This window comes from Lemur catta, chromosome 3 (genome assembly GCF_020740605.2).
Source record: "Lemur catta isolate mLemCat1 chromosome 3, mLemCat1.pri, whole genome shotgun sequence".
NCBI lineage: Eukaryota > Metazoa > Chordata > Mammalia > Primates > Lemuridae > Lemur > Lemur catta.
In genome coordinates, this window is record NC_059130.1 from 3,360,134 (window position 1) to 3,432,222 (window position 72,089).

At 39.1% G+C, this 72,089-nt stretch overlaps 2 protein-coding genes and 1 pseudogene across 4 annotated transcripts; all 3 read left to right on the forward strand.

The window, feature by feature from the left end:
• The first annotated feature begins 4,144 nt into the window (after positions 1 to 4,144).
• On the forward strand, positions 4,145 to 19,309 carry LOC123634565 (flavin-containing monooxygenase 5-like). The gene is made up of 8 exons (XM_045546303.1): positions 4,145 to 4,279; positions 6,921 to 7,109; positions 7,969 to 8,131; positions 11,134 to 11,276; positions 12,112 to 12,311; positions 15,985 to 16,334; positions 17,774 to 17,846; positions 18,952 to 19,309. Exons 1-8 carry the CDS (start codon positions 4,145 to 4,147, stop codon positions 19,307 to 19,309), a joined length of 1,611 nt encoding a protein of 536 aa, XP_045402259.1.
• Positions 19,310 to 28,686: 9,377 nt separating this feature from the next.
• LOC123634580 (flavin-containing monooxygenase 5-like) lies at positions 28,687 to 47,858 on the forward strand. 3 transcript variants are annotated; one of them, XM_045546311.1, is made up of 9 exons: positions 28,687 to 28,747; positions 31,004 to 31,148; positions 37,662 to 37,850; positions 38,700 to 38,862; positions 40,448 to 40,590; positions 42,023 to 42,222; positions 44,175 to 44,527; positions 44,673 to 44,745; positions 47,150 to 47,858. In XM_045546311.1, exons 2-9 carry the CDS (start codon positions 31,014 to 31,016, stop codon positions 47,523 to 47,525), a joined length of 1,632 nt encoding a protein of 543 aa, XP_045402267.1. In that variant the 5' UTR covers positions 28,687 to 28,747; positions 31,004 to 31,013; the 3' UTR covers positions 47,526 to 47,858. The 3 variants fall into 3 exon arrangements, with proteins under 3 accessions (XP_045402267.1, XP_045402268.1, XP_045402270.1); XM_045546312.1 differs by having other exon boundaries at positions 31,007 to 31,148; XM_045546314.1 differs by lacking the exon at positions 28,687 to 28,747 and adding an exon at positions 29,501 to 29,570 and having other exon boundaries at positions 31,007 to 31,148.
• Positions 47,859 to 49,257: 1,399 nt separating this feature from the next.
• On the forward strand, positions 49,258 to 49,373 carry LOC123636189 (annotated as a pseudogene).
• The last annotated feature ends 22,716 nt before the right edge of the window (positions 49,374 to 72,089 follow it).

Below are 72,089 nucleotides of genomic sequence, written 5' to 3' on the forward strand. Positions count from 1 at the left end.
CCCTTGAAGCAGTGCAGGCTTCATTACACCCTGGTGAGAGCTGCTGGGGACTGGTTGAATTAACTCTGCTATTAGTCTAAAATAAAATGAAGCTAATGTGCAATATACAAAATTAATAAAAAACAAAGGGACAGTTATAAACCAACAGAGATATAAAAGTTATAAGATAGTACTAGGCTAATATATAATGCTAGATCAAAATTTTTGAAAGTCATATACATGAATAATCTTCAAAGAAAAATAATAAATTGACATGCAAAAAAGGATAAAGCCTATAAAATGAAGAGTTTAATAAATAAAAATTATCTCCAAGAAAAAAAACCGGCCTCAGATGGTTGCCCAGAAAATTTGATGTTTGCCTTCAATGTACAGATAAATACCATACTGCGTAAACTGTCCAAAGTATAAAGTAAATAAGGAAACTTCTTTATAACACTTAGAGTAAAGATAGCATAACTTCAGCAAAGCACACAAAAAACCCTAAGCAGACAACCAATCTTAGTTTTAACAATCTAAGTTATAATTCTAAATGCAAAAACTCTAAACAAAGTTCTAAGAAACAGAATCCAACCCTTTTTTAATACGAATAAAGCCATAAGAAGAACTAATATAGATGAATAATTTTATAAGCTTAATATAGGATCATGAGTACAACACAATAGTAACTATAAATTATATTTAACTTCATAGAAATGGAAGAAAAATCTATGTAATTTTTAGAAGTTAATGACAAAAGGGGAGAACATGTTTGAAAAATATATAAGAGGAAATATGGTTTCTATTTATAATAAGAAAAGAATTCTTTAGATAAAAATAAAAAATGCAGAAATAATATTTATCAAATTCACCAAGGAAGAAATACAAATGGACTAAAAAATAAATAAAAAGAGTTTAGACTCACTGGTATTCCAAGAATCACAGATTAATAAGAAAATAGAATATTTCTTAATATAAACTAATATTTGCTAATGTAATTAGCAAAAAAGGAAGAAAACAGTATCTTCAAACATTCTTTATTGTAATAAAAATTGCTTTACTTTTTTTTTTTAATTTTTTTACCCTAAATATATTCTTCAATAATTTTGCCATTTAACTTTGGAAATAGATTTTGAATATCTTTCCATGAAGATCTATTTTTAGAATGACTACATACTATTCCATCATGTGAATATACCATAATGTATTTAAATATTTATATGGTTTTCAGAATTTTTCAATTGCAAATAATGCTGCAATAAATGTCCATTTTTACATCTTTGCAGATTTGTAGGCGTTTATCTACAGGGAAAATTGCTGGAAGGGGAGTTTCTAGGTCAAACGGTGTGTACTTTAGAAATGTGAGAGATTTTGCCAAATTGCACTTCTAAGATGCAACACCAGTTTATACTCCCAAGAACAGTGTATCAATGTGATGGCTGCTTTTCAAGAAGGGTTCTTATGTCTTTATTTAGGCATGCATATATTCAATCAATCAACCTTTATTGCATTGCCTTTCATGTGTCAAGTGCTCTGCGGATAACGTGGTGAGGGGAGCAGACATAGACCCTGCCCCCATGGAGGAAACAGTGAGTGGAGAGAGACGTGCACCATTTTGTTTACTTTGATATATTGGTTACTCTTTTTTAAGGATGCTGTATTGAAGACCTGAAATATTGTTCTTCAAATGCCTTTCGACTCAACCATCGCTGTTGTAGGAATTTACCATAAAGAAACAATCGGAAATAATACAAAAAGATTTTTTTTGGTCAATCTTTTTCATTTCCTATTCTAGCATTGATGATAATATTCTGTCAATTGAAATGCATTTACATTCATTATTTATCATCGTAGGAACTAAAATGTTTTCCTATACTTTCCAAGTTTCACTATAGATCAATTCCTATCACTATCTTAGTGAAGTTCCTTTTGGGCTTCTTTACACCTGTGATTTAATTAGACTTTGTGAGACCAAACCAATTATTATGTTTAGAAGAATTTGACAATGTGCCAGTTTCTTTTCCTGAACCCCCAATTGAAAAGCCAAATGGCAAGGAAAGAGACTTGGGGAGGAGTTTTTGCAAATTAGCCATCACATAAAACTCCTTTTAGTGGGCTCCCTCGTCACAGGACAGAGCAAAGAAGAAACAAGCACTGTCCTCAGGTGCTCAGCATTCTAGAGCCTATTTCTTTCCTTCGGTGCCTGGAGACTTCTAGAGCATATTTGATTTTTTTCCTACTGATTCAGGTTAGTTTTGTGACCTTTATCTCCTCAAGGGCTCTGGGGCTTCATGGAATTTTTAAATTTTCATTTTATGCCATATAATTGCATGATTAGAGAAATACCCTTGGTTTCATATGTGCAATCAAAAGAAAAAAGCTAACTAATTAGTATGGAATGTTCACAAGGGAAGGAAAAATAGGCCAAGAATTCATCAAAAAAGCAACTAATTAGCATTTCCAGTGGGGCAGCAGACAGGTTGGGGACAGTGTCTGCTGCAGGAATGGAGGGGGATTTGGCCCGCGGCGGTTTGTTTCAGAGGAGGGGATAAATGGATAGACTTGCTGGGATCTAGAGTTGAAGGGGAATGGCTGGAGGAGAAGGGATATAAGTGATCAAGGACACACCTATATTATAAAAGCGTGAATTGTGTGTGTTAATAGCTTTTTTACTTCAACGGCCAAGAAATTCAAACACCCTGAAGAAAAGCATTTGACTAAATATTTTTGATATTCGAAAGCTGATTTGTCAAACAAATGCATATCCAAATGGAACTGTAATAACCTTGGCATTTTAAGATGAACATTGAGTATATGGCTCTATTTTTCAAATTAATAAGTGCAATATTCTTTATCCGTGTAGTTCTGTGATTTCATTTTCCTCCTTAATATGGACTTAATATAACAGGGTACTCAGGAGGGATTACTTAAGTATTATTTGTCGTTGTATTAGGTAAATTCATTGCTTATTCGTCTCTGGATACATTTTCAAGCAGTAGCAACACATTGGTGGTACAGGGTTATGCTAAAAAACCTTAAATTAAAGAAACTTACCCAGGGACTCTAGATCTAAAAGTAGTCTCATATTGTAATAAATGCTACAATCCATTGTAACATAAATTGGTTAAAATGCAGTACAGAATTCTGTTCGGTTTCTCTCTCAGTCCCGGGTAGAGAGCAAAGATGCAGGGAGGCAATCACTAGATGATAAATTAAGGAGACATGTTTTAAGAAAAATGTATTACCTTCTGGTTCAGCTGACCAGTGGCAGGTGGAACATGCACTTGTAGAGTGGATAGGATTAGGAGAGAAGTAGGGTCCTCAGAGACATTTCCAGGTAAGTGGCATTTCTAAATACCTGTTAATACAATGTAGTTTATATATTTTCTTTGCTCCATCCGTTGAATTGCTCCATCTGCCTGATCTGACTCCGATACCAACACCTGATTCTGCCTCTCTGACCCCATCTTACATCCTTCACACCCTTTTCACACCCGCTCACAAAGCTCCCCTTGCTTTTCTGCAAAAACGTCCAGCATCTACCTGCCCCAGAGACTCTGCTTGGAGTTCTCTTTCAGATACCTACATGGCTTGGTCTTTACATCCTGCTTAAATGTCCTCAGCAAGCCCTTTCCTGATCATACTATATAAAATAACAGTCTCCCTCCCGTATTTCCTATAACCTCCACCCCACTTCATTTTTTTCTCCATAGTGAATATCATCATCTGGCTTATTACTCATCTCAACAAGCAGATAGTAGCAGCAGGAGGAATTAAAAGTCAGATTGGGCAAAATCTGCATAATGAGAGGTTTTCCAGGTGTGTGTGTGTGTGTGTGTGTGTGTGTGTGTGAATGTATCAGGTAGAAGAAGCTATCAAGAAAGAAATGTAAAAGTTAAGTAATATGGCCAGAAACATTTTAAGAGTCAAAACCTGTATTTAAAAAAATCTACTTAGTAATCGAAAATAAGAAATCATTGTGTAAGGTAGGATTGTCTGTCACTCTAAGAGCCTTTGAAAGGCATAAAAGCTTTGAGTAAGAGATTCCTTAAACACATTAACTTGCAATTTTAGAAAAAAAAAAAAACTAATGCTCTTGGATTATAGGAAAAAAATACATGGCAATAAAAATCTGATTTTGTATTAGTGCATCCTCACACCAGGTACAATGCCCGGGAAAAGAATTGCGGTGATTGGCGCCGGGGCCAGTGGATTGGGTGCCATTAAGAGCTGTCTGGAAGAGGGACTGGAGCCCACCTGTTTTGAAAGAAGCAATGACATCGGAGGACTGTGGAGATACGAGGTAAGTTTGAAGAGTCTTAGGCTTCTGTATGTATGGTGACTTTTTTCCCATATCTGAGAAATAGGAATGCAAGGATTATAGCACTGTTTGACCCTTCAATTACCAGCATAATAGTAATTATTTTTGTGAATGCCCGTACCTGTGTGTTGGATCCCAATCTCTCCTCCCCAAGGAGATGTTCAGTCGATCCTCCTTCCTTTTGGAGTTTAGCTTTCTGAAGGAGGAAAGTGTGCTTGTTCTCTATGCTGCCTCCCCTCCCACCTTAGTTCAACCATTGCTGCGTGATGGACATCCCGGCACCTCCCGCACACTGTTCTCATTGCTCTTACCAACATCGTCAAATGAAACGGACTTTCTGTTCTCCATTTTCTTGCTTTGTCAAGGGGATTTAAAAATGTTAAATCACAATGCCTTCCTAAATCCTTGCCCCTGGCTTCTGTGATTTCACTGCCTTTTCTTTCCTATTTTTCCTTTTCATCTTTTTCTACCTGGCCTCTAAATGTGCCTACTTGTGGCTTTATTCTCAGTCTTCTGGTCTTTGAACTTTTTGCAAGTTCCTTACGTCACCTCCTTATGCGCCTTTGGCTTCAGTTACCACGTATATGTTGATACTTGATCTTTAGATCTTTCCCTTCAGCGTAACCCACCCCCCAACACACACACACACACACACACACACACACACACACACACACACACACACTGGGGCAACTAACACTGGCCATCTCACCATCAAACTCAAATCTCAACAGCTTAGCACAATGACAGTTGTTTCCGGCCTGGATCATGTCAGATGTGATTAAGTGGCCCGTCTCCAACTTAAAGTTACACCCCTGGACCACAGGGGCTGCACGTGTTCTCGGAGGGGGAGAAGAGGGAAGGGGGAGGCCTACCGACTGGTAACTGCCCAGGGTAACCTAGAGGTGGAGTGGCTGCTAATTTTGCTACTCTCTGGGATGCCTCACCAACCCCTTGTTGACTTTTCAGATCTTTCATCATCTGTGTGACTAATTCCCTGCGTTACATTCCCCGTCTCCAGTTAAGAGTAGTTTCCACGTTCTTGGTCAGGTCCTGACCGATACGGATCCCTCTCCAGGAAAGCTTCTCCGTCCCCCAGCCGATGCCAAAAGCACCCTGTGCACACACCACCATTAACCTCTGTCACACTGCAGGTGATTGTTGACCTCCTATGAACGATTGTTAAAGTATTTTAAGTGAATCCTTTGGTCTTCACAACAACCCTGTGATGTAGGCGAGGACTGACTTACAGATGAAGAAATAGATTCAAAAAAATGATGTGATGTCAGGTGCCTTTCTCAAGCTGTGCAATCATATATTTCAAAGGTCATATCAACATATTACAAAATACCCCATCATGTCGACTGATTTCACTGATGTTCATATTTTAACCTATCACTTACAAAAAATGCTTATTGTATTTACAGGTTGTTCTTATCAGGAGAAGTATTTTTGTGTACAACTACCTCAGTACAATGGGTTTTATTTTGAAAAGTCCTCTCCACTTTGAAGAAGAAAATGCACTCTGTGATTCATTCTTAAAGCTGATATATTTTAGCAGGAATTAGATGTCATATTTTTTGGCTTCACGTTGAGAATATTCATGGCACATGCTTCACCAGCATTACATCTAAGATATAGAAAAAAATTATTAAAATTCCCAAAATTGTGTTTTATGTGTACGTCTATTAATGTATTTGGGGCTATAATAAATTCTTCTAGGAGAAAACAACATATTTTTAGTCATGGTGTGTTTTTCCTTAACCTTAAATTACTTAGGTATCTAGCCTTAATTTTTAAAAAAATCAAGAATGCCCTCTAACACACAGAACAGATATTGTATACTGGATGCACTGCTACTATAATGTGGAAAATTAAAATAATAACATACTTCACAAGACTAGGAAATGTAGGTGAAAAACTCTAAACTTATGAAGTACTGCACTGTGGTAAAACACCATCCACCCATGTGTCTGTCTACAGGTAAACAGGTAACATACACAGAGAGAGCCTCAAAGACGGAGAGATTAAGACCAGAAGGGTGTACACCAAAATACTGAGAGTGATCATCATTAATGATACTCTTCACTGTAATTTCCTATAAAATTGTAATAAATATGTGCTGCTCTTATAATTAGAAGAAGTGATCATTTAAAAAAAGAAGAGAAAAAAGAAAGTCTAATCTAATCAAGATCTCTGCTCTTTTCTCCCGGTCACTACACACGGCCTAGGACCTCCTGGGTGTCCCTGCCCAGGACGCTCCTGTCAACCTTCAAGCCCCTGCCAAGCTCTGGGGCAGGGGGCTGCCCTCATCTTCCTCTGCTTCTTTTCACTCTCTGGCGCTCTACGTACGTTTTCCTCTGTGTATCCTTTCCATTCGTCTTTTCATGTCCCTCTGTCTGTTCCCCACCAAATCATTTTTTTCTCTTTTCAACCACTTACCACATGGTGTCTTATCTCTTAGTAAAGGCAGTGGGAAATTGACTTTCTTTGAAAGAATCCAGCCCAGGAGCCCCATAATTTGATGAATTGATTAAAGAGATGATGTAAAGAGAGTTCTTTTTTAACTATTATTTCTATATTTTAAAGGCAATAAGTGTCCTTTTTTTTTTTTTTCTTGTAGGAGACAACTGAAAGTGGCCGGACAAGTGTCTATAAATCTGCCACCAGCAACACTTCGAAGGAGATGACAGCCTACAGTGACTTCCCTTTCCCTGACCATCTCCCCAACTACTTGCACAATTCCAGGATCATGGAGTACCTCCGGATGTACGCCCGGCACTTTCACCTTATGAAGCACATTCGGTTTCTGGTAGGTGGGGCAGAGGCCACCGAGCACCCGTGGAACCTCGTGGTAGAGCAGAGAGCCGAGCAGAGCGAGGTGCAGCGAGGCCTCCATTCCTCCTGCGGTGACCCCAACACCCCGGGGTTCACTTTTCGTACAACTCCAGTGAAGTCAGCAAGAGCTTTTTTCCTCACTTCCTTCAAGGAAAAAGCATGCTGGGTTGGCTGAAATACAAGACTGGAGTCTGTGTTAGTCCGTTTTACGTTGCCATCAAGGACATGCCTGAGGCTGAGGGATTTATTAGTATAAAGAAAAGAGGTTTATTTGGCTCATGGTCCTGCAGACTGCGCAAGAAGCATGGCACCAGCAGCTGCTTTGGTGCAGGCTTCAGGGAGCCTCCAGTCCAGGTGAAAGGCAAAGGGGGAGCAGGCGTGTCACACGGCTAGAGGAGGAGCAAGAGAGGCGGGAGGTGGTGCCAGGCTCCTTCAAACAACCAGCTCTTGTATGGACTAATAAAGTGAGAACTCACTTGCTATTGAGGGGAGGACATCAAGCCATTCATGAAGGATCTACTCCCGTGACCCAAACACTCCCCACCGGGCCCCACACCCAACACTGGGGACCAAATTTCAATGGGAGATTTGGAGGGGCCAAGCATCCAAACTATATCAGACCCCTGAGGTTGACTCGCCCCACAGCTGGGAACAAACCAGACTCTGGCTCCCTTTAAAGAGGCCCCGGGAGGGAAACCAAGTCTAAAGGAGCTCTTTCATGGAATCCCAGAGGAGAGGAGCTATAACCAACCGAATCCGTCAAGGCCAGGAGTTCTTGGAAAGGAGGGCAACCGTGCAGAGTGGTCACGAGCCTGAGTCTGTCTCGTTCCCAGTCGAAGGTGTGCAGTGTGAAGAGGCGCGCTGACTTCTCTTGCACGGGGCAGTGGGACGTTGTGGTCGAGGCAGAAGGGAAGCAGGAATCCCATGTCTTTGATGGAGTTATGGTGTGCAGTGGCCTTTACACCCATCCCTCCCTGCCACTCCGGGACTTCCCAGGTATGTCATTCACAATGCTAAGGCTCAGGTTTTGTGGGGTTTTATCATTGTTGCTGTTACTATGCTCGAAAAAAGTTTATAACTCTGAAAATCATCTTATTTTAACAATAAATATTACCTTTTCTGATTGTAAAGTAATGCAGGCTCTTTGAATGTCCATGCAAATAATATAAATGTTATAAAATTGAAAATAATAATTACTAATATCCCATCACCACCACTTCTGGGCTATTTTAAGAGCAAAGTCCTACATTTTACCACAATTGGAAGGTTGTTTTGTGTTGGTAATAGTTTGGAGTAAATAGGAATATCAAAGTACAGGAAATATTTTAAGATTTCGCTTTATTTCTGAATGTGTATGTGTATACATAGTATGACAAATATAGATAGCTATGTGCTAGTGTCACCATGCTTCTTAAAATAGACTGCAGGTGGGGGGGGGAATTAAAAAAAAATAGACTGCAGGGCTATTGTTTACTATTTGGAAGCTTAAGCACCCTGCATATAAGGAATGATGCAGGCATGATTTACCTGCACCAGGTAGGTAAGCTGTATACTCAGTCTTTTTGAAGAGGACGAAACCTTAGACTCTTTGGGGGTTCTCAGAAGATGCTGGACTTCCCTCATTTCCATTGCTATGAGTGTCTCTGTTTCCCAGTGGATAAGAAGACAGAGAAGGTTATAATTGGTCAAGAAAGGTCTATTTTTTATTTAGTTGGTTAATTAGAGATTTAAACATTGCTATATTATTCGTTCAACACTCATTCAAGAAATGTCTATTGAGCATCAACTGTGTGCCAGAGGCTCAGCGGAGAGCAAAACAGACAAAACCTCTGTCGTCATGGAGTGTGGAAGTAGATGGAGAAAGGCAAAATGGGATAAATATGTTGAAGGCAATAATTCTTAAAGAAAAACATTTAGCAGGGAATGGGGAGGGAGGGTTAGCAATAGGGGCTTGTGTTGCAAGATTAGATAAGGTGTCCAGACAAGGCTTCAGTGAGAAAGGAGCAGTTTAGTAAACATTCGCAGGAGTTGAGACAGCGATGCAGATATATGGGGAAAGCATATTGTGCTGGAGGAATAGCATGTGCAAAGGCCCTGAGGTAGGAGTGTGCTTGATGGGTCCAGTGTGGCTGGAATAGAGGAAGGAGAATGAAGAGATGATGTCAGAAATTAAATGGGAAACCAGATCAATAGGGCCTTAAAGTCCTTCATTGGGACTCTGAGCTTGGACTCCAAGTGAGATGGGAGCTGTTGGGATGTTCTGAGCAGGGGTGGCTTGCTCCCATTCCTTGGGCTGCTGTGTTAAGAAAGCTGGGGAGGAGGATGGTAGTGGAAGCTGGAAGGCCAGTGTGGATGCTCTTCCACTAATCCAGGTGAGAGACGACGGTGGCATGGACTGAGGTGGTAGCAGTGGAGATGATACAGAGAAGCTCCTGGATCCTGGATATAATCTGAAGGTAGAGATCTTGGGATCTATGGATGGATTAGATGTGAGATATGGCAAAATGAGAGGAGTCAAGGATAACTCCAATGCGGTTGACCTGAGCAATGGAGTCGCCATTTCCTGAGCTAGAGAAGGCTGTAGGAAGAGCAGACTCTTTGTGCATGAGGGAGAGATTGAGGAGGCCACGGGCTGACAAGGCCCCAGAGATGCTCATTGAAAGTGGGACAGAATGGAATGAAATTCAAAGCTTTCAAAGGAGACGGTTAAACTTATTTTTCAAGCATTTACTATGTCATAGGAGCATATCGAGGGATCCTTATACCATTTCTATGCAGTAGATAAAATAATTTCCATTTTACACATTACAAATGTAGCTACTAGTGAAAGAGCTAAGATTCATAGGTGTGTTTGACCTTAAAGTCTCCTCCCACATTGACTCAATGGGTTCCTGTTGGAACAGAAGAGAAACATTTTCTCCTGGGGAAAAGGAAGCAGAGGCAGGGTGGATGAAAGCACACTAACTTTTAGGTGTTCGGGAACTCAGCTAAGATCCTTGTCATTTCATACATATGAGAAAAAAAGGTTATTTTCGGGGAGTGAGAGGGATCACAGTGAGGCCAAGGAGGGGGGAAATAATTGAAACAGCTGCAGTAAGAGAATTGATAGCGCGTCCATCCTGCGCACCGAATTGAACTGGGCAAAGATGGAGTTTGGAATCAATTAGATCCATGCCAGGAGTTCACTAGACAAGGATGAAAGAACTGTTTCCAAGGGAAAGCTGAAATTTTAGATCAGATTCCGTAAGGAAAGTGATGTGAAGGACTGAACTGCAGTCGGGCCTGAGCAGGGCTGTCCGGTGTCACAGAAGGAGGAATGGAAGCCCGTCTGTGCAGAACTTTGTATCGTTTAAACGCTGAAACACTGGACAATCAACCAGATTTTATGGCTTTGCCATACGAGGTTTTTCTTTAAGTCAGAGAAATTCTTTTAAGCAAAAATAAGAAGTTCTTACATCCTCTCAGCTGCAGACCATGTGGGTAATGTTGGAGTGTTTATCCCCAGTAGGAGAACAGAGGGAGAGCGCAGCAGGAAGGCTGTCCTGGGCCCTGGAAGCAAAGGAAACAGCTAGACAAAATGCAGCTCGGGTCGGGAAAATGAGACAGGGAACTGGATCCGGAGCAGTGGTGGCAAATAACATGGATGACGGATGAGGAAGATGTATTACTTAAATAAGAGCTGAGCTCTGTGCCTTGAAGGCTTGGCAGGATATAGATAACTAAAAAGGAGGCAGAAATGAGATATCTGACTTTCTCAGAAGCCTAGGGTTTGTTTGGACATGGAACTTGCAGCCTAGAACAAATCTGTAGGAGGTTTCATTCTGCCTGATGATGCTGGGCAGACCCACCTCACGGAAGTGGGATCAACAGACCAGCAAATAAGATGTTTAAATAAGACGGCCTTTGAGTTCAGTAATAAGCTTTCGAATATGCCAGCAGTCTAAACAAATTAAATAAAATAGTGAGCAAGGCCTGAACAATTCTGTTCTTGCCCACAGGGATCAAGAAGTTCAAAGGCCAATACATCCACAGTTGGGAATACAAGAGTCCGGAGAAGTTTCGAGACAAGAAAATCATTGTGATCGGCACTGGAAATTCTGGAGTTGATTTGGCAATTGAGCTCAGTCATGTAACTACACAGGTTTGGCTCCTAAAATTCTCTGCCCCTCACTTAAACCTGTCCACCGCTGTGAGATGTGAGCATGGCATGAAATGCGTGTAACTTGTTCCCCAACACGCACACAATCCTGATTGTTAATTACCTCTTCACACTGTTTTCTTGGTAGATATCTTGGAAATACACAAAATACAAAAAATTGAAAATGGAATAAAAATGAAGACTTCAAACTTTAGTGACTGCCATATTGTTTCAATTTACCAGAGAGTGCAGTTTCACCAGCTCAGCTAAGGGTTTATAAAATGAACATACCCGAAAACCATTTTTCAAATTTATTGATTTTTCATTGACATGACATTTGACACCATCTCCCAGCTCTGACCCCTTCTATATTTAGATTCTAGGGATACAATTAATGAAGTGTTCTAGATACTATGCTACTACTATAATTAGCAGCTGGATGGGATTTTATATGTCAATTAGTTGATGTCTAATCTTCTTGCATTATTTTGTTTTCTCAGAATTTGAAACTTAAAAGATTGTAGACAGCAAACACTGCTTTGGAGGAAGTTCAGAGAGCCAGTCGGCGAGATCCAGAGGGAGGCCTGGGTAGATCTCTGGACCTATATGCAGTGTGTGTGGTGTGTCTGTATGTTTGTGTCTATCTTTGCATGACTGTATCTGTCGGTCGACCTGAATTTGAGAAGAAGGAACACTTCAGGCTAAAACGTTAGGAGAGTTTTTATCCATTTCTCATCCTGAGCCAAATAAGAGATATCTGAAAAGCTGAGGAAAGCATCCTACGAAAGGAAATATACTGTGCGGCAGTTATTTCTAACATATTTACATTCTCTCCTAGGTGTTTCTCAGCACAAGACACGGTGCATGGATTTGGAACCGGGTCTGGGATGATGGGATGCCCATGGATGCTGTCCTCTTTACTCGCTTTAACTCCATTGTCAACAAGTTTTACCCTACATTCTTAATGAACAGATGGGCAGAGAATAAATTAAATGCTCGCTTTAACCATGAAGTTTACGGTTTGCAATCTCAACACAGGTATGTTTTAGAACTTTTTAAAAATAATTTTGCCTCTGTCTTTTGGAGTCAGCAGGTCAGACTTGAAAGGTAGAGGTGGTTTAGAGTCCATGTTTACCACCTTAAAAGTAGACTTCAGGTATCTTAAGAGAATGCGAATTATTGTTTTCTTTCTCATGCTTCTTTGGACCATTCTACTCGCTTACCTTAGAGGAAGGAAATCAAGTTGCAGGATTATGACGGCAGCTTCATCTGTCTCCATCCTTCATGATCTCAGGCTACTATTCACTTCTTTAGCCTCAGAGTTTGATGGAGTGGACAAGCAGCAGATGATGTATTATGTCATAGAAATCAGCTACATTTTCCCAGGCCAAAAGAAACAATCAGGAATCTGTTAATATAAAACACTAATAAGGGAGATTTGGGAGAGAGGGAATCCTTTGAAATGCAATACATGCTTTCTTTGCCTTGAATAGAACTCTGGATTCAGACAACTATGATTTGAATCCTGACTTCACCATTTACTATCTATGTGATATAATTAAATTTACTTAAGTATTTGTGCCTCTTTTTCCTTATATTAAAATGGGACAACATTAGCACCAACTCAGAGAGTTGTTTTGATCATTAACTAGGAATATATATATAGTTTATACTAGCATCTAGTGCATTACAAATACTCAGTAAGCTTGTGTTGTTTTCTATTATTAATTTTATGACTGTATTAAAACTATACTTATGGAACTTTAATTTATGGAGGTGACTGAGTGACAACATAGAGAGGTCAATGACATTGAAAAAATTTACATTTCCGGAGAAAAGGGGCATGCCACATCACACAAGGTCATAGGGGGAGCCCCAGGGTTGGTCAGGCAGAAGCAAGAGCAAGATGGAGAAGTCAACGAATCAGCAGTAAGGATGGCGAAACAGGAAGGAGACAATTTCAGGAGGGAACCATCAAGCATTAAGTGTGGTAAAGCAATAAATCTCATCTGAACACCTTTTGTGTGTTCCTTATTATACAAGTAGGCAGTATGTGAGTTAAAAGAATGAACCCATCCACTTCCATGCCCCAAAACTCAAAAAAAAGCTAAGACTCATCAGGAAGTTTGCTGAAAATAAATGAGGAAAGATTACTCAACTTTTCTACAAAAACAGTTTTTGTATATATCTGAAATGCAGAGTGGTCTATTCTGGACCTCAAAAAATACATAATAGAGCCATAAAAAAATCTTCTGCAAAAGATAGTGAAGATGATGAAGGTAGACTGAAGGTCTGCTGCATGAAGACACAGTAGAAATCTGCAGATATGCTGGGAGTGAGGAAAGAGGCAGGAATAAGCATGATGTGTTTAAGGAAGAGCAAGAAGTCCAATGTAGCTAAAGTATTAGGGGGGAAAAAGTGGTAGGAAATAAGAGAGGTAGGATGGGGCAGGTCACATAGGGCTTTATAGGACCAGGGCATGGTGGAGATTTGGGTTTTTATTTTCAGTGATATAGAAAAACATTAGGGAATATTTTATATTTTAAAAGGATCATTCAGGCTGCTGAGTAGAGGAGAAAATGTAAGGAGTCAAGGATGGCAGCAAGGAGATCACTAATGGTATTAAATTAAATAATGCTGATATATATGTATATATCATATATATGTTCTCAAAATAAAATGGAAATCAAAATATGATCTGATTTTCCTGTTCCAATATGAATACATGGTCAATTAATTTTTAAAAACTTTCCAAAGAATTGTTTAAAAGAAGCTAGATATTAATGTATCACTGGTATAAGCTTTTATGCCACATTTCAAAATCTTCCCTTTGCATATAATAAGCATTAATAAATATTACCATTCAGATAAATACAGAATGTTTATTTGGCAAAAATTTATAAAAAGTACTGAGGTTGTACAAGTTTGCATTCTCACCAACAGTGTAGAAGAGTTCCCTTTTCTCCACATCTTTGCCAGCATTTGTTATTTTTTGTCTTTTTGATAATAGCCAACCTAACTGGGGTGAGATGATACCTCATTGTGCTTTTGATTTGCATTTCCCTGATGATTAGTGATGTTGAACATTGTTCCTTAGATTTGTTGGCCATTTGTATGTCTTCTTTTGAGAAATGTCTGTTCAGACCATTTGCTTAGTTTTTAAATGGATTGTATATTTTTTTTTTTTTGCTATTGAGATGTTTGAGTTCCTTATATATTCTGGATATTAATCCCCTGTCAGATGAGTAGTTTGCAAATATTTTCTCCCATTCTGTAGGTTGTTGATTATTTCCTTTTCTGTACAGATGCTTTTGAGTTTGATATAATCCCATTTGTTTATTTTTGCTTTTGTTGTTTGTGCTTTTGAAGTCTCATTCATAAAATCTTTCCCCAGACCAATGTCCTGAAGCATTTCTCCTATGTTTTTTTCTAGTAGCTTTATCATTCTGCATCTTACATTTAGGTCTTTAGTCCATTTTAAGTTGATCTTTGTATAGGATGAGAGGTGGGGGTCTACTTTCATTTTTCTGCATATGGATATCCAGTTTCCCAGCACCATTTATTAAGGATACTGTCCTTTCCCCAATGAGTCTTCTTGGCACCTTTTTCAAAAATCAGTTGGCTTTAAACATGTGGATTAATTTCTAGGTTCTGTATTCTGTTCTACTGGTCTATGTGTCTGTTTTTATGCCAGTACCTTGCTGCTTTGGTTACTACACCTTTGTATAATAATATATTTTGAGGTCTGGTAGTGTGATATCTCCAACTTTGTTCTGTTGCTCAAGATTGCTCTGGCTATTCAGGGTCTCAAAAAACTAAAAATAGAACTACCACATGATTCAGCAATTCCACTACTGGGAATTTATTCAAAGGAAAGGAAATCAGTATATCAAAGAGACATCTGCACCCTCATGTTTATTGAAGCACTATTCAAAATAGCCAAGATACAGAATCAACCCAAGCATCCAACAACAGATGAATGAATAAAGAAACTGGTATATTTACACTATGGAATACTACCCAGCCATAAAAAAGAACGAAACTCCATCATTTGTAGCAATGTGAATGGAACTGGAGAATGTTATGTTAAATGAAATAAACCAGGAAGAGAAAGTTAAACACCACAGGTTCTGACTCATATGTGGAAGCTAAAAAAAAAAGGCTGATCTCATAGAATTAAAAAGTAGAACAGAGGATACTAGTGGCTGGGAAATGTAGTGAGAAGGGAGAGAGAGGGATAGATTTGTTAAAGGATACAAAATTACAACCAGATAGAAAGAACAAGTTCTAGCATTCTAAACCACTACAGTATAAGGACAGTTAGCTATATTACATAGTTTCAAATAGCTAGGAGGAGGATATTGAATGTTCCCAACACAAAGATGTGATAAGTGTTTGAGAAGATGGATATGCTAATTACCCTGATCTGATCACCATACATTATATGTGTTGAAACACCACTATGTACCGCATAAATACGTACAATTATTATTTTTCAATTAAGAAAATATAATTTAAAAAAAAACCAAAGCTTTCGTACCCCTGTAATATTCTGAAATTAAAAAAAAATGAATAACTAAAAAAAGAATTGAGGAAAAGAAATCTTTTGTAAAACCAAAATATGGTTTTTTCTTTAAGCATTTTCTTAGCTCAATGCCTTTCCAAAAAGACTTGTTATTATTTTTCCTGAACTTCAAATTTTTTTCTTCAGATTTGTGAGCTATCATGCTACTTTCAGTGATGATCTGCCCAATCACATAATTTCTGGAAGAGTTCTGGTAAAACCAAATGTGAGAGAGTTGACTGAGACATCAGCCATCTTTGAAGATGGCACAGAAGAGGACATTGATGTCATCGTCTTTGCCACAGGCTACACTTTCTCTCTCCCATTCTTGGAGGATGACTCAAAAATCCTGGACAGCCAGTACTCCATGTTTAAATTTGTATTCCCTCCTCAGCTGGAGAAGCCAACACTAGCTTTTATTGGCATCTTGAAGCCAGTGGGAGCCACCATTCCCACTTCAGAACTCCAGAGCCGATGGGCTGTACGTGTATTCAAAGGTATGTTCGGACCTTATATGAATATTTAGAAAAGGTAGCCATCAGGTGGTGTGATGTAAGAGGCATTGCAAAGGTCTTCTGTGGCAAAACATCTCTGAAGTTAAAACTTCTACAGTGTCTGAAACCCTGCCATTTGAGATTTGTTTCTTCCTTGTTTCATAGCTATTTATTTACTATTTAGGATTTCTGTATGAAAATGAAAAATAAAAAACTACTATCTTAAGTTATTATCAAATAACAACTTACTGGCAAATAATTCTTTAGAGCATTACAGAGATGTATAGTATAGGAAGTGAAAGCAGTTGGGGAAAGGAGATCTCAACCTGAATATAGGAGAGAGATAACACTTGCACTGTCTCCCAATGTTTCTATAATCATCCTGGAGTGAGCTAAAATCAAAGGGATTAGTTTTTCTCAAGTGTTCGTTCAAAACATAAAGAGGACAAGCAGGTAAATATGGCAGTCACTGAGCAACTGGAATAGCAGTACAGCATATTTAAGGGCTTTATAATCAAATTATTAAAAAATTAAAACTCAGGTCCACCATGTACTGGCTGTATAACCTTGACATGCTACTTTACCTCCACAATTTCCTCATTTGTAAAAATGGGGAGACTTATATCTACTTTACAGGGTGGTAAGAATTGACAATTAAGCACCTTGACTTTAGTAGGCATTTAGTGAATACTAATAGAATGAATGGAGATTAACCATTGTTGTGATCCTTTATTAATTGTTTTTTATTTTACTATTATTGTAAGCTCAAGAATGAACCAGTTAAGAAAGATTCAAAATCTACCTTTATGAAATGATTCCAACATCTTGTAATAGTTCTGCTCTTTTATCTCCTTCTCTGTCAAACAGTTTTCCATATTTTCCTGGTACATTCTGTTTCTCAAAATATAGGATGTCATCTGTCTTAGGAAGGAAGGAGAACTGTAGGAGGGAGCCTTTTATGAGTTAAGATGGGAAATTAGAAATAAATCTCTGTTCAGTGAAAACAATCAGGAGATATTGAGTTCCCATTAATGCTACCATCTATGTTTGTAAACTAAGTCATAACATAAATGAATAAGCATGACTCACTATTGAAAGGAGAGCCAGAGTGAATACTCTGTTAATAAGACCACAAACACACTAATTTGTGACTTGTCAGTTGGGTGAGACTCCCTTTGGTTCCCTCTTCTTCATGGGTGCTGAGGTCTGCTAATCAAGACGTGGACCCCTCAGATATGTGACAAGGACATGTGTCTGCATTGGCGAGCATGTGCACCTGAAAAACAATGAGTGGAGGGCATTCCAGAGCAACTCCAGGATCCATCCCCTCCACACCTGTGCTACCTACTCATGCTGTTCTCTGCCAGATTGAACCTATTTCCTCCTGAAACCCCATCTTCTCAATAAGAAAGCCATGTTCAAATCTGGAATTTCTTTCCTAGGAGTGAACAATCTACCTTCAGTGAGTGGCAGGTTGGCTGACATAAGAAAGAAGAGAGCAAAGCTTGGAAAAGAGTAAGAAACCTTTTTGTTGTTGAAAGTCAATTGAAAGTGTTTAGGCAGAGCTGTTTGCCTACCAAGTATCCTTTGTATTTTTCCCATCATAAAATCTGGGTAAATTTTTTTAGATGAATTCTCAAATTATCAACTTTTATATTTCGTCGTAACCAAGCATAATATCATATATGGAATGTTTTAGGGATGAAATGGAAACAGAATGGTCCACCATGGAAACTTCAGAAATTTTTTAAAGTCCATGGAACAGCAGATACAGCATACAATTTCAAATTTATGATGGCCTTAGAGATTTAAGGCATCTGAAAAGTTAAGATGAAATGAAGGATAGTTTCATTCTTTTAAGGAGTTGGAAAGATATAGAGAAACAAGTTGGCAAATCACTACAGAATTCAAATAAAATTCTAATGTGAGGTCAGAAGCTTGTAGATTGTGCCAAACCTTCTAAACAGAAAAGTATTCTCAACAACTGGAGTTGGGAATGTATTTTAATTCTATTAAACAAATATCTGTTGAGAATCTACAAAGTGAATGTCACAGCATGTTCCCTAAGATCAAAGGGCTGACATCGTAAGAACAGTCAGTTATCCAAGTAACGCTGGTTTAAGGTGAGCCAGGAATTGCATTTCAGTAATACTTAAAATCAAATTACTGCCACACATACCTGAATAACTGGCCTGTACAATACATATAGCATAGATCTCACCACTGATTTACCAAGAGGAGATCATATCCTTAAGGAGAACCAACTGCATGGCAAAAATACAGAATTTAGGAAAGGGAAAAAATATTATTGATAAGACCAAAGTCTTCTGAAACCCACCTATTACTATCCAAAATCCCTTCAAAAGCTTTGAGGGGCAAAAATACACCTGCATGAATATTTTGTTTAAAACCACTGAGACCTGGGTAGCTGAAAACAAGGAAACTCATTTCATCCCTTACTTTTTGGGGAAATCATCAATGGCTTAGTTGCTATTAATTTTTTCCCCTATAGATGATCCCCTCACACAAAGTCTACCCAGTGTTTGGAGGAAACTGTGCTTGCAGGGATGGAAGTCATCATCTGGCTGGGGGTTTCTGATTTTTCCCTTTCTGGTTTCAGATTCCTGAATAATCCTCTGGATACACTCAGGGTGCAGTATGTGGATTACATGGATGAAATTGCCACTGAGATAGGAGTGAAGCCCAACCTGCTCTCACTCTTCTTGTGGGATCCAAGGCTGGCCATGGAAATTTTCTTTGGACCATGCACACCGTACCAGTACCGCCTCCAGGGGCCGGGGAAGTGGGCGGGGGCCCGGGAAGCCATCATGACCCAGAGAGAGAGGATCATCAAGCCCCTGAGGACTCGCGTTGTCACCTGCGACCAGCGTCCACTTTCTGTGCTGTTTTGGCTTAGAAGTATATGTGGAGCCGCCCTTCTTTTCTTTGTTTTCACTTTGGTCATTGTTAAAGGATAATCCTCCTATGTTCCTCGTTATATTAGAGGCCCACAGTGGCACACAGTAATTAGGAGTCTGGGTACATGCAAGTGTTTTTCCTCAATTCAGACTAGACCAGTGCAGTGAATTGTCTAATATTAATAATTCCAAAATTTCCAATACATGAATACTTTGGCAAAACTGAAGATTTGTTTAACACAGTTTTCAAATGAAGTGGTGTGTATAAAACTTTACTTTTGGAGTGCATATTTAGTTTCTAGAACATGACAAATGTTCTCTGTTACACCAAGTATTCCTAGGCCTCTCTTTATAGTAAACACACAATTTGTCAGCTACTTACAATCAACAAGTTCATGGTTTGCATCAAAGCATAGGCTAAGAAAAAGTATCTCTTCAAATGATCTAGAAAAAGTTAACATGAAAAATGTCATCAGAAACCCTTTTCATGAGGGCCACATTCTATGAATCGTGAATATTGAGGTAACAGGCTGTTTCCAGCATCTTTGAGATTTTGTTAGGGTATGGGCGGTGGCATGGAGAGAAAAAGGGAATAACAGAAGTCAGGAACTATATATAATTTTGTATCCTATTAAATCTATCAAAAATACATAGAATAAGTTCTATAGTAAACATACAAAATTCTGTAAGAACACTCAGGAGAATGATAAGCAGATATGGGTGAAAAGAGCAGAAGATATTTGCAACATTTACAAACACTTTAATAATTAATCAGAGAAATGATGTATTTAGTCTCTAATTCAATCACTCTTTTTTTTTTTTTTTTCTTTTGAGACAGAGTCTCACTCTGTTGCCCGCGGGCTGGAGTGAGTGCCGTGGCGTCAGCCTCGCTCACAGCAACCTCAGACTCCTGGACTCAAGCAATCCTCCTGCCTCAGCCTCCCGAGTAGCTGGGACTACAGGCATGTGCCACCATGCCCAGCTAATTTTTTCTATATATATTTTTAGCTGTCCATATAATCTCTTTCTATTTTTAGTAGAGACGGGGTCTCGCTCTGGCTCAGGCTGGTCTCGAACTCCTGAGCTCAAACAATCCGCCCACCTCAGCCTCCCAGAGTGCTAGGATTACAGGCGTGAGCCACCGTGCCCGGCCTAATTCAATCACTCTTATCACCAGGCTATGTCTTTGCCTAGTCCTGATATTCTATATAATAGTTTGTTTTTTTATCTGAACCATATTACTTATTCTTCCACTTACTCACAAAGTACTTATTGAACAACCTGCTGTGTGGGACACGGTGCTAAGTGCTGGGAGTGACAGGCGCATTGGGCACCATCTGGACTTGTGGATTCAGCACAGCCTGTGCACTGGCCATGCCCATCGCAGGTCTCCAGCCTTTGACCTGGCCTCTCTCTAAAGCTTACTCATGTCACCACGTGCTGTTTATCGTGTTCAAACCTAGCGAAACCAAACTCTGGTGGTTCACCCTAGAGACGAGCTTCTCCATCTCTACAAATGGAAACTCCACCATTCAGTCTCAAACCAAAAAGTGTCAAGTCTCTCAATTCCTCTCTCTCATATTTCACATCCAGGCTCTCAGCAGATCTTGTCACTTTGCAAATAAATCAAGAATCTCCTCATTTCTCAACATCTCCACTGCTACCCCCCGCATCCCTGCCACCATCTTTGGTCTGCATCCCCACAGTCGTCTCCTCACTCGACTGCTTGCTTCACCCTTAATCCCCATGGTCTATTCTCAAGGTGACAGCCAAATGCTATTTTTAAAATGTAAGTCAGATTATGACACCTCTGCCCCATACAGCCAATGGTTTCCACATCACTCAGAGTAAAAGCCACATCGTAACAATGGCCTGCAGTGAACTCATGATCAGTGTCCCCACTTCTTTTGTGATCTCATCTACCACTGCCCTCCTCCATGTCCATCCCTTGAACAAGCCAAGCCCACTCCCACTTCCTGGCCGCGGTGCTCTCCATCCCCCTTCCAGGAGCAAGTTCCCCCTGAATATCCGCACACTCACTGCCTCCCCACCTGCAGGTGTTCTCTCAGGTGCCATGGCACGCCTCCAAACAGTCACTTCCTTCCTCTTTAGGCTGCTTTACTTTGCCTCCTGTCACAACACTTACCAAGCGTTATTCTTTATTTTTTCCCATCTCCCTCTTCAAAGTGGCAGGGACCTTTACTGTTTTGTCTAGAATAGCTCATGGCACAAACTAGGTGCTTAAAAGATGTCTGTTGAATAAATGAAAACGTCAATATCATCCCCATCCTCCGAGAGCTCACAGTGAGAAAAAAAAAAACAGCCACATAAACACACAAATAGAAATTGAACATTGATGCATCTGTCTATAACAAAAATAAGGACAAAGTGCTGGTGGAATTCAGAGGAAAGAGCAAAGAACTCAATGGCGGGAAATGAGGAAGAATTTGCAGAGATGAGGAAAAGTTGACCTGGATCATGAAAGATGTTTAGAAGTTTTTCTAGGGGCTGGGGGGAAAGAAGGGCATCAACTATGCAGTGTGTGGGTGAGTGGAACAGCCTGGAAGGCTGGAATGGGGGAGGGGTGACAGGAGGAATTGGGGAGTTGGAGGAACCTCTGCTCTCTGCAGAGATCCTCACTCCTTTGGTTCATCTGAGCCAGAACCACAGCCTCCCGCCCCTGACTTCGCTTCCCCTTCCGGTCCTGATCCTGGTCTCCCTGCATCCAGCCCCTCCGCACACACATGACATCATCTCCCAAATTGCCACCAGACTTGAGTTTCTAAAAATTCAATCTGGTCACCTCATTCCCCTGCTTAAAATCTAATGTACTGTTTATTGTTTATAGAACTAGGCTCAAGCTTTTTACCTTGCCTATTAAGTTTCTTTTTATAGGTTGGAAATGAAGTGAGAATTTCCACCTTTATTTCGTATTTTCTTTACATCAGTCCAGAAGGGCAATGCTGGAATTCAAATTTGAGTCTGGTTCATATTTCAATTGCCCCCACATCAACACCCCACCAGCAGTCTGAGTACATCTGGGGAGACTGTTTATCACCATGTCCCCTCTTCTTCCACATTGCTGTAGACGCCATCACATGAGGGTAATTCCAAGCAAAGAGGAAGCTTTTTTTGTTTTGGGTTTCATTGTGGTTTTTTTTTAGTGGTGTTGGTCTGATTTCTCACTGACAAATGGTCCACTCTGACATGGTTCTTAAATTTCAGTACACGTCATAATCGTCTAGAGAGCTTTTAAAAACACAGATTGCTGTACTCTCCCCCCAGAGATGATGACTTGGCAGGTCTAGAGTAGGGTCCAAGCATTTATATTTCTACAAGTTCCAAGGTGATGCTGCTGTTGGGGACCACGCTTTGAGAACCACTGCCCTGCAACAGCTGCAGCCACATGGTCAAACAGACTACTTCCGAATCCATGTCATACGTCCATGGGAAATGGATTCAGCTAAGAATGTGAAAGCATGGAGGTTTTAGACAGTGCTCACTCTGGAGCAATGGCGTGGGCAGATACAGACATGGCAGACACGAGACTCTGGGACCAAGGAACAGCCAGGTCACCACCCGCTTTAGGTGAGGCAAAGACCTCGAGAGGGACTCTTCCTTGGTCACATCCAGTTCTGCCCGAAGCTGGTCCTGCCCGTGGGCTCATGAGTGGCAACAAAACCCCCTGCTTTATCAGTGTCTACACACACAGCTCCTGCCACAGAGCTCATGCCAGTGGAAGCTTATAATGAATACTTGTGCCCAAATGATCAGGTTCCACTGAGCCCAGATATGCTGGAAGGGTTCAGTGTTAAGGGAAGGCACTTTCCCTGTATGTGTCTTGCCGTTTGCTTATCCTGAATCTTTGATGGTGTCTATTTCAAAGAAACAATAATTGCACAGGTATTAAAATTTTTTACATCAGATAATACTTTGAACAAAGTCTTTCAGAGGCCAAAAAGTTTTAATATACTTTCATCCTCAGGACATGAAACTGATATGTTAAGCTGTCTGGCCTGAGGCTGCACAGTGAATCACTGGGTGTGGAGATTAAAAACCCAGAACTCTTAAGAGTTGTATCTTGTGCTTGAAACAACACAGTTCCCCAGACACAGTCCCTTCACTTTTCTTGAAAAAATTACTGAAAGAAACTTTAAAAACTAAGAGCTTGAAAATTTAAAAAATTAGGATATAAGACTGGAATTTTCTCTGAAACCATGTAAACATAGAAATATCTAATAATTATTGCAGTTCCGAGCAGTTCCGAGCACAATACTGAACGCAAAGGTCAACGTTATTTTCTGGAAGAGCAAGTTACATAATGATGTTGGTTTTAAAAAATAATCATGGAAACCTGGATCTAAAATCTCAAACTATGTTAACATAAATTGAGATGGAAGGGATGAAGAGAGACCAAACTCCATATCTTAATGGGGGGTACCAAAAACATCCCATTTACTTGTGACTACACTGCAGTACTTCTGAGACCCCCAGGGAGTGAGGAGTGTTTCTGATATGGCCCTGCTTCTACCGTCTATGCTCCAGAACCAGGGCAGTTCTGTATTTTCGGTTAATCTCCTCGGCCACACCTGAGATGGGCTTTTGGGACTCTACCGTCCTTAGTTGCTAAGCAGTGTTTTCTGTCTATGCTCTACATCCATAGATGTTTGGCAGTCCAATGGTCATTTTTAGTCTCAAACAATGACAGTCTATGTTAGTCTAGACAGATTGCTCTATTGTCAGTACAACTCTGAAAATTTTGGTTTCTTATCTGTTTGGATTCAGCCAACTCCAAATACCAATAGCCATAGCCACAGCCTTTTCTATACATACTTTTAAAATCTGCTGTATTTCTTTTCTTCCTCCCACCTGTGCTTCTCCACCCTGACACACACACACACACACACACACACACACACACACACACACACACACACACTGCCACCTCCCCTGTTTCTCCCTTCTCTCCCCGACTCCTGCCTTGAGTTACCTGCAAGTTCTTTGATCCCATCAGATATTAATGGGATTGCAATACCTTGAGCTATTTCGATCCACTGAAATGATTTCCCAGGCACCACTGCCATGGCTGGACCTTGACACTTTAATCTACTCACAAGCTTTAACAAGGGATGGGATGGCTGTACCCTTATTTTGATCTTGGTCCTAGGGGTTAATTTTAATCAACCATTGTCACTCAAAGGCCTTCCCAATTTCATATTTTACTTATTGGGTTAAGAAGCAATTGCCTCTTCCAGTTCTGTAAACCCTCAAAGTTTTGGATTCTCTTTCTTTCTTTCTTTCTTTCTTTCTTTCTTTCTTTCTTTCTTTCTTTCTTTCTTTCTTTCTTTCTTTCTTTCTTTCTTTCTTTTCTTTCTTTCGTATTTGCAAACTGGCCAACTCTTATCAGTGCTTATTTCTTTCTTGCAATACTGAACTAACAGCAACTAACATACACTTCTAGCATTGTCTTCTAACTTCTTTCTCTACAGCCTAGAGCAGGGGTCTACAAACTTTTTATATAAAGGGTGAGATAGTAAATATTTTAGCTTTGCATGCTATAGAGTCCTGCAGAAACTACCCAACTCTGCCAGTATAAAACAAAAGCAGCCATAGACAGTATTTTTTAAAATGAGCATGGCTGAGTTCCAGTAAAACTTTATTTATGAGCACTGTAATTTGAATTTTATATAATTTGTTCATGTCATGAAATAGTATTCTTTTGATTGTTTTCAATGATTTAAAAATGTAAAAATCAATCCTAGCTTGCAGGCCATATGAAAACCAACAGGAGGCCAGATTTGATCCGTGGGCCATAGTTTGCTGATCCTTGTTCTAGAGTTAGAAGTCACTACATCATTTGCCTTCCAGGTTATCACAGGTGACCATTTTACCAAAAGTCTCAGTTCTGCATAACTTAGGTCATAAAAATTTTCTAGATTTTTGGCATGGCAGCGTCCCACTTCAAGGTCTCAGTTTCTCTATCCTACACAGCGGGCGAGGTTTTGCTACAGTTACAAACATCCCTAAAACCTCATTAGCTTCAAAGCACAAGGGTTTATTTCTACTCATAGCAGGTTGGCATAAGGTCACCACACACAGTAATCAGCCAGGGACCCAGGCTGTTGGAAGATCAACCTCTATCCATTCTTTCAAGATTGTTGAGACGTGAAAAAGCCAACACAGTAAATTGTGTACTTGCTCTTCATCAACCTCCTGAATGTGGCGTGTGTCACCACCATTTACATATTATTAGCCAAAGCAAGTCATATGCCCACACCTAACTCTAAAGGAGAAGAGACGTACAACACTACCACATTCCCAGGAAGGCTGAGAACTGGAATTTTTTGAACTGCCGTCATGACTGTGACCCAAGAGTGGGTTACAGAACACTTCTGAAAACATCAACCAATAAAAAACACAGATATGCATACAACTTTCTAAATGTCAGATAAGCAAAGAAATAAGAGATAAGCAAAGAAAACATTGTCTACCTAGCTAAGGAAAAAAATATGGATACATTAAAATATAGAAACCAGGCCGGGCACGGTGGCTCACACCTGTAATCCTAGCACTCTGGGAGGCCGAGGCGGGAGCATCACTTGAGGTCAGGAGTTCGAGACCAGCCTGAGCAAGAGTGAGACCCCATCTCTACTAAAAAATAGAAAGAAATTATATGGACAACTAAAAATATATATAGGAAAAAATTAGCCGGGCATGGTGACGCATGCCTGTAGTCCCAGCTACTCAGGAGGCTGAGGCAGAAGGATGGCTTAAGCCCAGGAGTTTGAGGTTGCTGTGAGCTAGGCTGATGCCATGGCACTCTAGCCTGGGCAAAAAGAGTGAGTCTTTGTCTCCAAAAAGATAAATAAATAAATAAAACATAGAAACCACAAAACACAATGACAGAAATGAAGTCCAAATATCACTTATGAAAATAAATGTAAATGTATTAAGCTCTCAAATTGGTTGAATAAGGCAAAGTTTAACTACGTAGGAGAAAAAACAAAGTGACACAGAAGGTTAGACCACAGATTGGCAAACTTGGCCAACAGACTAAATCTAGCTCAGCCTGGTGTGACCTGCTACCTGCTTTTGTAAATCAAGTCGTACTGGAACGTGGCCATGCCATTTGTTCACACATTTCTGTAACTGTTTCAACTTGTAACAGCAGAGTTAAGTAGAAGAAACAGAGACTGTATGGTCCACAGAGCCTAAAATATTTATATGGCTTTTTATGTAAAAAAAAACCAAAATAGTTTATTGATCCTTAGGTTAGATAATAAAGGATAAACTCAAATATATAATACAAATTGGAATAAATTAATGGTTATAATACTATTAACAAAGTGGAATGAAATGTCAACCTTCATTAAGTGTGTGGAAAATCCCTGAGTGTTAAAGAAAGGGAAAATGAGCTCAGAGCAGAACAACCCACACTTTTACATTCCATTTTAAGCTACACTATAAACTTCTTGAAGTACAAACTTATTTAATTTCCCCAAATCATAATTCTTCCTTTACAATCCATAAAGGTTAAATATCAGTCTCTCTTTCCATCCAAATCAATTCTTCATTCTCTAATTTACTTCTTTTCAGAGAATGGTGCCTGAGTGAACCCAGCAACATAACTGAGGGCATACGAAAAATTTTAGGAAATTATGTATACTATGCGTTTACAACATACATGAGAACTCTTAACACCTTCATTAAGCCAAGACGCTTTCAATACAATGTTTTTTTAAATTAGGTAAATGCCTTGCTTTTCTACTTTATTCTTATGTTGGATTAAGCTTTTAAAACTGCAATCTAAAAACATCACAACTCACCTATTTGTAGCATGTGCCCTTTTCTCTGAATGACCTGGGGAGTTCTAGCCTAATCCTTCACCTGGGCTGAAGTAGGCTCACCTGCCTGGCACCCAGCCACTCTGGCTCTGGAAGAAACCCGTGTCTTCACCCCTTCTGTATGGTCAGAACAAAGAGTTCATGTCTCCACTGCATATCTTTTAATCCACTAATTTGTTTTGAGCCATCTATGAAAGACAATGTGGACTTACATGAGTTCAGGCAATTAAGACCATGAAATAGTGTCTTAATGCAGAATACACTGCCCCACTTTCCTGGGACAATTTGTTGGTTTGGAACAGGTGTGTCTGTGCCACATCTCCCTCTTTCTATGCAGTCCTCTTACAAATACTTATGGAGTGCCCTCTGTATTAGCCAGCATTCTTCAGAGAAACTGTAGCAATGGGAGATACACAGATATATATCAAATAATATTGTGGCACCAGCAAGTCTGAAATTTGCAAGGCATACTGGCAGGCTGGAAACTCAGAGAAGAGTTGACGGTAATGAGTCCTGAGTCTGGAGGCAGAATTCCTTCCTTCTTGGGGTGCTTCCGTCTTTTTCTCTTAGGGCCTTCAACTGATTGGATGAGGCCCACCCATGTTATAAAGAGTAATCTGCTTTATTCAAAGTGTACTGATTTAAATATTAGTCACATTTTTTAAAAATACCATCACAGCAACATCTAGACTGGAGTTTGCCCATGATCATCATAGCTTAGCCAACTTGACACGTGGAATTAACCCCCACACCCACTGTGTGTGCCAGGCACTGAGGATAAGGTACAGACCCGTGGTCTCAAGCAGTAGCACACACAATACAAGCTCATAGAGCAAAACTGAATTAATACGAAATATATGGAGAAAAAATAGACATGCAGCCATTAACTGTGAAGGGAGGACAAGGACTTCATGGGTGTGGTCCAGGTAGGGCAGTCTGACCTGAGGGTCACTGATGGGAGACAGGTGTGCTCTCCCAGGGCACAGCTATGACATCTCCGCAGAAGTGCACCGCCGTAGCCCGCAACATTCCTCTTGGCTGTGCTTACTGCCACACTGCTCATCTGGGCTACCGGGGATTGTCCCCCGACAGTGCACGTGCAGACTTAGAAGCGCATGTGGTAAAAGTGCTCAGCAGAGTAGCTTTTGTGTTCTTTCTGCCTCTTCTGTGTCTTTGCCTTTCTTCCACTTTCATCTTTTTGCAGGACTCACTGAGAAAATAAACCAAACAAACTGCACATCCCTGTGGAGGTGTCATTCAATTTAGCTACCAAGACTTGGCCAACATTTCCCTGGGGATTCTTGCCCTGAGTTGCATTTTGTCTATTTCGAAATTCGCTGGGGTGGGACTTATGACTCTGCATTACCACCAGTCCCTTTTACAAAGCACGGTGGCCTCACATGACCCAAAGGTGATCTTTGTAATTACATAATCTCCTTGAGCCCTTCCCAGGTATATCATAATACATTCATGATCTAGAAGGAGATAGAGATGCTGTGTTAACCAACAGTTGAGCAACCGTTAAGGAAGTACTCAAGAATTAAGAGGAACTTGCTACTGGGCATTTTGAGAGACAAGGGTTTGTCAGAAGAGTCTGATTTTGTCAGGACTGTAAAAGCCGCACGGCTGGGAAGAGGTGACCCCACCAGATAAGGTAGGCTATTTTGAGTCCCAGGCACGCTGATCTGGGGGTTTGCTTTCTGTCTTCTATTGTTTCTCCTCTGACCACGTATTTTCCCTTCTCCTGATGGTGAGCTACTGGGTGTTTAACCTCATTCTGCATTCATTTCGCCTCCTGCCCCCAATTCCAGACCGTAGGCTCTACCCCTAACCTGGGACTCCTCTCTGATTTCTAACGGCTTCCTTTGTTTCAATTTTGTTATTGTTCACCAGGATTTGTGTTTGACTCACTTAAACACAGTTATTCAACACAAATAACCAAATAACCAAATATAATAATTAATAACAGTTTGGTATGTTTCTTTTCAAAATTTACAGAATGTTTTGTTTTCTCATAAAATTTATAAGCATTAAATGAACATTTTCATTGTCCACACTAAAAAGTTTCTTAATATTAATTATCTGAAATGATAAAAATGTTTTGTGATGACAGTGAGTTAATGACATTATTTAATTCCCAAAATATTTGTTATGCTTTCCCCAGCCAATGCGAATGATTTCATTTGGATGGTCTTACAATGTGTAAATTAATATTAAAATGTATTGCAGACCAATATCAGTGGGTGAATTACAAATACCATCAGACATGGTCCCTTCCCTAAAAGCCTCATGGAAATTTTTTTAATCCAAATTGGAGGAGTCATGGGAAAGGATTACACATTAACTGATGCAATAAGAATAAGCTATAAAAGTCTTCAAGTTGCTGTGCAATGACTGTTTTCAAGAAGACAGAGGGGACTATGTATCTACTGTCATTAAGAAACTCAAATTAAACTTGAATTTCCTTCTTTCCAAAGGTTGGTCTCTTATCTTTGTCTTATACTATACATTGTCGGGAGAAAGGTAGGGATAGTCACTAATATATTTTATCAGATTGTAATTGTATGATATAGTATTTTTACTGCCCAACCATGTTAGCAAGCAAAAATAAAAAGGTATGGAAGTTCAGAAATTAATTTATTAATAAATTAATTACCCAGTAGCCAGTACTAATAAATTAATTAGTAGCCAGTAGAAAAGGAGGGACATTTCTGTAGTGGAAACAGCATTTGTTTCCACTGAAACAAATTTTCATCAAGAAAGGACATGAGTCTACATAGTCGCGCGCTACAAGTGATTCAGCAAGAATCACTGTACTTGCACAATTTGCATGTATCTTAACTTTAGCAGTTACAGTGTGGTGCCTTTAACTGTATCGAACTATGCTCTCTGCCCTTTAGGTTGAAGCCTCAAAGACTGTGTCATAATCTTCTTTGCAATCTCAGCAGCAAGTGCAGTACCTGGTCCATAGTTAGCAATCAATAAGTGTTTGTTGAGCAAGTAAATAAGGGGTTAATAAGTAAATGAATGCACAATCTAAGGCTTGGAGATACTGTTAATAAATATTGGTACATTCATAATAATTTTGAAAATACAGTTTTAAAAAAATCTCCCACTTATTTCAATTAGCTTTTGTTAGATCATTAAAGAAGGGAGAAAAAAATCTGTATGTTGATTTTTTATTTTTTTATTTTTTTTTGCATTTATGGGCTTTTCTAGAGTGTAATTAACAGACATTGTGTCTGCTTTCTCTGGTCTTATTTTCTTCTCAAACTACTGTGAAATGGCTTCTACCCCATTACTACGTAGAAACTTCTCAGGCAAAGGTCAGAAACGACCACAACCTTGGTGCATCTAATGGGACGATTTCAGTCCTTATCTTACTGAACTCAGGATGATTAGACTGCTTGTGGTTCTCCACATCCTTTCTTCATTTTCTAACTTCCTCCTCCGCTCACATTGTCTCCGCTGTCTGCAATGTCACACCCACGCATGTGTACCCCCCACCCTTCCTGATCTCTTACCTAGCTAACTCCTGTTCATTCACCCCTAGGTCGCTGCACCTGTGTACTTCCTCTAGCAGGCCAGGTATTCCTTCCCTGTGCTGTCTGCCCACTGCACACCTAGCATGAGGGTACCACTGCATTTTTCTACATATAGCCCAGGCATTATGTGTTTGTGTTTCTCTCTCTGACTATACAGAGAACTTGTAGGAGTAAGAAACCCTTGTTTGTACATTTTTGTGTCCCTTATACCTATCATAGTCCCTGATTGGTAATCAGTGCATTGGTGTTTTCATTGCTCATGAGAATAATCAAAACTAGGACAACAAACTGTAGGTCCTTGTGACAGTAATTTTTGTTTAAATGGAGTGAATGGTAGTGCCAGAGCTCTTGATTTCTCTGACCAGCAGAGACACCATGGCCAAGAAGCGGGTTGCTGTGATTGGAGCTGGGATTAGCGGACTGGGTGCCATCAAGTGCTGCTTAGATGAAGATTTGGAGCCCACCTGCTTCGAAAGAAATGATGATATTGGAGGTCTCTGGAAATTTCAGGTAATCTTGGATTTTATTTGGTTTTACACATGTAACTTTTTAAAATAGCTGTAACAATTTGAGTGGTGGTTTCCTCAGAGGCAACATACAGCACATTACATTTTAAGAAGCACGGAATGACCCTAATCTCCTTCCTTGCATTACTGATTGACTGAGGAAATCAGTAAATACATGTCAATTTCACACCGAGGCATGACATTTATGGGATCCTATGCAGGGTAGCTGAGATTCCACGTGGTCATCATAAATATTAGAAAGGAATAGTGGTTGAGGAGTCTGTGAACTAATCAGGTGATATTATGCCCAAGATTAGAGATGGCATGTATTTTTTTTTTTTTTTTACCTAACTTGGCCTGGTATAGGGTAGGGTAGGATGGTCTATTGCTGGGCTTCTCTTCTGTGGTCATGCCTGATAACTGGCTGGCCGCTGGATGTTACATCTTTTGTCTATCAAAGGGCAATGTTTTTTTCTTTTCTCTCTCAGCTCTTGGTAGCAAGAGATTTATTGCCCCGAGGGGTTCAAGCTTGGTACCAACTGTTGAACAGGCTTAAGTTCCCAGGTGTCCCCATCTTGTTTTGGTGCTTCACTCTGCCATCATTGGAAGTGCCCTTGAATTCCAGCACTTCCAACCAACATTTGCCGGTTCTGATAATCCCAGAGAGCCATTCTGCTCACCAGTCATGGCCGGCGTTGTCATGGGTATGCACGAATGGACAGTTGTCTTGTCTTGCTCCTGGCTCTTGTCCCTACCCAGGCTATGCTTCCAGAGCTAGAATGTGAGACCTCTCACTCCCTGTGGGGAGTGGGCTTGAGGCAAGCTAGTCGACTTCACTGTCCTACAGGGACATTCCCCTGGTTGTCTGAAGCAAACCAGTGCCCAGGGAACATTCCTCGTATCCTCAGACAAACTCTCCAACCTGCTGTCGGGCTCAATCAAATATCACTCTGTAACCTATAGGTTTTCCTCTGTATTGCTTTACTTGACATTCAGTTCTAAATATGCCATAATATCCATTTTGTTTCTTCTTTAATTCAAGAGTTCATTCATTCAACAAATAGTTTTTGAGCTCTTACTCTGTGTCAGGCACTTTCATAAGTGCCAGGAAATATATTAGTAAATGTGAATACAAAAGTTCTAGCCTAGGGAGCTTACTTTCTAATGGGAAAGGTGAATAAAACAAAATAAATAGCATGGTTGTGGGTAGCAAGTATAGCAGAGAAAACTAAAGCAGAAAATGAGGAGACCTGAAGAATATAATTTAAACAAGGGATCGTGGATAGCCTCAATGAGAAGTGATTTTTTTGACAGAGAATTGAGATGTAAGAAAGAAAACTGAGAGGATATCTGGGTAAAAGGATTCAGAGGAATCTTTAAGGGCTAAGCCATGAGGTGAGAGCATCCCTTGCATTGAGGGAAGAGGCAGGTGGCCAGTGTGGCTGGATTGTCGTGAACAGCGGGGAGAAGTCTAGGAAACGGTCGAGGAGGAATGGGAGACCAGGTCCTGTTAGAGTTTACGGGCCATGGTTAGGACTTTGACTTTGATAGGAATTGAAATCCATTAGAGGGTTTTAAACTGAGGAACAATCTTCTCTGACTTGTGTTTTAAAAAGAGCACCCTCATTGCTCTATTGAGAATAGACCAAAGGGATGAATGGCTAAAGAAGTTTGTCTAATTTTAAAGCCACTCAATAATAATGGAGATGTGAGATCATAGTAAACTATACCAGGATTTTAGATATATGGATCTTTAAAAAATATGTTACAATCTCTGATATGTGTTGATTTTTTTCCTATTTCTTCTTTCATTTCTATCATAGATGCAAAAGGTTTGTTGGTAAGTATTTAAAAGTTTATGTCTGTTTTATCTTCTTAGTGGATAGTTCCTTTTCTTGACATGAAAGATCTTTTTCTTCCTTTTACCTTGAATTATATTGTGTTGGCATTAATATTACTAAAGTAGCTATCTTTTTGTTAGAACTTAAGAAGCACATTTTTTCCCATCACTTGATTTTTCCATTTTACTATGTCATTTTGTTTTAGGTTTATCTCCATAAAACCTGATTTTACTTTATTATCTAATATGAGACTTTCTGTCTTTTTTATTTTAAAAATTATGCTGAGATATAATGTATACACTAAAATACATAAAAGTAAGCAAATCTTAAGTGTACAAAATAATTATGATACATTTATATATCTATGTAACCACTGTTCAGATAAAGATATAGAATATTTCTGGAATCTTAGAAAGTTCCTGTGTGTTTCTTCCCGGTCAATATCCAGTCATCTCTAGAGGTATCCACTGTTTTGATTTCTATCACCATTCATTACTTTTGCTGGTCCTTGGGATCATACCTTTATATTCTTTTTGTATTGGTTTTTTTCACTTATGTAGCTGAGATTCATTCAAATTGTGCATGTAGCAGTAGTTCATTTTTATTTTCTATTGATGTGTAGTATTGCAGTATATGAATACACTACAATGTATTCACTAATCTTTTTAGCTTAGTCCTGGCTATTTGATGTTTTTTATGCTATTGTAAATTACAGCTGTTACAAAAGTTTCACTTTTCAATTTGTTGCTAGTATATGAAACAGTTAATTTTTATGTCAGCCTTATATCCAACAATCTTGCTAAATTCACTAATGCTTCCTGCGTGAATTCTTTTGGATTTGCTATGTACTTTTTTTTTTTTTTGTAATCCTGACTTCTATGCATAATAATAGTGTTTCTTCTCCCTTTCCAATAGTTATGACTTTTGTTTCTTTTTGTTTCTTGTTGCATAAGCTAAGGTCTCCAGAACAATGTTACACAAAAGTACTCATAGAAGACATCCTGTTCTTCCCAACCTCACTTTAGAGAGAAAACTGTTCAATTGTTTACCAGTAAGCATGATGTTAGCTAAGGTTTTTGTAGCTTAAGAAAATTTCCATCTATACATAATTTATGGAGAGTTTTTTTAAATCATGGACATATGTTAATTTTTATCAAATGATTTTTCTGCATCACCAGAGATCAATATATGCTTTCTCTGTTTATTTTGTTAATGTAATGCATTTCATTGATTAATATTCAAATGATAAAGCAAATTTTCTTTCTTAGAAAAACCCTTATTTGGTCATTTTTTAAAAGTTTTATTTATTGTTAGATTAGATTCACAATTTTTGCTGATATTTCTAACTTGCTAGCTATTCAAAATTTTACCAAAATTTTTGTCTAACTTTATGAGAGACATTGTACTATAATTTTCCCTTTTTATAATGTCTATGTCAGGTTTGATGTCAAGGTTATTCTAACTCAAGGTTATGAAATGTGTTGAGAAATGTTCCTCCTATTTTCTTAGAGAATTTTTGTAGGAATGGTATTCTTTTTTTTTTTCTTGTCCAAATTTTTTGTAATTTTTATTATTTTTTTATATATAGTTTTTTTATTTCAGCTTATCATCATGGGGGTACAAAAGTTCAGGCCACATATTGGTATTCTTTTCTTTTCATTAAATGTTCAGAAGAATTCAACAGTGAAGCTAGCTAAGCCTGGAGTTTTCTTTGTAGAAAGATTTTTTAATGACAAATTCAACAGATATAAGGCTTTCAACTTTTAACTTTAACAGATGTTTTTTGAATTTTCTTTTTCTTTTCATATTAGATTGATGAGTACTGTTTTTGAAGGAATTTGTTCACTGTTTTGTAAGTTGACAGTTTTGGGGCTATTATGCAAAATATCCTCTTAAGATCTTTTTATTATATGCAGATTCTATAATGATGTTCCATTTTTATTTCTGATATGGATAATTTATAGTTTCTCTTTTTTAGGTGGTGGTAATCAATCCTGGTAGGGATTTATCAGTTTTATTAATCTTCCAAAAACAATCAGACTTAAGTTCATATCTTTTTCTTTTATTGTACATCTAATTTGTATTTCATTGATTTCTGTTCGTATCTTTATTTTCTTTTTCTTTATTTTTGTGTTTATTTTACTGTTTATCTAGGTTCTTGATTTGGAGCTTAGATAATTGATTTGCAGCTTTTTCTTCTTATCTAACATATAAATTTAGGCTATACATTTTCCTCCAATCACTATTTTGCTTCACCCACAAGTTTAATGCATTATCTTTTCATTATTGGTCAGTTCAACATATTTTTAATATTACTGTGATGTAGTCTTTGAGCCAAAGTTTATTTAGATGTGTTATTTAATTTCTAAACAATTGGGGGGTTTCTGGTTATCTTTCTGTTACTAATTTCTAATTTAATTCCACTGTTATTAGGGAACATACGCCAACTTTAATCCTTTGAAAACGGTTTAGATTTTTTTAATGGCCCATCATAAGCTTATATTGGAAAATATGTCATATGTACCTCAAAAGAATGTGTAGTTAAAGTCGTGGGGTTTATTTGGCTATATATGTCAATTAAGCTGAGTTGTTTAATTGTGTTCTCCAATCTTCTATGCTATTGCCAATATTTGTTCTATTGTTTTATCAGTTAGTTAGTGAGATAAGTTAAATTCTCCAGCTATGAATCTGAGTTTGTCTATGAATATGAGTTTCTCCTTTTAATTATGTTCATTTTTACTTTATGTATTTTGTAACTATGTTACTAAATGCATTTGAATTTAAGATTTTTCTATCTTCCTGTAGAATTGACCTTTATATCATTATTCTTTCTCCTTCTTTGTCTCTAATTTTACCATGATGTCTAATTTGTCTGATAGTAACATAGTCATTCCAGTTGCCTTTTGATTAATGTTTTCAAGATATATCTATCTTTCAGCCTAATTTTGTCTTGTGTGAATATCATAAAGAAGGTTTTGCTGGGCATTTTGATTTTTTGTTTTAATTGGTATTTTGGTAGGAATTGTATTAATTCTGTAGATCACTTTAGGTAGTAAGGACATTTTAACAATATTGATTCTACTAATCCATGAGTATGGTAGGGATTTCCATCTGTTTAGATATTCTACAATTTCTTTTCTCGGTATTTTGTAGTTCTCCCTATATATGTCTCTCACTTCCTTCATTAAATATATGCCTAAATATTTAATTTTCTTTGATGCTATTGTGGAAGGTGTTGTGTCTTTGATTTGACTTTCTGCTTGACTATTATTGGCATTTTTGAATGCCACTGATTTGTGTGCATTAATTTTGTATGCTGAGACTTTACTGAATTTGTTTATCAATTTCAGGAGTCTCTTGATTGAATCCTTGGGATTTTCTAGTGCTTACATATAATGAAATACGAATATAATTGGTATTAACTATCTCACATTTTTTTACTTGTTTTATATCTTTGTTGTTTCTTTATTCCTCAATCCCTTTTTTTAGTTTTACTCATGTATTTTTTATTCTTCTACTTTTCTTGTGCATTTTTCAGATAGCCATTTTTGCATTTGTATTAACAGTTATCCTTTTAACTTAAATCCATGGTAAGAATGGTCATACTTTTTAATTTGCAAACTTTAATATGCATTCTTTTTTTTTTTTTTTTTTTTTTTTTGAGACAGAGTCTCGCTTTGTTGCCCGGGTTAGAGTGAGTGCCGTGGCGTCAGCCTAGCTCACAGCAACCTCAGACTCCTGGGCTTAAGCAATCCTACTGCCTCAGCCTCCCGAGTAGCTGGGACTACAGGCATGAGCCACCATGCCCGGCTAATTTTTTGTATATATGTTTTTAGTTGGCCAGATAATTTCTTTCTATTTTTAGTAGAGACAGGGTCTCACTCTTGCTCAGGCTGGTCTCGAACTCCTGACCTCGAGCGATCCACCCGCCTCGGCCTCCCAGAGCTAGGATTACAGGCGTGAGCCACCGCACCCGGCCTAATATGCATTCTTGACTTATTATTAATAGTTTCTACCTTCTGTTTATATTTTACCACTTTCTGAGTAAAGCAAGAATCTTACTATAGTTTAACTCCATTTTCCCACCTTTGTGTTATTATGTATCCATGATACTTGAGTATGTTGTAAATTGCACAAGATATTATTATTAATGTTTTTAAAAGTCAATATTTTTGTGTTTATCCACACATTTATGATTTCTAGTTTTCACCCCTTTCTATATGTGCATGCTTCCGTTTTTGTTCATGCCCATTCAGCCTGATGAACTTTCTTTCATATTTCTCATAGTGTTGGGTTGCTGGCAACGAATTCTCTAAGCTTTGGTTTGTCTCAGTATGTGTTTATTTCATTTTCATTTTTGAAGGATATTTTCACTGGGTATAGAAATCTAGGTAAACATATTTTCATTTCAGTATTTTGAAGAAACCATTCCATTGTATCTGACTTCCATCCTTTCTATTGAGAAGTCAAATATGCACCTTATTGTTGATTCAATATAACTTTTTTTCTCTAGCACATATAGGAGTGAGGGAGAAAATATTTACAGAGCAAATGTACTGTTTTAGGCAATGTACTGTTTTATTATTCCTGAGATCGTTTTTCTTCATTAGGATATTTTATTTTGATTCTCTTGTTATTGCAAGGTTTATGTCATTAAGAGAGGCTTTCTTCTGTAGAAAAATACTTCAGACAAAATGCCTAGTATCTACAGATCTGTGACCATCAACACTTCCAAGGAAATGATGTGCTTTAGTGACTTCCCTGTACCGGATCATTTTCCCAACTACATGCACAACTCCAGACTCATGGATTACTTCAGGATGTATGCCAAACACTTCGGCCTCCTGAATTATATTCGTTTTAAGGTAAAAATCTAACTGATATATTGCATAGTAAACGTGTGTATATGTGTGTGTGCGTGTTTGCAGACACACTTGTGCATACATAAAAATTATACTTGGCATCTTCTAGTGTGATCAGAGGAAGAGATCATTAGTGAGCTTCCACCCTAGAAAATCATCACTTATGATGATGTTTTGATAATTTTACTTGAATGTAAGGCTGAAGAATTTTGCCCAATAGCACCTCTTCTAATCATATTTTGGTATGGCATGGTGAGGGTCCTCTCTCTTAACCTTAAATTCAAAATGTTTGAAGACTTAGAATAGTGACAGTAGTAACCAAGCCAAATTATGTTGCCTGTATGTAGAACAATAACCAGGGTCATATAAAGAACACAAGGAAGACTTTTTCAGATCCAGGTACTTCCCACAATCTATCTACCACCACGACCCCCAACTCACACATACAAAATCCATCTCTATAACACAGTGGAACATGACTTTCTCCCTGAAACTCAAAAGCTAAGCCCAGGGAAGCTGGGCAGCTTTCTGCTAAAGTAAGAAAAACACTAGGAATACTATTTTCTTTCATGAAAAAGTCTTTCTGAAAGGAGGATATTTTTCCTGTGGCTTTAGTCACTCCTCTGCTTTTTCACTGTTTCTGTTGCTATAGAAAATTAGATTTCTAATGAGATACCCATAATACCTTGAAAATGAACACATAGCAAAGTTGCTGTGGGAGTACCCAGGAGTGGGAACCAAATGAGCGTGAATACCTTAGATGAGTTGTGTTGTTCAGATCTTTGGGTTTGGAGGAGAAGGGATTAAAACTGAGGTGATAATGTATCATCTGTGTTGTGCCCTTGTTCTCAGACCAAAGTGCGAAGTGTGAGGAAGCACCCCGATTTTCCTTTCAGTGGGCAATGGGATGTTGTTGTGGAGACTGATGGGAAACAAGAGACTTTGGTCTTTGACGGGGTCTTGGTCTGCAGTGGACACCACACAGACCCCTACTTGCCACTTCAGTCCTTCCCAGGTATGTCTCAAAGAATCTGTTGGTAGAGAAGTTCTGTTCAGATACTTTCTGAGCAAAATGATGGAGCATGAATTTTATTACTAGCATTAATAAAATTTCTCTGGTAATATTTAATAACAGACAACTATCTGTCCAACATTTATGTTAACATGGTTACACTAACATACAAAAATAAACACTTCTATTTTTTACTTACTATAGTTTCATATGATTTCTAATAAGTAACAAAAACTAGCCCACCTTTAAATGGTTTTACTTTCATGTCTGTTCACCTGATCTCACTTCCTTCCAGAAAAAGTGAAATTAATAAAAAATAAGGGGTAAATGACAAGCAAAAACGAAAAAGCAAAAAGCTGACAAACCCACAAACTTAGAAATCTTAAAGTTTGAGACATCATCTCAAATAACATTAATTTATCATGGATTTTCATTGGTTGATCAAAATAACTCAGCTATTGCTCCCTCTGAATTTTGTTGGGTAAAATGGTTCACATTTCAAAGGAGACTATTAGTTAGGGAGGAAAAAAAAAACCCTCCCCAACTCCCCTCACTAGAGCCTCTCTCCTCACTCCTGCTCCATTTTCCTTCCCTTTCAATCAATTGCAATCAGGAGTCAATCAAGAAATACTTGATATGTCAGTGCCTTTCCATGGTGCCTAACAAGCCACCATAAGAAACACTTTGGGGGTGGACACAAACTGAAAATAGAAGGGTCCTCGCCGGAAATCAAGGGACTTAAACTTGATTTCGGTGTCCAACTCACCAGCTGAGTTATGTATAACAAGTGCCAAACCTTCCTGTGTCTACACACCAACACAATCATTTTTAACATAAAAGTACTTAATCTTCTGAATGTTAAAGTGCAATATATTCTGGAAATCATTATACAATTATTATGTAATTATCTCAATTAATTGTAATTACATTAATAACTGTCATATATGTATCAGCTTCTTTTTTACTTGCTTCTGGGCTGAGAGACACTCCCTATAGACAGACATGTTGGAAATGTATTTGAGTAGGTTTCAGGGGAGCAAGAGACATAAATATATCCAGAAGGAGATGCTGTCTGAGGATGCCAGACACGGAGCGGGAGCCACTATGAAGCCCTCAGCAGAACCAGAGGCAGCATGAGGGCATTAGGGGCTTGGAAGACAGAGGAATTGTCAAATCGATGAAGAAAGGCCCTATATCTGCTTAGAGAATAGTAAAACAAAAGAAAACAACAACCAGGTCCTGCTTCATTATTTTGCTTAAGACTGCATAGGGCAATGCAATAATGAATAAAATTAGATTATTGTGAAATTGTAAAACTTTCATTTTGGTTACAGTTAGACTTAGCAAATACTTTGTAAGGTCACTAATCTATATTTAGAATCCATGGGTACTAATTCTAAATTTACTCCCTCTTTCCCTGAGCACTGTGAACTATAAAATTACATTTTTAGGACAAAATTCAATATTCAGTTTGCTGACCCAGACTCAAAGTCTGGCTTTTTCACATTACTGAGAACACAGCTTCTATGTGTTGAGTTAGCACTGTTAAAACTACTCCTCACAATGAGAAATTTTCTTTGTCCGCCAGGAATTGAGAAGTTTGAAGGCTGTTATTTCCACAGTCGGGAATACAAAAGTCCCGAGGACTTTTTAGGGAAAAGAGTCATAGTGGTTGGCATTGGGAATTCTGGAGTGGACATTGCAGTGGAGCTCAGCCGTGTAGCAAAACAGGTTTGTTTTCGACAACTTCACTAATGGAAACCTATGCATTTATGGGGAGCCATCCAGAATGTAGGTTTGTTCTGTGAGGGGCCAGAAAACAAAGTGAAATCTATGGGCCTTAGCCTCAAGGTGTTTAAATTCATGGGGAGCAGAGGATGTATGCACCATGTGAACAGATTACTATTACCTGAGCTAATTGAGTAAAACATTAGCGCAGATAAAACAAAATGTTAGATAATTAATCTGCCTTTTCTCACTACCACAATAGCACCTGGGTCCCGAAATAGACTTCAAATAGCAGTAACAACAAGAAATTGGGAGTCTATCTGTGATCAGTAGAGTAGATCTTGGTGGTAGAATCAAAGAACAGGAAAAGGAGGAGAATAAATGATGATGACAACTATGTGATCCTCCTTAAATAGATGTATTGTAATGTGTCTATAATGATGACAGAAGATACAAAGAAATAATAAATTCTGCTTTAGGCATATTTCATTTCATACAAAAGCAATTTATCCAAGAACTTCATTTATGCTTTATTTATTCTTTCTTTAGAAGAAAATGAGATAACATTTTGCATTCGGGATTGTTGACCACATTTAATAAAACCTTAATTAAGAGAGAACCCAACCTACTAGGCTATTCAGATATCTTGATTATTGTTATTTATTTTACTTATTTATCTTTATTTGTTATCATTTATCATCAGTTTTTAAGAAAAATTATTACTATGCCACTTACTAAGAGTTTAGTTTTTTTAAAAAAAAATTTTAATAAGAATTTAAAGAGGTAAACACATGGTCACTAGCACTCATCTAACCTATCTTGTACTTCACAGAGTTGACCAGGAAGAACTGAGATTCAATATCCTCAAGGTTGTAAAAGCACCAGTAATCAAACAAACAAACAATTCAACACATTTTCTCATTGCATCAGAATGCAGAAAAGTTTACGAATATGTTACAGAAAGATTTTCAAAGCCATTCTAGTTACATTCAGTTAACCAAAACACTAGTCCTGAACAATATGATTCATTAAAGTTTTTAATGTACATTTTTATTTTGATGCAAACAAGACAGTGGAAGTATATGATAGTTAATATGACAATTCACTTCTGAATTCAAATCCCTATTTATCTATGAAGTACAGCTATGTCAATATCCGGGAGTTTTTTTAAAAACAGTGATTCAGAAACATATAGACTAGTGAATAAAGTTTTCTGGTTTTCGTTCAGAAATTTGGTGTCTTTTTCTGCAGTCTTTTTCTGGAAATCAGTAGACAGCTCTGGTAAAGCCTGGTGATCACTGCATAGTATTTTACCTCCTAATCCTCAGAAGCCAACACTCTTAAAACTTGGTGATGGGTAAGATGTGCATAAAATAATGTATGTAAAATATTCTCTCTCTCCTTCACTGGTTTGCTCTATCTCTGTCTCTCTCAGGTATTCCTCAGCACTAGACGAGGATCATGGATTCTACACCGTGTTTGGGATAATGGGTATCCAATGGATAGTTCATTTTTCACTCGGTTCAATAATTTTCTCCGTAAAATATTAACTACAGCACAAATAAATAACCAACTGGAAAAGACACTGAACTCGAGATTCAATCACGCGCACTATGGCCTTCAGCCTCAGCACAGGTGACGACCGAAGGGTCTTAATTTGTATAATTATGTACATATGTAAATAGGAAGTTGCCTTGAAGACAGCTTCTGGCATTTAACATTTATTTTGGTCAATTAATCTTATATATTCATTAATATATAGCAATTATATACATATATAATACATACCTATTATAGCACATAAATGTGTTTGCTTCCTGATGCCATTCACTCACTCTCCCATTCATTCAGCAATCATTTAATATTTAATTGCTATGTGTCATATACAGAAATAAATACATGGCTCCTCCCTTCAACTGAGCTTCAAGTCTAGAGAAGCGAGGGCACGAAACAGATTAGAGCAAGGGAAATGTGATTGGTGCCGTGACAGCTGTTGGTGTGGGGTACAGAGAAGCTCAAACTAGGACTCAGTCATCTTCACTGAGGTTGGGATAAAAATGTCAGAAAAGACAACATGTTGGGGAAGAATCCTAACGCCCCTTCCTCACTGCGAGCACCCCTGTGATTCCAGGTCTGTCCCATGGAAGTTTATTGGTTCAGAAACTATCTGAAGCTTCTGGTGAAAAAGCAAAGATAGAAGTGGAAAGCAATATTAAGCTGAGTTAAGAAAAGGGAAAAAAACGGAATGAAGAAATAATATTTAAAAGAGTAAAAACATCAGCCAAAGTATCAACCTAAGGAATAATGGTCTGAGATTATAAAGCAATAATTGTTTTTCTCACACGAATACTTAATTGTCCCGAAAGGCAATTCTGAAAGAGAGATTCCTGAAACGTTTTAGTGAACAAGACAAAGGAATGTGGCATTCATTGATTCATGCATTAAAGATAGTTCCTGAGCATCTACCGAGCTGTGGATGCAGAAGAAAATTGCATTCTGCTTGAGACAGACGGATGATTTGTTAAAAATACAGAACGTAATGAGAACTAAGAAGGAAATGAGTAGGATCATGTCATCAAGAGCAAGTGGGGGAAGGGAGCAGCCAGATAATTTAACGGAATGATGTAGAAGGTGTTTCTGAGGGGTGATGTTTAAGCTAAGATTTAAAGGACAAAAAGGATCCGCAATGAAAAGGGTCAGGAGAAAAGGACTCAGAAAGACCTGCAACTACAAAATTCTCGAGGTGGAAAGGGGCTTGGTGCAAACTGAGAAGCAGAAAGGAAACCAGTATGATCAGAACAAAGTCAGTGAGGGGGAAAATACTACGCAAGAAGCAAAGAGGCCGGAGCCGGGTCACATATTCCTGGGCTGTTGGGGCAAAGTTTAGATTTTATCCTTTTTTAAAAGTTTTATATATTTAAGATGTACAATATTGTGTTTGATATACATATGCACAGTAAAACGGTTACTATACTCAGGCAAATTAGCATAGACATCATCTCAGAGTTACTCGTGTGTGTGTGTGTGTGTGTGTGTGTGTGTGTGTGTGTGTGTGTGTGGCAAGAGCACCTAAAATGTAGTCTTTCAGCAAAAATCGCTGATACAGTACAATATTATTAACTATAGTCCTCATGTTGTACGTTAGCTCTCCAGACTCATTCATTCTGCATATTTGCCACTTTGTATCCTTTAACCTATATCTTCCCCACCCCTCCCTGGTAACCACCATTTTATTCTCTACCTCTTTGTATTTGACTTTTCTTTTTTAGATACCACATATAAGTGAGATCTCGAAGTATTTTTCTTTCTGTGTGTGTCTTATTTCACCTAGAATAGTATCCTCCAGGCTCATAGACACAGTGGCAAATAACAGGATCTCCTTCTTTTTTAATAATATTCCGTTATATATATATGTAGCCACTGAAGCACTCAAGGCACAGAATTACTTCCCTTTGCCATTACAGGCCAAAAGTTGAATAAGCACAGAGTTAGGGCAAAAATGCAAATTGTTGGCTTCAATCCCTTCTCATATGCATTGTTTCCTTTTTGTATATTTGCTTACTCAGGATTTCTGTTTTTACATACAGACTTTTAAGTCAGCATCCAACTGTCAGTGATGACCTGCCAAACCACATAATTTCTGGAAAAGTCCAGGTGAAGCCCAACGTGAAGGAATTCACAGAAACAGATGCCATTTTTGAGGACAGCACTATCGAGGAGAATATTGATGCTGTCATCTTTGCTACAGGATACAGTTTCTCTTTTCCTTTCCTGGAAGGTCTGATCAAAGTTACTAATAATGAAGTGTCCCTGTATAAGCTTATGTTCCCTCCTGACCTGGAGAAGCCAACACTGGCCGTCATCGGTCTTATCCAGCCACTGGGCATCATCCTACCTATTGCAGAACTTCAGTCTCGCTGGGCTACACGAGTGCTCAAAGGTATGTGGATAAATGTTGGGAAAAGGCCTACTATTTCACCTAAAGTTTATCCTCAGTTTCTTCTTGACACTAGTTCTCTCCTTTCAACAAAATGTTCCCCCCTTATTCCTAGGAATCCTGACAGACTCTGAATTTTCTCTTCCAGGGCTGAGCAAATTACCCTCAGTGAAGAACATGATGGCAGACATTGCCAAGAGGAAGAGAGCCATGGACAAACGGTAAATAAATAATTAGTGACAACTAATTATTGGAAACCTTCATAGGGATCACAGAATTCTTAATCTGGGATTCTAAGCCTGTGCTTCATCTTAATTATGTGGCCATTTTTTCCTCCATTTCCTACACTATCTTGTTACACAACTCCTAAACAAGTATGAATCTTGGTCCTCTGGCTGTTATGCAACAAATAACTGAGCACTTCTGTTACATGAACTGAACATTTTTTCCATGTTGTGAGATCTTCCCCATAACAGTTTATAGAGCTCACATCTGAGTATTAAATGCTTGTTTCAGATACTGTTATAAAAGAAGAAACGACAGTGCTGCCATTTTATATCACCCTCCACGTGCCTTGTGCATAATCCCATTGGAAATGCTGCAATATGCCTGCCATAGTAGGCGCAAAGTAAATTTTTAATCAATTCACTCCTTCTCCCAAATGTTGATGAGAAGGTACCTGAAAGCTTTTTCAATCCAGAGTTTTCTCTGTTACAAGTTTGTAAACTTTGTGTATATTCTCTTTAAATCATACTATATCTGAAGTTAAGCCCTCAACCTCAACCTCAGTCATTATAGGATTTTCTCTCAAGACCTCACCAGAATCCAGGAAGCCCATGTGGTTTCCCAAAATGTAGGAGCAGTCTCTGATTTTCACCACATCATGCTGCTTACTAACATCGGCCTTGCCTGAGTCTAAAGTACACCCTTAAAGTCTGCAGGCTTTTGGCTTTTCCCTGCCATGAGTAGGGTAGAGGAATCTCTGCTGAGGATAGGGCTTCCTCTGACATGGGCTTAGTGTCCAGCCTCCCCAGGAACCCCACACAACTGTTCCCTCTGACATCTTGCTGTGGGTTCCTAGACTCTTCCAGACCATACTTCTATCTCACACACTGTGTAAAATCTTTCCCTCTCCTCTCTTGTTACCCTCAAAGACATTTATCTTATTCTAGTCCATGAGCCCAGAATTTAAGGAAACAAAAGCTAGGAGGGGAGGTGTCTTGCTACCAAGGTACTTTTTTGGTCATATAACAAGGGAATACAAAAGGCTTGGCCACTTCTGCAGATAGTGAAGGAATGGAATATAGACAGAAAATAGATAAATTAATATCTTAAGTAAACTTGCCACATTATTTCAGAATCCTGAAGACTTTATGTGGGTGTATGTGTGTCCATATAAAGACATGAAATTCATTCCCATTAACTCCCCCTCCCCCCCCCACCCACACACACGCACATACTTTACAATTTTACACACTTTGTAACAGAGAAAACTCTTGGTTGAAAAAGGGTTCAGGTACATTCTCATCAACATTTGGGAGAAGGAGTGAATTGATTAAAAATTTACTTTGCGCCTACTATGGCAGGCATACTGCAGCATTTCCAATGGGATTATGCACAAGGCATATGGAGGACAATATAAAATGACAACACTGTTGTTTCTTCTGATGTAACAGTATCTAAAACAAGCATTCAGTACTCAGATGTGAGCTCTATAAACTCTGCTATGGAGAAGGTCTCACAACACGGAAAAAATGTTCAGTTCATGCAGCAAAAGTGCCAGCTGCTGCACATCTCTAAGATGACACCTTGTGCATTCTCAGGTCAGAAAGATATGTTACTGTTGCCCCATGTTGTGCAGCAGGTGTGTAAAGGGCCACTGCTATCCCTTAAAATATGTTTGTGCAAATTAGAAAAAGGCAGTCCTCCATCAAGGCACTTTACTTCCAAATGCTAGAAGTAAAACTGCCATAATAAATATCAAATCCATAATATCTGCTATGTGATGAGGTTATGCAGTCCCTGGATGTGCATCATGCAATGTACGCTCCGAGTTGAGGCATCTGGGTCAAGAGGGAGCTCGGCAGGCAGTTGCTGTTCCCAGCAGTGCTGCAGAGCTACCTTGCTCTGCAAAGGATGCCACACTCTCCACACCCTTACCCCATGACATCCATCAAGCTCCTGGGGTCAAGTGATCAATGACTGTCTGTTTATCTGTCCCCTGGTTGACTACAAACACACAGGTGGGCTGGAAGTTAAGTTTTCCATCCTACCTACAAAATACACAGGGCAGTATTTAACTGGATCATAATCCTTCATTTTAAAAATGAACATCTTAAAGGGTAGGAATCACTGCAAACATCAATTCCCAGTTCAGTCATCCTGCTGCAATCAAAAACTATGGGACAGTGAGCATGGAAATTTGGATTCAGTGTCTGCTCTGCCATTCCATATCTGAGTGTTGTTGGGTTTATCAGTATGGCTTTCTGGTTCTCTGTTTTTTCACCTCTAAAATGAGTAGAAATCAAGTTGTTTAAAGTTTTTGTATTTTCTGAATGATATAAATCTCTGTCCTCCTCCCACTGCGGGAGGCTGAGTCCTCCACACTCCTCTCTCCTGTTTCAGATACGTGAAGACGCTCCGCCACACAATCCAAGTGGATCACATTGAGTACATGGATGAGATCGCCACCCTGGCAGGGGTGAAGCCCAACCTGCTGTTCCTCTTTCTCTCAGATCCAAAGCTGGCCATGGAGGTTTTCTTTGGTCCCTGCACCCCATACCAGTACCGCCTGCAGGGGCCAGGGAAATGGGATGGGGCCCGGAGAGCTATCCTGACCCAGAGAGAGCGGATTCTAAAGCCTCTGAGGACTCGAATTCTCAGTGAGGACAGTCGCTCATCCTCACAGCTCTCCTGGATAAAGATAGCACCACTGGGCCTGGCATTTCTGGCTGCTGGCTTAGAATACTTTAGATATTTTCAGTGTCGTAAGGGGAAATGAATGAATGAATATTGAAGAGAAAAAGCATGGAAGAGTTTCTACTCAAACTGGATCATTATATGACTTATTTTTAAGACAATAACATATGTCCAATATTATCTAGTACTACTATAATTACGATAGAAAATGTTTAGACTCTACACATAGATTTATTCCTTTAAAAATAGGTATACATTGTATTTCTATATAAAACACTATGAATGCACAAGAAAAGCTTACCATTAAAAGCAATCCTATTTAAGCCTTCAGAATGTTTTTGCAACATAAAATCTACCTGAATTGTATACTTGAAGCTGTATTCTCCTTATAGGAATTGATAAATAAAGTTTTACTTTATCACTGAATTTATTTTCAACCTTATCCTTTCTTCTTTTCAAGTGATTTTATCAATTTCTCACTCAGACATAAAAGTTTTAGTGTATAGTATAGAAATTAAAAGATACAGGTTAAAATATTCTAGGTTGCAATTTACTAGAAACCAAAAGAAGAATGCCATTTTTTTTTTAAAGACTAAAACTATATTTGATACCCAGGTAACAAATACAATTGCTTGCTGGCTGGCTTGATAATTTTGCCTGGCTTTTGGAGTGGCCCTCCTGCTATGTGGGACAGTTGACATCGTCACTGTTTTGATTTTGGGAGATGGCTTCTCTGCCCCAAATGTCTTCTCCTCCCACTGACTGTGTGAAATTCTTCCAAGCCTCTGACCTCTGTTATTTAGCTAGTGGGTATTCTCCACGCCCTCCAGCTAGAAGCAAAACCACATCGGAATGAGAGTGTAAAACTGAGTGTGGTGAGGAATGAGGATTGAGCAAGTTGCACAGCTTAGCATTAAAAATAAACATCAGTAAAATATCCTAAAAACATCATAAAGAAATTTACATATTTACTAAAAAAATTTGGGAAAACACAAAGTGACCAAATATTCAAATTATCAGTATCTCTGAGGGTAAAGAGAGAATAAAAGGATTAGAAAACCTACTTAATAAAATAATAGATGAAAATTGTCCAAGTCTAGCAAGAGATTTAGATGTCCAGATACAGGAAGCCCAGAAATCCCCATTGTACAATGCAAAAATGTCTTCTCCATAGTATATTATAGACAGACTGTCTAAAGTCAAAGATAAAGAGTGATTCTTAAAAACAGCAAGAGAAAAGTATCTAGTCACCTTTAAAGAAATCCCATCAGAGTAATGGTGTATTCACAGCAGAAACTTTACTGGCCAGAAGAGAATGGTATGATATATTCAAAGTGCTGAAAGAAAAAAAGAAAGCCCTGCCACTCAAGAATACTATATCCAGCAAAATTATCCTTTATAAATTAAGGAAAAATAAAGTCTTTCCCAGACAAGCAAATGCTGAGGGAATTTGTTGTTATTAGACCAACCCTACAAGAAATGCTCAAAAGATTCCTAAACCTGGAAACAAAAAAGAGACAACATTTACCATCAAGAGAACACACAAAAGTATAAAACTCGCTGGTAAAACAATCACACAAAGGAGGAAGAGACAGGACTCAAATGGTACCACTACAGAAATCCACCAAACCACAATGACAAACAATAAGAGGAAAAGAAAGGAAGGAAGAATGTATAAGACAACCAGAAAACAATTAACAACATGTCAGGAACAAAGCCTCACATATCAATAATAACCTTAAATGTAAATGGATAAAATTCTCCACTTAAAAGATGGAGAATAGAATGGCTGAATGAATTAAAAAAATGGTCCAGTGCTCATGTGAGCAGCAAATATACCAAAATTGGAATGATACAAAGAAGATTAGCACGGCCCCTGAGCAAGGATGACAATTCAAGGATGAAAATTCATGAAGCATTACATATTTTTCATCAGACTGGCCAAAGTAAGGAGAAGGAGGAAATCCTATGAGCTGTGAGGTGAAAACATCAAATAACTTACAAAGGAAACCCATCAGACTAATAGAAGACTCCTCAAGAGAAACTTTACAAACCATAAGGGATTGGGATCCTATCTTTGGTCTTTTTTTTATATTATTTATTTCAGCTTATTATGGGGGTGCAAAAGTACAAGTTATATATATTGCTCATGCCCCCCATCCCCCCGAGTCAGAACTTCAAGCGTGTCCATTCCCCAGACAGTGCACATCGCACTCATCGTGTAGGTATACACCCCTCCCCCCACCCCCCCCACCCCCTACCTCAGTCTGATACCCAATTGGTGTTATTCCCAAATGTGCACTTAGGTGATGATCAGGGAAACCAATTTGCTGGTGAGTACATGTGGTGCTTATTTTTCCATTCTTGGGATACTTCACTTAATAGAATGGGTTCCAACTCTCTCCAGGAGAACAAAAGGGATCCTATATCACTGTTATTTCTTATAGCTGAGTAATACTCCATGGTATACATATACCACATTTTACTAAACCACTCATGAATTGATGGGCATTTGGGTTGTTTCCACATCTTTGCAATTGTGAATTGTGCTGCTATAAACATTCGGGTACAGGTGTCTTTTTTATAGAATGACTTTTGTTCTTTTGAGTAGATGCCCAATAATGGGATTGCTGGATCGAATGGTAGGTCTACTTGAATCTGATTAAGGTATCTCCATAATGCTTTCCACAGGGGTTGCACTAGTTTGAAGTCCCACTGTCTCTCCACATTCACGCCATCATGTATTGTTTTGGGACTTTTTGATAAAGGCCATTCTCACTGGAGTTAAGTGATATCTCATTGTGGTTTTGATTTGCATTTCCCTGATGATTAGAGATGTTGAGCACTTTTTCATATGTTTGTTAGCCATTCTTATCTCTTTTGAAAAATTTCTATTCATGTCCTTTGCCCACTTTTTGATAGAGTTACTGATTTTCCTGAGTTCTAAATAGATTCTTGTTATCAGTCCTTTATCTGATGTGTAGTATGTGAAAATTTTTTCCCATTCTGTAGGTTGTCTGTTTACTCTTGTGACTATTTCTTTGGCTGTGCAGAAGCTTTTTAATTTAATCAGGTCCCAACATCATTTTTCACAGATATAGAAAAAATAATTTTACTCTTTGTATGGAACCAGAGAAGACTCCATTTAGCAAAAGCAATTTTAAGCAATAAAAACAAAATGGGAGGTATTAATTTGCCAGACTTCAAACTATACTACAAGGCTGTGGTTATTAAAACCACTTGGTATTGGCACAAGTGCAGGGACACAGACCAGTGGAACACAACAGAAAATCCAAATATAAAACCATCCTCATATAGCCATCTAATCTTTGGCAAAGCAGACAAAAACATACTCTGGGGAAAAGAATCCTTATTCAATAAATGGTGCTGGGAAAACTGGATAGCCACATGTAGAAGACTGAAATAGGATCCACAGCTTTCACCTCTCACAAAAATCAAACATGGTGGATAACAGACTTAGACCTTAGGTGCGAAACTATTAGAATTCTAGAAGAAAACATAGGAAAGACTCTTACAGACATTGGCCTCGGCAAAGAATTTATGAAGAAGACCCCAAAAGCAATCACAGCAACAACAAAAATAAATAAGTGGGACCTGATTAAATTAAAAAGCTTCTTTGGTCTTTTAAAACAGAATAGATGTCAGTCAAGAAAAATCTGATTTTAAAGTGGGCAAAGGATCTGAATAGACATTTCTCAAAAGAAGACATATCAATGGCCAAAAAGTATATGACAAAATGCTCAACTTCATTAGTCATCAGAGAAATGCAAATCAAAACTACAATGATCTATCATCTCACTCCAGTTAAAACGGCTTTTATCCAAAAGACAGGCAATAATGAATGCTGGTGATGATGTTGAGAAAGGGGACCCCTCATACACGGTTGGTGGGAATATAAATTAGTACAACCACTACGGAGAACAGTATGAAGATTCCTCAAAAAACTAAAAATAGAACTATCATATGACCCAGCAATCCCACTGCTGGATATATATCCAAAATAAGGGAATTCAATATCTCAAAAAGACATCTGCACATCCAGGTTTAATGTAGCACTACTCACAATAACCAAGATTTGGACTCAACCTAAGTGTCCACCAACAGATGAATAGATAAAGAAATTGTGGTACATATACATAATAGAATATTATATAGCCATAAAAAAGAATGAAATCCTACCATTTGCAACAACATGGATGGAACTGGAGAACATTATGTTAAGCATTAGTAAAATAAGCCAAGCGCAGAAAGACAAATTTTGCGTGTTCTCACTCATATGTGGGAGCTAAATATTAAAACAATTGATCTCATGGAGACAGAGAGTAGAATGATGGTTACCAGAGGCTGGTAAGTAGCAGGGAGGAGAGGATAAAGTGGGGATGGTTAATGGATGCAAAAATATAGTTAGATAAATAGAATGAACATTACTTGATAGCACAATAAAGTGACTATAATCAACTATAAGTTAGGGTATACTTTAAAATAACTAAAAGAATAGGATTGGAATGTTTCTAACACAAAGAAATGATAAATGCCTGAGGTGTTGAATACCCTAATTACCCTGATTTGATTAATACACATTGTACACCTGTGTCAAAACATTACCTGTACCCTATAAATATATACAAATATTATGTATCCATAATAATTAAAAATAAAAAACTTAAATGAAAATTTTTAAATAAAATCAAATAAAATATTTCATGTCAATGTCCTAAATAAGAAGACAAGAGAGGTTGTTGTTCCATGGTTCTGCTCTTTTCCATTTCTGAGCTGGCATATGGCAGTGATAAAGTATAGTTCATCTGACTTAATTGGGTCAAAATAAAGTCTTACAGAGGCCAGCTCCTATTCTGACTTTGAATTAAGACCCAATAAAACATTCCTATGGACATTTATGGCCAATCTTGAGCACTTCTTTAGTTATTAGTATGCGGGCTATATTAGAGTTACCTCCATTTTACATTTTTTAAAAAACTGTATTTTTTAACCAAATTTGATAGAGTGTGAAAAATCTGGGATATTTCTACAATAAAAAGTTTTGAATCACCTAGAAATCCATACAAATTTCATTTTGATTAAATGAGGCAAATCTTTTATGATTCTAATAAAATGACCAAAGATCTGGTCTTTAAATATATATATATATATATATATATATATATATATATTCCAAGTTAAGATAATAAAAGCTGGAATAGAAGCAAGCAAACTTTTATCACAGGAAATGATGATAATGCTAAAGTGAAGGGGACCCAGACATGGCAATAAACCTTGATTTCGTTCGTCAAAACAAAACTGAAAGAACAAAACCGAAAGGACTCAAGCCTGTGTGTTTTGAAAAAAGCAATGACATTGGAGGACTGTAGAGATACAAGATAATTTTATGAATATTCTCATGAAGCCTTATGTACTGCGTACAGTGAGAGAGATGTTTCCTTTCTAACTAGGAAATAGAACTCTGATGACATATAAATTATATAGTCCTTAAGTTTTCTTTTCAAAGTAGTAATATCTTACATTCATATAAACTTGAAACTTTTGGGTGTGCTTACACAATCTTGTTCCCTTTCATTCCCCTAACAATCCCACATGGAATATTTGGGGAATCAGTAGGCAAGTTTTGCAGATGAGGAAGCCGAAACTCAAAAAGTTTGTATAGTTATTTGGCCTCTAGCAGATTTGGCAGTAGGACCTAATCTTGAATCCGGGTTCTGACATTTCCCTCTGTGCTACAGGATCACTTTGTACATTGCATCGTGTTGTTTATTAGATGCTGAAAGAACTACCCCTACCAATAAAAGTGTATGTGATCGTGACTATACTCATGTATAGGGGTTTATATCATGGATAATACCCCACATGAACGGAACAAAATAAGTGTGGTCTTAAAAATAATGTATTGCTGAAATATAATATATCTTTTTTTAAAAGCAATCACTGTTGCTCTTGTATTCATCATATTTGTCTGGTCCCAGGGGCCAGCAGTTTGGAACTGGACAAAGCTCTTTTTTTTTCCTTGTAAGATAGACTCCGCTAAAAAAAAAAGAGGGGGGGTGAAAAATAGCTTTAAATAATCAAAACTACTTTGGGGCTAACTAAATAGTTTCATAATAATAGCCTTGTCTCCTTGTTTAATTACCTAAGTGTATTTATTTTCATACTTGAATTCCAACTGGGGCCATTTTGCTTTTCCTTTAACCTCCCCAGTAAAAACTCCTTTCCTTTTCCTTTTCACTCACTTCTGTTAATTTTAACCTAGGCAAAAATCTTAGAGTTTTAGATTGACTCCTTATCCAACCAACCAACACATATACATAATGAGCTAAGTGATAACTTAGGAAATAGGTCAGAAATCACTTAAGGATAACAGAACATATTTTTTGGTGACCTTGCTATGGTTAACCTCATAAAAGAAAATTCAGCAGAGATTTAGCAGCCTAAGCCTAAGGCACTTCCATCATAATTATATATTAGTATATATTCCATTATTAGCTTGTTAAGCATATATTAATTTATTAGTGAGCATTTTTCAGATGTTCATATCATTCTAAATACTTTCTCTGAACTCCCTTCAGAAAAGAAAAATTAAAACTGCCAAATATTCTAAAAACTCAAGATTATAACAGCTGCCCCAGGATTTGCTTCTTTTTCTAATATTATTAATGATTCTCATCATTTTAGAGATAATTGACTATCAAAATTTATTCTCATCAGCTTGAGGTGATTTGAGTCTATAACAATATTGCCATAACTTTGTTACAAGGGGGAAAATCAGAAAGTAAGTATGATATAATGCAGCAAGTAAAAGTTTCAGGGAATTTTTTACTGAATTAGCTGATTGTGTCAACATTCTGCATGTACAGTTGACGGGTTCTTTAGCAGGTCAATGACTGCACCTATGGAGGAAGTCGCAGAATCTAAGTATAGATTATTTAGATTACTAGGTATAAAATACTTGATCTATCAAGATCTTAAGAGACTTTCTTGGAAATCTATTCTGCAGGGGTGGGAAACCTGTGGCCTTAACGTCACATGTGGTCTTCTAGGCCCTTAAGTGTGGTCTCTTGACTGAATCCAAATTTCACAGAACTAAGGCGGCAAGTTTCCCACCCCTGGGGGTCTTCCTCTATTTCTACATTTGTGTACACTTGTCATAACTCTCTGGATGCTCCCTGTTGTTTATTGACACAAGAGGCAGTATAGTTTAGATTCTAAGAGCTTGTGCTCTGGAGCCAAGCAGCCTGAGTCCGACTCCTGGCTCTGTCGTTTGCTGGCTCTGTGATCTTAGGCAAGGTATTCATTCTCAATAGGTTCAGTTTCCTCATCTGTAAAATGTGGGTGATAATATAGCGCCCACCTCATTTTAGATAAGTTAATACACCGAAGATGTTTAAAATAGTACCTGCCACGTCATAAGCACTCCAAAAAGTAGCTATGCTACCAAATGCTATTTCAATCACACTTATGTAGCCCATTTACGATCCTGATTCCATGTTCTCTAGTGCAAAGAAAAGTCATATGAAATCAAAGTAGGTAGCTTTCAAAGCAGTTATCAAGCTCATTTGTGTTTCCAAATAATATTATATCAAGGTGCATTGAGAATGTCTACATTATTTCTTCTTCAAACATGGTATTATACCATACATATTCTTTTTTTTTTTTTTTTTTTGAGACAGAGTCTCGCTCTGTTGCCCAGGCTAGAGTGAGTGCCGTGGTGTCAGCCTAGCTCATAGCAACCTCAAACTCCTGGGCTTAAGCGATCCTACTGCCTCAGCCTCCCCAGTAGCTGGGACTACAGGCATGTGCCACCACGCCCAGCTAATTTTTTCTATGTATATTTTTTAGTTGGCCAGATAATTTCTTTCTATTTTTAGTAGAGACGGGGGTCTCGCTCTTGCTCAGGTAGGTCTCGAACTCCTGGCCTCGAGCAATCCACCTGCCTCGGCCTCCCAGAGTGCTAGGGTTACAGGCGTGAGCCACCGCGCCCGGTCCATACATACTCTTATAACTTGCTTGTAAATTATTTAAGCAAGCCACCAATATTAGACATTTCTGTTGTTAAAAATAATGCCCTATTATTGTCCTGACCTTGGCCTACATCTTCTCCATTTGGGAGTGTCAGATTCTCGTCCAAGAACAGAAGCTGAAGGGCAGGTTGACTTGCTCAGACTCCAGTTAATTTCCCAGTTTCCAGTTGTCATTCATGTGTTTCAGCCCTACTTATTTTTTCCTCCTTCCAACATCCAATTCTTTGATAAGCTAAATCTATAAAGCACATGAAAAACTATAGTGTCAACACCCCTCCCTATTTTTGCCCCACCTGCAGAGCTTTATTTGATGATACTACACCTCTCGGAATATCATCTTCACTCCAAACACTCCCCACCTCCCCGGCACGCCACCACCACTAGTCTGAGTGCACCATTTCTGAGAATTGCTGTTTAGGGCTCAGCGTAGAAAAAGGAGGGGTGCCACCTCAAAAAGCATCACACAGTTATGGCAGGTGGAGCTTCCAGTCTCTGAATCAGAGGAACAAATGAAGAAAATGACTTCATAAGAGCAAGCCAAATGCCACTTTAAAATAAAATTCCACTGGGCCATTGGATTAGTCATTGATATCCCTTCTTTCTTCATAATTTATATCTTTTATTTTTTAATGTCTTTATTCATCCAAAAAGGTAATATTTTAATATTTAAATGTTATAGCAAAAACGTATGCAGTATATGATATGTCCTAAATGGCTTTCAGTTGCCCTGTCTCAGACCTTCATTGAATGAAGTTTTAGTAGCATCATCCTTAAGTCCTCTTTCACATTCAATTCCCAAAAACAGTAAGCAGTGGGAGGGGTCTAGACACACACCATTGTTGAAAGCCTTAGGCTCCAAAGTCAGACTGAGTGGGGTTCAAATCCCAGTCCTATCTCTTACTGCTAAGTAATACTGGGCAAGTTGTTTCACCCAGCTGAGTCTGTGTCCTCATCTGTGACATGTGGATAATAACAGTCCCCACCACACAGAGAAGTTGCAATGAATTAATGAATAAAGCACGAGAGGTGAGTCTGAGCTCTGTGCCTTGTGTTAACGGTCATGATGACCAAAATCCCCTGCTGCATCCCTGTTCTCCTGAGGAAGTCAAAGCGCAAGTTAGATATTGGTATTTTTACTTTTTAAGGTACACAAACCTTAAGTTTAATTTCTATGAGGGTTTACCTGTGTATCCATCCATGAAACCACTGCCCAGGTCAAAACACAAAACATTTCCAGTGCCCCAGGAGGTTCCTCACAGCCCTTCCCAGCCAGCACACTGCCTGAGAAACCGCGTCCAGACTTCTATTGCCATAGATTAGTGTTGTCTGTCCTTGAACGTCATATAAATGGATTCATGCAGCTTGTGCTCTTTTGTGTCTGGCTTCTTTCATTCAACGTATGTCTCTGAGCTCCATGCTGTTTTGTGTGTAGCTATAGTTTGCTTTCCGATGTTGCTGAGTAGTATTCCATGTACAAATACACCACAGTCCACAGCCATTCTCCTGCTGATGGGCACTGGTTGTTTCCGATTTGGAGCTGCCAAGAATAACACTGTCGTGAACATTCTTGTACTTGTGATTTCGTGGACATAAGTACTCATTTCTCTTCAGTATGTCCCCAGGAGTGGAATCACTAGGTCATGGGGCAGGTAAATGTTTAGCTTTGGTAGATTCTGCCAATGTTCCATCCATTGTCCAATTTATACTCCCACAGCCACGTGTGACAGTGCAGTGGCTCCACATCCACGCTGGCAGGCAGGACTGTCTGCCTAGGGCATTTGCTCTACACCTGCTTGCTCCACTGAGCTCCATCATGCAGCAAGGCTTCTCTCTTCCTTCGCAACACTCCCTTGCTCTGAAGGGAGAGTTATGAACTGCCAAGGTGCTTTTCAACTGGGGAACCCCTAACTGAGAGGATGAGCAGGGGGGAGAGCTGCCCTGAGTGGGATTCCCTATCTTGGAGGCCAGCACATGTACACACCTGCCGTGCAGCCTCGTCTTCTCTCAGCACCCACCTCTGTACTACAATGCCACCCAGATCCCTATATGGGCTTTATGAGAAACAAGTGGGTGGTCCTTCTTAGTTCAGAGTAACACAACCATCCACTTCATCCTCCTCATGCCCTCCTCCTCCTTCCTGCCCACTGGGCTCTGAGGGACCCACTTTTTAATACAAACACCAGCCTTTGTCCACAAGTATCACAGTTACAAGCAGAGCAGAAGGCAACCCCTGCACCTTGTGTCCAAACCCTTCCTTGCCCACTGGCCGATGCCTGAAATTCCATCAGCGCTTAGTGCTTTTTCCCCTCAAGACCACAATCCTTGGGACACACCAGTGCCCCTGGGTAGAGTGAGCCTGCTTCCCTTTGAGTGACTGATATCCAGTGTGCACAAAAGATGTGTAAGCAGGTTTTGATGAGGCAACACAGCAAGGACACCGGGTCCTTGAGGGGAGGATTAAAAAAGGGATGAAAAGGGCGCAGTAGACACCCACCAGTGTAAAATCAACCAAGAGTTAAAGTCCAGAACCCTGATTCCACAATGGCTTGAGAGGTAAAACAAAACAATCAGAGTCTACCCAACAGTGTGAACAGAAATTCACTGCAAATATCAATTCTCTCAATAAATGTGAATGGCTTGAACTGCCCACTGAAGAGACATAGGCTGGCTGAATGTATAAAAAAAATACAAGCCAAGTATCTGCCGTCTCCAGGAAATGCATCTTACCCACAAGGACTCATTCAAGCTCAAGGTGAAGGGATGGAAAATAAATTTTCAGACAAATGGAAATGAAAAGAAAGCTGAGGTCACCATTCTTACAGCAGATAATGTAAACTTTAAAGAAACAAAAGTAAAGAAAGACAAAGATGCTCACTATATACTGGTGGAGAGAAAAATCCAACAGGAAGACCTAACAATTCTAAATATTTATGCACCCCACACAGGAGCACCCAGATACATAAAGCAAATCTTGCTTGATCTAAACAACATAATAAGCAGCAATGACACAATAGCCAGGGATTTCAGGACCCACTAACAGAACTGGACAGATCCTCCAAGCAGAAAATAAGCAAAGAAACAATGGACTTCAACAGAATTCTAGAACAAATGGGCCTAACAGACATCTACAGAACATTCCACCCAAACAACACTGAATAGACATTCTTCTCATCAGCTCATGCAACCTTCCCTAAAACTGATCACATCCTAGGCCACAAAATAGATCTCAACAAATTTAAAAAAAATAGAAATTATACATCAATCTTCTCATACCACAGTGGAATAAAATTAGAGTTGAATTCCAACAGAAACACTCACCACTTCACAAAGTGATAGAAATTAAACAATCTATTGCTGAATGACTATTGGGTCAAGGAGGAGATCCAGATGGAAATCAAAAGATGCTTCAAACTAAATGATAACAGTGACACAAGTTATCAAAATCTGTGGGATACAGCAAAAGCATTCCTAAAAGGAAAACTCATAGCCTTAAATGCCCATATCCAAAAGACAGAAAGATCACAAATCAACATATTAATGAACTGTCTCAAGGAACAGGAAAAGGAAGAGCAAACCAATCCTAAACCCAGCAGAAGAAAATAATCAAGATAGAGCAGAACTAAATGAAATAGAGAACAAAAGAACTATACAGGAGGTTAAGAAAACAAAAGGTTGGTTCTTTGAAAAGATAAACAAAATCTACAGCCCTCTTGCTAGATTGACCAGAAGTAGAAAGGAAAGGACTCTAATTAGCTCAATTAGAAATGAAAAAGGAGAGGTCATAACTGATACCACAGAAATACAAAACATCATCTTTGAATACAATAATAATCTCTATGCCCAAAAACTTGAAAAACGTGGAGGAAATGGACAAATTATTAGAAACACACAACCTCCCTAAGCTCAATCAGGAAGAAATAGAATTCCTGAACAGACCAGTATCAAGCACCGAAACTGAAGCAGCAATAAAAATCTTCCAATAAAAAAAAAGTCCCAGACCAGATGGGTTCACACCTGAATTTTACCAAATCTACAAAGAAGAACTGGTACCTATATTGCAGAAATTATTCCACAATATTGAGAAGGATGGACTCCTCCCCACCTCATTCTACGAAGTCAATCTCACCTTGATACCAAAGCCAGGAAAGGACACACACACACACACACAAAAGATATTGATCTTTGACAACTGTCAAGCACAGAGCTATCAAGCCCCACATAGACAACAGAAGTCTCCTTGAGCTCACGTAATGTGCCTGAAAGTTTATCCAAGCCAAGACTAGGAAATCCCCAAAGAAAATACTTCTAAAGTTCTTTAAACTCCCCATATTTCTTAGGGGAATTACACATGCAGTTTTCAGAATCTAAGTTCCTCTGAATGGTTATTGTTCTCTAGCACACCAAATATACCCACCAAAAAAATGTTAATTTTGATCATAAATCTTTTATGAAGGTTAAAAAACCAAAATTTGTTCAAACTGACCCTAGAAATAAAAGTTTTATTAGAAATAAGGATATAGGTCGAAGTCCTCAAAGACTTTTTTTGTTCCAAAGGCATTCGGGCAGCAGTGACTTGTGAATCCAGGGACCAGCTGAGGAATATCCTGCTGCCCCTGGTTTTCTGGATGCCTCAGACACTACGGGGTGAGGAGGTGACCCAAGGTATTTTTAGAGCCAGGGCTAGACATGGACTCTAGGATCTGTTTTTTCAGGATAAATAAGCTATCAGACTCTATTAGGAATCCTCAAATAAATATGCACAATAAAATTATGCATTTCTTAGCTGGGACTACAGGTGCACACCACCACATCCAACTAATTTTTTCTATTTTTAGTAGAGACAGGGTCTCACTCTTGCTCAGGATGTTCTCAAACTCCTGAGCTCAAGCGATCGATCCTCCCGCCTCAGCCTCCCAGAGTGCTAGGATTACAGGTGTGAGCCACCACACCTGGCCAAAATTATGTATTTCTGAGAAATGGTTTGGTCCATTCTAGAGATACCCCCTCAGAACAAATGGATCCTTTTATAGGGCATGAAAAAGTTTCCATCTTCTCTCTTTTCTCAGACAAAACCCAGCAGAGAACTTCACCCACTGAAATCTCAACCAGCACTTCTAAATAACTCCCACTAGGCAGGCCCATGCCCAAGGCAGATAAATGAGTAAGAAGACATATTATAAGCTTAGTAGTTTTTGCCATGTGGCTTTTCTCAAATCTTTGAAAGAATCCATTTCAAAATAATGATACTCATAAATCTGAAACATGAGCTAACAATTCTGTATAATGCTCTTTTGATGCCAGGAAGCATTAATATCCCTTCATGTTTGAGGTGATGAAGCAACTATGCGAGGTTGGCTGGCCTAAGGCACCACCATGAATAGGGCTTAAGACCCAGGAACACCCAGAGTAGATCCCGTGGTTCAAATCACTCACGTGCACTGTGGCTGTTTCCAGGAGTTTGAAGGAAATCCTCGTCAAGCAGGAAATATGCCTACGTGGATCCACTGCTTCAGGGGGTGGGGCACCGGCTGGCCTGCACTGTCTGCATACATGTCAACTTCACACTCACGCAACTCCTCAAGGACAGGGAGTCACAGGCTCACAGTTTTCCAAGTTTATTGGCATTCAAGTGGGCATCACAATGGCTCGTCACATGATCCCCTGGCTGGATACAATTCAAAACATTGATAGATCCTTAGATGCTCAGCAAATCCTTCCTTTAGGCTTAGGCATCCTATATAATTAGCAAATAATGCCAGCTGAAGCATGAACCTGTTCTGACCCCTAAAGAATCACCACTGTTCTAACACAGTGCTGGCAATGTTTGCCACTTATGCAATTTCATTCTTCAGTGCAACAAACACATCTGAGCTCCAGGCACTGTCCTGGGCACGAGAGATACAGCAGTAAACAGGAAAGTCAACATCCCTGCCTTGTGAGCTACATACTCCAGGGGGAAACAGGTACTCAACAGATAGATAAACACAATATCAAGGAGGAAAAAAGACCAAGCTGGGGCAGGGTAAAGCGGGTGGCTTCTGTAAACAGAGTGGTCAGGGAAGAACTCTCTGAGGAGGGACACTGGAGCAGAGACCTGAATGAAGTGAGGGAGACAACTGCCATCAGCAATCGGTGGATTGTCTTTCCAATTTTTTTATGTACATAAATACCCAAACTATTTTCCTGTGAAAATTGGAACATACTATACCAACTTTGTTGTGAACTTCCATATTTATTTCAGTATCCGACCAATTATTGGGAATTTAGTTTATTTCAACATATCAGAATTTATAACAATAACTGACTCAAAATTAATCGTATGTGAAATAGTAGATAATGAAGATTTTAAATAACTAAAAATCCTAAAGGATAGAATATATAGATGATACATCCAAAGGTCATTGTCATGTCGATCGGATTGCTCTGAGCCACTTACTGCTCTTCATCCAGAACTCACCTTTACAGCAACGGTGGATTCCTCTACTATCTCCCCACACCTGTAAGTACCACCATCACCTCTGTAACAAATCGTTACCTGGAAAGCTGACTGGCCACTCCAACATATAAGAAGTAATTCAAAACCTATTGTTCTCAGAATTAGGAAACAAGAAAAAACATCTAAGTAGAAAAAATTATCTGGCTCCCCTCCATAAACAAATCCTTTGCTGATAATAAAAGACACCTGGAACTTTCCCATGACATTCCAGCCCCATCTAACCTCTGCCTTCTTGGATTACCCCATGCTCCAGCCACTCTCCGCCATACTCTTAGTTGTCTCACAACAAATGAAGAGAATTTAATACGTTAAGAGGTAAGCAACAAAGGGAAGGCTAAACAAAGTTGCTTTAACAGTGCAAAGAGAGAAAAGCTGTGTGTAAAAGAAAATCAATTCATCACACAGCAGGTATCAACACAGTCATGCCAAGAGAACTGCAGTGCCTTGTACCATGTTCATATTGTGAGCAGCCTTGCAGTTTCATCAAAGTGACATGTTAGTTAAATTAACGTAATAGTCCTGTTTTCATTTAAATTTTAGATATATTGAATAAGAGTTATCATTATAAGAAATTTATATCTGATTCTAATGTTTGTACATTTATAAGTAACCATGTAATTAAAATAACTTAAGTCAACATGGCAGATCCTCAAGAATTATTTTTCACTTAAAGGAAGCCCATCAAGGTTATTTATTGCAGCATTTTTTTATAATTGCTAAAGATCAGAATATCCCAAATCCCAAATATCTATCCATGGGATACTAATTAAATAACTATGGTGCAGCCACCTACTGGAATGTGACACAAACTGAAAAATAAAATTAGATAACCTCTATGTACGGACATGGAGCAATCTCTAGGATATGTGTTAAGTAGAAAAAGAGTACAGAACAGTATAAGTAATATACTGCCATAGGAGTAAGAAGGGGGTAAGAATAAGAGTCTACGTTTACATTTGTTTGCATTTACATTTAGAAAAACACTCAAGAAACTATTGACAGTGGATACATATCAGAGCAGACAGGGGAATGGGGTACACAGCGAAGAGGATGACGGTAAGAGTTCTCTATGTGTGTCTTGTTATATAGTTTCAATTTTTGAACCATGTGAAAGTTTATATACTGAAAAACAAAAACTAAATTTATAAAAAAAAGTAAAAATAATGTATCTATTAGCCAAGATTAAGAAATACTCAGTCAATTGCTGGAGTAAGTGTGTAAATAAAGGTGTTTTAGAAGTTCAAGAAAAAAATTGAAAACATTTAAACGTTCACATATTTAAAGCCACCAAAATCTGTTGAGGACCCTGAGCCGTAGCAACCAGAGTGGGGCTGTGGTGGTAGTTATGGCAACTGTGGAGGAGAAGATTATGGGAGTGGAAATTGCAAGGATTTTGGAAATTATAACCAGCAATCTTCTAACTCTGGTCCAATGAAGAGTAGAAATGTTGATGGTGGCAGGAACATGGGTGGAGGAAGCTGCGGTCCAGAAGGCAGTGGAGGCAGTGGGGGTCACGGTGGGAGGAGCAATGTGGAGCTTCTTCCCATTTGCCGTGGGCTTCACTGTATCAACAAGAGAGGATGCAAGCCGAGAGGAGGCAGAGCAGCTTCAGGTTATCAAAATAACAATGTGAAGAAAGTCTCATCTCATTTATGCGTAAATATGTAGTGATAGGGCAGAAGACACCAGAGCAGATGCCGTGAGCCATTTTGTGGATGGATTATTTCATAACATTACCTTATTGTGGAGGAAAGACTGTAAAAAAAAATACCTTTAAGACAGTTCCTTAGCTTTTCAATTCTTTCTTTCTAGTGGTCTTCGTATGAGTATAGAAGTGTTCCTTCTTCGATAATATTAAATTTGACAGTTTCAGGTGACATGTGAAACCTTTTAAAAGATTTTTCTCAAAGTTTTAAAAAACTATTAGTCAGGATCATGGAGTAATAAGACGTAACATTTTTCCTTCAAAAAAATTTAAGTGCATGTTCAAAGAAGCTGTTGTACATTTATGATTTAGTAAAATAATTCTAAGGAAAACAAAAGATGGGTTGTTTTAAATATATGTATTGGTGTGTAAAACCCAGCATACCCCCAGTGAAAGCCAGAGAGTGGCAGCATTCCATAGAGGGCGTTTCGTGCCTACTCTGGGCACCAAATCTCACTGTCACCGTCAGGTGGGTGCTCACTGGCCAAGGTATTTGACTGTAACGATGGCACAGAGTTCTTCGTGAAGACAGCAGAGAGGCAAGCTGGAAATGACAGCATGTTCACTTGGGAATAAGGACTATGTAGGGTTGATTGTACAGTTTAATCAAGCATGAATGCCATATCTGCCAGGTCCTCTGTTGTACAGAGCTAAATTAAGCAAAAGAGAGGACATTTTGCTTAGAGTTCAGGGCTACCTAATATAAGCCAGGCACACAGTCTGCCCTCAGGGACTGACTCCAGAAACTAGGAAACCGCTCGAAACCCCAGGCAGGACTCCGTCCCTCTCGGGCCCTTGCTCTGACGGCTGCTTTGTTCTCTCCTCTCTCCGCAGAGCAGCTTCCCCTGCTCCCAGCCCGCCAGGTGGAATACGGCTGCCCGCAGCTTCCCAGCGGACGTCGCAGGCCCAGAGGCAGAGGGGAGCAAGCGTTCCCCGGTGCCTGCTCTAAATTCCCAGTGACGGGTCTGGGTTTCGCTCACCTTGGATCAAGTTCTCACCCCTAAACCAAGTAATTCTGGCTTTCTGGAGAGGGCAGAGTTATTTTATACTCATATAGCTGCTGGAAGCTCACTTCGTGAATTGAGAAGGGCCAGTCAAGAAAGACATTTGCTGAGACCTGGACAGATGTCTCCAAAAGTGTTCACAGTAAATAATATAGAGGGCTTCTGATTTTCATACAGAACACAGAGACAAAAACCAAGTTTCCTCTCTGCAAAATCTTAGAAATATAACAATTTTGTTATATTCGTTCATTATTGCTATGTTCGTTTGCTATGTTCGTTATTCTGTAGATACCACTGTGTTCTCTGTTCTGCTTCTATTAATAGCTCCCAGGGTAGCTTCCTGGTTGGACCCGCACTGACAGTAATGTCTTCCACGTCCTCTGGAACATACACAAATTGTAGTTACTCTACTCCTCACTCTGTCACCTGTGTGCACTGCAGATGCTTCAAATATATGAAGTAATGACCTCACCTTGAAATCTTCTCAATCACCTTAATGTCATGTTGAGCGCAAGCACAACAAAGACTATGATGTTGGAGGCATGTTTTTTAAGATTATGACTTTTGGGATTTCTATGCCATATTTCTATGCCATGGACCAAAGAAAGTTAAAAACTGAGACCAGGGACAATGTGATGTTTTAGGCAGACAGTAATTTCAGAATATTTTGCTACATTTTCCAGTTGGAATTGCTGTAAGAGTGACCGGTTCTGCCCGATAGCAGTGATTGACTAGATGGCAACTAGGTGGACAAACTTCCCCACTTAGCAGAGCAGCCCCCTCCTCTTTGCCCTACCCTGGATGCCATCGTTAGAACTTCAGTACAGCAGCCTGCGGTGTCTTGTCAGTGTCTGTTTTCTGCTGTCCATTAGAGGGTGGAAACCAGGTCTTTTCCTCTTCTTATTCCCACCACCTAGAAGCGTAAGCATCACATAGCAGGAGCTCTATAAACATTTCTTTGATGAATTTTTTAGAAAAGCAATAAGAATTTCAGCCACAAAGGGGCTTTATACGAAGCAGGATTATAATTAATAAGCAGACGAAGGTAAGGTGAACCCCACTGAGTCAAGTTGTATTTGGGGCACATTTTTTAAAACGCTCTCTCAGTCATGTCTAATTTGTGAACACTGAGGACTCTCTGACAGGCAGGGAGAACTGCAACTGTTTCCAAACAATGCAGTGACCTAGGTGTTTTTATAATGTGACAAAAATATTACTTCTCACCGCTGACAACATTTTTCCACTGTGAGGTTAACCTACCCTTGTACCTTGTCATTTTCTCTCTCCTGACGAGGTAAATCCTCTATGTGTAATGCAACCATAATCCCTTGAGCTATGCAAAGACAACTTGACAGTTTTGACTGAGTAACATCTATTTCATAGCTCAAGGGGGAGCTGACAAGGAAGTCATTAAAACAGATTTCACAAGCCAGTGGAAATTCTTCCCACAGCACAGTGTGTGAACTACACAGGTAGGACTTAAATCTAGAAATAAATATTAAAGATAATTAGTTCCTGGGACCTTTCAAAAATAAGATTAAAAATTTTTGAGCATAAGCTCACTGAATATAATTAATATCAGTTAAATCTCAGTGACCTTATTTCTAGGTTTTTGTAATTTTAGAAAAGCTGGCATTAAAAAATGACCAGAAAGTGCTAATGTATATTTACCCTTAAAGCATTGAATTCTTTCAACATATGTGATTGTGAGCCTACAATATTCCAATGTCCTTAGCTGTGGGGTTACAAAGATGAATAAGACATGGCCTCTGCTCTCACGAAGCTTACAGTCTGGGAAAATCAGCTAGTCATTCTATTTTTATAATAATTATTCAAAATTAAGTAACCCTAGATTGTCAAAGACCTCTGGAAGTTTATTCCCTAGTCCCTAGAAGGCCTTATCTAAACTATTCCAGATATAAGCACATGTTCACTTCTCTTGGCCAGAACTTTGAAAAACATAGTAAATGTCTACTTCCCTGCTACTAATATTATGTACCTTTAATAATCAATAAAAGCCATCAAAAAGCAAAACAACACTGGTAGTTGGCCAGTGTAAACATGATCAAAAATTCATTATTCTGGTATCAAAAATTAAAAAGTTTATATATTAGTAGTCAAATTCTAAGTTTCCATTAAAATTTTCTCAGGAAGCTCACAAGCCTCCCATGTTTATTGCAGCTCTATTCACGATAGCCAAGATATGGAATCAACCTAAAAGCCCATCAACAGATGAGTGGATAAAGACAAATGTGGTGTGTATATATATTACATACACATATACACACACACACAGTGAACCACTATTTGGTCATAAAAAGGATGAAATCCTGTCATTTACAGCAACATGGATGAACCTGGAGCACATTATGTTAAATGAATTAAGTCAGGCACAGTAAGGCAAATACCACATGATTTCATTGATATATGGAATCTACATAATTCGATCTCATAGACGTTGAGAGTAGAATAGCAGTTACCAGAGACTGGGGAGAATAGGGGGAAGGGGAACTGGGGCAAGGTTGGTGAATAGGTCCAGTGTTACAGTTAGACAGGAGGAGTAAGTTCTGGTGCTCTATCGCACGGTAGGGTAACTACAGCTAACAATGACGCACTGTATATTTCAAATAGCTAGAAGGGAGGATTTTGAGTGGTCTCACAACACAGAAATGATAAATTTTTAAGGTGATAAGTATGATAATTACCATGATTTGATCATTACACAATGTATACATGTATCAAAACATCACAAATTACCCCATAAATAGGTGTGGTTATTAAGTGTCAATTAAAAAAAATAGCGAGTGATTCACCCCTTCATGCCTGGATCCATGTACTGCAGGCCCATGAGAGGAACAGCTTTAAACAAATATTAGTTGTTTGTTCAAAGCATGTGGGAAAGTACTCTGACCTCTCAGGTGTGCACCGTAACCGAGTCTTCAGTAAGCCATTCAACCATTCGATCACACCAGTTGCTTATGAGCAATAGGCTACGTGGTAAGACCAGTGCATTCCATGGGCATGAGCCCATTACTGTCCTACTCATGCTGAAATGTTTCTTGGTTAGAATCAACGTTTTACAGAATAAAATGATAGTGAATAACAAATTCCCTAATTCCACTGATTGCAATACAGCTGGAGGCACCACAGGAAGAGAAGGAAAATCCATACCCAAAATGGTTGACTATTCCACTAAGGACAAGTCAGCAACTCTTACTAGCTGTGAGAGGGCCATTGTGATCAACCTGACACCAGGCAGATAGAGGACCCCACCACCCCAAGGATGATGATGCATCAGGCGTCTGCTTTTAGCAGGTTGGGAGCTCAGCTGTGGAAGTGGCAGTCACAGTAGTCAGAAAAGTGTCAGCAGGAACACATTATGTTGCTGATTGCGTGCCCAGCCCTCCACAATACCTTCTCTGTCCATGGACCACGTGAGAAAGTCCGAGGGATGGATGGTTGCTGACATCCGTAGGACAAGGCCGCCTGATTACTGAGTGCGGCATCTGCAGTGGAGGCCTGTTGGTGGACACTGATGAGACACAAATGTCCTCACAGTCTGTGCTCATTACAAAAGGTCCACCTCTTTCTTCCCTGGACTTTCTTGTGATCAATTTTGTTCTTTCTAACTCACTGATCAACCAGCCAAACTGTAAGCCACCACCTAAAAATTAATGTACATCCTCTGGCCTCTGGCCATCTCTCCCTCTACACACAAAGAACAGATCATTTTCCCTTCACCGTTGTTCTCAAGGGTGTACATGGGCTGTCCACTTCCAGCTGGTGCCTGAATATCATGCAGAACAACCTATAAAACCAGGAATGGTTGAAGGGAAAATGCGGCAGGAGTAGGTAGCACAGGAGTCTGAGTCAATTGCACACGAAACCCCCTTCTACCTCTGCCTACGTGTGCTCCTGTGTACACCACTTCCATCTGCTGACAGATTGTTGCTGTGCACATCCAGCCTTATGGTTCATTGGATCATGTAGACCCGCTCCAACATGGACAGCTCAGGCCAGATAGTCACTTGGTGTCCTATGGCCAGTCTCTAACAGAGGCTAGTATCAAGACAGGGGTTGTTTCTCAAATGGAGCATAGTTGTCAGCAGAGGAGTGTATGGCTTTGCTCTAAAATCCCAGGGTCCTATACTGTGATCCTCCTCTTAGGGCTTTTCAGAAGCTCCATTCTATGTCAATATTTTTCATAGAGATTTCAAGCAACATTAGATTTGCTGACTTGAGACGTACAGAGGCTTACACCCCAATTTTGTCCTGTTACTGAGCCTTCTTTTGCTTAAGGCCTAACCTAAAACTAGCAGTCTTACAGGCTGCTTGGAAAATAGATTTTAAAAACATATTTGAATGTGGTACATGTTGCCTCCAAAATCCAGGAAGAGCCCTGTCCCCCTACAAAGCATTGTGCCTCTTTTTTGTAGTAGCCAACGTAAAGTGTAGCAACTCCTCTTTCATTCTATAAGGGATACCCTGGCATGCCCTGGACCCCTGGTCTTCAAAACCTCCACCAGTATTTCATGGGATTATCTCCCACTGTCTGGAACACATGAGCATTACTAAAGCCTCTGGGGCTCTTGCTTGTTCCTGCTCACCAGGTCCAGTCAGTGGAGTGGGCCAGCATCACATAGTATTACCTGGAATGTTCAGAGAGCAAAAATTCTTTGCAGACTATATTATGGCAGAGAACAGGAGAGTGATAGAATCCTGCAGTTAAACTGTCAAGATGTTCTTCTATCCCTACAAGGCAAAAGCAAATAGATTTTCATTGTCCTTGATGACTGCTAAGGGGAAAAAGCATTTACAAGATCAATAACGGTATAAAAGATATCAGGAGTTGATGTTCTGATTTACTCAAGGAATATCCCTCTAGGCTCCTTGCTACCAGAGCCACATTGATAAAGCAGCTGATAAAGTCTATAATAATTCACAGACATTCTCTAAGAGGCACCCAGCTTTTGCACTAAACAAAGAGGCACATTAAATGGGTATGAGTTAGTAATTACCACTGCTGCATTCGTCCAGTCTTTGGTGGTAGCACTGACCTATGAAGATGCAATACTGCTTTGGTTTATGATTTGGGTAGGTAGTAGCAGCTCCTGGGGCTTCCACAGATTGGCCTTTCCCACCACAGTAGCCCTCACTCCCTAGGGCAGGGTGCCAATGTGTAGATTCTGCCCATTTCCTAGTACCGCACCTCTATTTCAGCTAAGTGTGCAAGTGATGGAGAAAAATAGTCCCAGGTTAGGTCTGCTGCCCACTGGACCCATGGTGAGAGAAACTCAGGACAAAACTCCATTTATCATCGGACCTCCGGAAGTTCTCACTCTGACCAGAAGACCATGATGACATTTCAGAGTCCTAGGGGTTAAAATTAATTCAGTTATCCTAGTAATTGGGCACCATACTAAGTGGTCAGAGATTCCTTTGGAAAAGACTTGCAGAATGACCTATAATACATATTTATGGCAACATGTTAGGGTTCTTCCTCAAGGGGATATAGTCTCACCTTTAAAGGACCTCAACTTCAGACATTGAATTGGCATAAATGTGAGAATTGGGTGAGAGATCATGACTTTCCACTGTCACTCCCCGTTGCTGACCATCACTGTGATTGTACCCACCTTGTCTATGGTTATTAACTCCTAACACCTGCCCACTACTTCTCTGGGATGAGACCATCCCAATGAAACCAGGCCACCTAATTCGATGGTGCCATCCCCCAGTGTCGTTCCCAACCTAGAGTGGACAACTAACATACAGACTTTCAAGGATGCTCATGCTCCCCTCACCAATGCATTTTTCAATATCTTAATGTAGAGAATGTTCTCTGGGCTCTCTCAGAAAACATAGTCATGGGAGAAGGTGAGCAGGTGATATGTATAATACATCTATTTCACCAATCCCATCTTCCTAAGTCCTTAAATCCCTTCTTTCTCGTTGTGTCAGGGAATGTAGGACACGACTGAATCCAAGCTTCAGTAACCAATCCAAGCAAACTGTTAGAACCAAGCAAACTGTTTGCAGTTTTTCTAGTTGCAAAAACTCATGCATTAAATCTAGGGTCTCGGGTAAATGCACCCATATTGATAAATAATTCCACCTAATCCAAAAAAATACTATTCTCTCCTTGATCTAACCTTTTTAGAGTCCTTTCTCACGTATATTTCCAGCTTCTTCCTATGATACAAATTAGCAAGATCATTTGTGTGTGTGTGTGTGTGTGTGTGTGTGTGTGTGTGTGTGTGTGTGAGCTCAGAGCATGCTGGAATGTGACTCCGTTATGAAGTTAGAGGCAATGAAAAATATTTAGGGTCCTGAGCTGTGGTTCTAAAGTGTGATCACAGACCAGAAGTATCATAATTCCCTGGTAAATTGTTAGAAATGCAATTTATTGGTCCCCATCCAGATTTACTGAATTGAAAGCCCTGGGAGGGGGGCCCAGTTGTCCAGGTGATTCCAGCGTATGCTAAAGTTCAAGAACCACTGGTCCTGAAGAAGATTCACATCCCTTTAAAAGCCCACTGCCTCAGATGAAGTTATTTCAGAGTCTTTGAGCAAGGAGGACCAGTTTTTACTGAGGGGCAAGAAATGGCTACTTCTATTTACAAAGAATGATCAGGGGAATTGTGGGTTCAAGGCTCTCAGTTACATCTGGCTTCACCCAAATGTCTTTATTCCAACTTTAAGGATCCCATCCTGCTTCTTCCTAACTAATTCCTTAAGCTTGGTACAGTTGTGTGTTCAACTTGCAATGTATCCCAAGAATGGAAAAATAAGCGCCACATGTACTCACCAGCAAATTGGTTTCCCTGAGCATCACGCAAGTGCACATTTGGGAATAACACCAACTGGGTATCGGACTGAGGTGGGGGGTGGGGGGAGGGGATGGGGATATAACTACATGACGAGTGCGATGTGCACTATCTGGGGAATGGACACGCTTGACGCTCTGACTTGGGGGGATGGGGGGCATGGGCAATATACATAACCTGAACTTTTGTACCCCCATAATAAGCTGAAATAAATAATATAAAAAAAAATTCTGCCTTCCAGGTAATTGGATTTGGAGGCCTGATCCTCAGCTGTGTCTGTCCTGCAGCTATAAGAAATGAGAGATTTTCTTAAGGCTGCCTTAGTTGTCTGGTGCCCTGTCCAAATCTTGAACTGCAAGTTCAAAGCCATGAGGCTATATTTTCTTTCTATAACTGTCCAGCACTATCAGAGTCATCATGAGTAACACACTGGTCAAACGCAGCCACTGCTTTATTTCCCAAAGCATTGCTTTCAAATAGCTCCTCATGCCAAGCAACCACAGGCAATAATTTAAGTAATCACAATATTTCTGCATGCTTTAGGTTTGTGCTCCTCAAATTTT

What these genes read in the sequence shown, in the direction of transcription:
- LOC123634565 (XM_045546303.1), top strand. Translation starts at nt 4,145, where the DNA reads ATGCCCGGGAAAAGAATTGCGGTGATTGGCGCCGGGGCCAGTGGATTG. An exon ending in TGAAGCACATTCGGTTTCTG is followed by an intron (nt 7,110 to 7,968) that starts GTAGGTGGGGCA and finishes TCTCGTTCCCAG; the next exon opens with TCGAAGGTGTGCAGTGTGAA. An exon ending in GGCTGTACGTGTATTCAAAG is followed by an intron (nt 16,335 to 17,773) that starts GTATGTTCGGAC and finishes TTTCTTTCCTAG; the next exon opens with GAGTGAACAATCTACCTTCA.
- LOC123634580 (XM_045546311.1), top strand. Translation starts at nt 31,014, where the DNA reads ATGGCCAAGAAGCGGGTTGCTGTGATTGGAGCTGGGATTAGCGGACTG. An exon ending in TGAATTATATTCGTTTTAAG is followed by an intron (nt 37,851 to 38,699) that starts GTAAAAATCTAA and finishes CCTTGTTCTCAG; the next exon opens with ACCAAAGTGCGAAGTGTGAG. An exon ending in AAGAGAGCCATGGACAAACG is followed by an intron (nt 44,746 to 47,149) that starts GTAAATAAATAA and finishes CTCCTGTTTCAG; the next exon opens with ATACGTGAAGACGCTCCGCC.